Here is a 64,139-nt window from a genome sequence, read left to right on the forward strand (position 1 = left end):
CCCTCGCGGGAAAGCTGCCGCATCTCTCTTGACTAACCTAAATACTTATACTGAATACCTAACTTATACTAATACTAAATACCTAAAAACTTTCAAATAACACTGCAGCCTGAATGGATCGTGTTAGGGGCGGGGCCATGCTCGGTGGCTCCAGTGCATAATCAAGTCACCGTTTTAGCACCGCCCAAATAATCCCGAACACAGAAATGTGGGAAAATCTGCTGTTTCTGGATCACAACCTGTAAGTATGTTTGATTATTTGTTAATGTGTCTACTATTGACAATTCCTGTGGAAAGTTTTTGTAGCTATGGTGAAGACAAATGGCAAAGCTACTATTTGGCTCTGCTAGTCTGCTAGCTAAAATGATTGTATGTTGATGTAGTTTTTAGCTGAAGAGGTCCTGTAATCATGTACAGAATGAGGAAAAGGTGTTTTAAGTAACACTACGGTCATAATTTGTGGTCAGAGTTAAAGTTCATACGTCCTGTAAATATATTTTTGGATCAGAATGGTGCTGATGCAGTTTTCACAGATCTTCTTGGCATAACATTGTGTCCTAACCGGGCATGACTGGATGAATTCACAGCCAATCAGAACAGTTTGTGGATGACCTCTATGTGTTTGCTCCATCTCTCACAACATAAATCACAGACACAAGTACATGGGTAGCTGACATGTGAATGTGTCTTATGGTCTGACAGCTAAAATTGAGGAAAAACCCTCATAATATACAATTGTACAAAAAATCTGTAAGAAACTCTCATCCAAAAGATCTTTAACATTCATCCATTGACAGTTTTGCATTTGTACAAAATTTTGTATTGTTTTGCCAACTTGATTGAAACAGATTTATTAATCTGCATCAGTTAAATTTGTAGGATATTTATAATATATATATATTTCTATATTTCTATATATTTATATATTTATTGTTGTGTCACTCTTGGATATGGCTATCAAAGGTTTGTGCCAGTGTTTAGATGTTTGTCATGTGACTGTTATGAACTATGTGACCAATAAAAGAGAGGTTTGGGTGACTTGATGGATGGGTAATAGCAAAAGGCATTTCACATATCAGCATTTTTTGACTCTTTTGTAAAATTATTCTCTCTAGGGAGGTCAGAGGTCACAGGAGGATGTTTTTTCCCTGTGGGCTTAACCCCTAAATCCCCTGTTTCAGCAGTTTGCCCTCTATTCTATTGATTTTACCTCACATGCGTGATCTCAATATGCTATTTAAAAAAAAGACTTTAAAATGTATCTATAAGTCTACATCTCTGTCTGATGTACATCTACTGCATTCATACTGAAGAGGAATCGCACTTTTATTTGTGACCCCTTAAGCAGGCAATCAATCTGTTTATGGTTGTTTGGTTGAGTTTATGATTAGAATTGGTCTGTTCACCATCTTACATAATGTTTTGTATTACAGAAAAAAAAAAAATATATATATATATATATATATATTTTTTTTTTTGCTGTAATACAAAAAATTATGTAAGATGGTGAACAGACCAATCAATTTATTTAAGCTACATTAAAAAAAAAAAAATTTTGTAATAGACCCCTTCAAGGTTTGTAAACATTGAATGACTATCGGGTGCGTGCGCAGCATGGGGTCAAACTGTTCATACAATCGAGGCTTTAAAATGTAATCTAACAGGGCTGAAAAATGATGACTTACCTCAAATGAAGTGAGCACTACAATCACAAGCCTCTTTGATATTTGTATTGTTCCAGTCTGCACGTTAATAGCTTGCAGCCGCAGATGTTGTATTTTTTTGTTTTTGAGATTCTGCATGAATCGCGAAAACTTAACGGAAGACCTGGCGCGATTTTCAGAGCCCACGACGTAAGTAGGCATTTTTACGATACCGAAAAACACGCAACTCAATCTGCTGTAATTACTTTTCTGACCCCGACATGCGCAGTGGGAACCGCCTGTGACGTGAACCGTGAAGGGGTCTATACAAAAAAATTTTTTTGTTTTTTATTGCAACCACTTACCTTAGAAAAAATTAGTAAATTGAATGAATCATTTTTTTCAGTGTATATATGTGCTGAAATATGTTTACAAAAATAGTTTTTGACCAATATATTTTTTGCCCATTTTTTATATTTTGAAATCTATAGTATATTCTAAAATATACTTTTTAATTTTATACATACATTTTATAGGTATATGTTATATATTTTATAAAAACATGTAGATTTTAACTGTATATACAATCTATATAGGTTGTAAAATTGGAAATGTATTTGTTATATAAATGTAAATGTATTTTGAAATATATTTTAATATATGAAGTTTAAAACTAAATATATGTATAAATTCAAAAATATATTTTATTAAGCTTTACTTTCTACAAAATGTATTTAGGATATTTTTAAAAAACATTTTTGGCCAGAGAAATGTATTTTTTTGGCCGCATGGGCACATTGCAGTGCATTCTGGGATTGCATGTTATGCTGCCCTAGAATTTGCTCAAAACAAGGTGACTTTTACTGTTTGGAAAGCCTTAGGGTTGTGCCTTTACCTATGGGCATTTTACTAGGATTTATGGAGCTTTAGTCCCTTAAAATCACAGCTTTGAGTGACTTTCTCTATTTTAAGGAAGTTGAAGACATTTCTGTTTTAAATGCCGTTTCATGCATGCAGAGATTTTTATTTTGCATCTGCAGTTTATGGTATTGAGAGGCGATCAACATCAGTTTGTGTAATGAGATTTCCGGCCAGGTGCTGGGTTGATTTGGGTTCACTTCTCTAATTGGGTTTCATGTTCTTTAAAAATGGCTGCAATGCAGTTTTGTTCTTTTGATCTTCAGTCTGTTGTTGATGAGATGGTGGGAGGATTCATTACTTCTAATGATGGGGAGTAATTAGTTTCTCTTATACTGGCATCCTATCTGTTTAAAGATGCAAGTAAGACTTTGTATAAAGTGAGGTTCAGTCTTGTATATATGCAGGTCTAGATTCATTTTGAGGTTGGGTGATGGGAAATTCATTTAAACACTACTTTGAAGTAAAGTCCTTAAATCTATTACTCATCAAATGTCCACCTCTTAAATTAAACTAATAAAAAATAAAAAAAATAAACTAATCTGAACCACAGTCTTAGCCATGATCTGTTCAATATACAAGATTTAGGTATTTAAAAATAACAGCAGCAAGATGGACCTGTGCTTTATTCAGAGGGATATAAATGGTATCTTTTGACTTGGGCACCCAGAATGGCCTAGATAACATCAAATACAACCTGCGAGCACATCCGTTACCCAAAATCCAGCCGAGACCAGCATAAGCTGGTAGACCATCTAAAACCAACTCACCAGCTGTTGTTAGCTAGATTCTTTTCAGTAGGGAGTACTTCAAATTAAAGCACTGTGGAGTTAATGTAGTGTAACTAAAACATGATCCGCTCGGAGCGTTTATGAAGCGTGTCACGTTAAACCTGTTATTGAGGTTGTTTAATCTGTTACTGAAGCTATGACCTCAGTCTGTGTCTTCTACACATGATTGAAAGAGGAAACTGTCTGTGAACACAATTAATGATGTTTGTGACGTCTCGACCCAACACAGTACCAACAGTCTGATGATGAATCCTCCTCTGCCTGCTCTTTACTTGACAATCAAACATTGATCCTCGATTTTCATCAGGTCTCAGGATTGAAAGAAGCCAAGCTGTGAGCCATAAATTCCCAGACCTGTATATCTTCATCCATAAGTCAAAATGAGCGTCAGAACCAACCGTGTCCCCCAAACCTCAGCCTTCTCGAGACTTCATGTATACATGAACCATTTACACTAAACCTATACTGAAATCAGAACAATGCAATACAATACACACAGATTCACCTGTGACTCCAGGTGGCATTTGGGGAGATGATGTTATCATAACTTTTGAGTAATATTTCTGCATAAGAAAACTCTTATGAGGTTAATTAAGAACATTTGGGGTAGTGTAGTAGGAAAATAAAATCTCTTTTGAATCAAGCAGCAAAGGTCAGCAGTTTAGTTATCAGATAGGGTCCTTCTGAGAAAAAGATGTTGGCAGATCTCTGCTCAGTGAGACTGCTGAGATCACACTTGTGTCATTCACTAAATTCTTCATCTCATTTGATTGGCTCTCTGCTTCATCTTCTGTTACCTGCAGCATCACTGCACTGAAATATATGAGTCACTATTGCAGCTGAAATGTAACTGCATTAAAACTCTTAACACATAGGAAAAATAGAAACCATAATAGAGAAAGACAAGTTTGTGCTAATAAAACTGCATTAGCATTTTAAAACGAGATCCTGACAATAAGACTGTGGAGAAATGTGCTCATATTTAAGATTTCTCATTGCAACCAAATGTAAGGGCAACATTGCATGCTCAGTCACAAATATCCCAGAATGCGCTGCACTGAAGTTCTCAAGATGGCTGCCAAGTGACCTGACTTGTAAGGGACATTGAATCTCCTGTGCACCTCAGGAGGTTTTTTTGTGTAGTTGCTTGCTGTGAAGAAATCATTTCCTTTAGTATGCTGCCTTTAAAATGAGTATGCTATGTAGGCTGTATAGGGTGAAGCTGCTGACTTGTGTTTGGAACAATGCTAATATGTGTTTGTGGATATATATATATCTGTGTAAGAACTGTATATGTATTCAGTGCAGAGAGTCTGATGGGTAAACATCTCTATGATTAATGCAGACAGCATTGAGTCTCATGTGGGAGCAGTCGCTCACTTACAGTGCACTGAAGCTGCTAAATTTACACACTGGTCAGCACATACAGGGACCGCAGGGACGGACGGACGCACGCACGCATGCGCACACACACATACTAATCGTAACATCCTCATTTAAAGGAATAATTCACACAAAATTAAATAATTGTGTCACTTTCTTCATCCTTGACACAAAAAATAATGCATAATTTAGTTTCACATGGAATTTTAAGCAATTAATGCAATTGCTTAAAATTTCAAGTAAAACTTAAAAAAGTGGATGCAAAAATGATGCACTATGTTTTTAAGTAAATCCAGCGTATTAATTTTTACAGTGTAGGCATATCTAAGTTTATCCCTGGTGTGGTGCGGACGTTTATATATCATTTATAGGTTGGACATTCGGTGATACTTCACTGTGGTTATTTGTAATTTTTTAGGCCTAAAAGTAAAAATGATCCTCTATCGTATGAGAAAAGTTCAGCTCAGACTTTTAGTCTAAGATCAAATTTTCTTTTTTTTTTAGATCTACGGAAAGAAAGTCATACAGTACAAGCTGACACAACATAAAGAAGATGAAATAATAAAGAAGATTTATTATTGCATGAATGAACTGTTCCTTTTAGAGGTATGTGTTTGTTTAAGTTATATCATGTGATGCTGTGACCTTTCTCTCTCTCTCTCACACACAAACACGCACACACACACACTCTCTCTTTCTTTCAATCCCATGAGATAGGTTTCGAGTAACCTTAGACCTTTGCATTTTAAACACTTTGACATTGTGCAAAAAAGCTGCCTCATCCAGAGATTTTGAGAGTACTTTTAGTGGTGTTTGCAAAAGCAAGCATGACTATGACTATTTCTTATACAATATTTGTGCATCAAAATGGAAACCCAATGAATCAAATCAATGCACCAGCCATTTGATTCATTGATATTGGTTGATATAGTCAATCTTAAAATGATACGAGTCTGTTATATTCTTTTAATCTCCAAACGCGTGCAGCAGTGCAGCAAATAAAAGGCAAATGTAATAAATATTTATGATATAAACTAAAGATAAAGGGGCAGACAGAGCATTATTCAGGCATTCCACCGGGGCAGAAATGTGAAGCACATATTGTGTAATAAATCCTTTTTGTCAGAAGCAAACAAGCGCTTGAAAACACAAATGAAGATAAAAGGCAGAAGATTCAGAGATTCTCATTAACAGCCCATGAATTCTAGCCTGACGTTGTCATACTCAATTCTAGTCAGAATTTGAGTCTGATACCGCTCCATTGAGCTATAATTATGAGGCGTGTCTCAACCGAAAAATGCCTCTGCACTCAATTGGATAGACCTACGACCAATCAGAGCAACGGGGTGTGAGACGTATGTTGAAATGACGTATTTGCAGCTTGACCGAACTGCTAGTTATTTCGCTACGACACACACTACAAGTCTGAGTTTGCGAACGTACATCAACACCTACTATGTTTACAACATTTCATTTATATCACATTAAGTCATACAGTAAGACTATCTCTTACCATTTGTACATTAGTTGAACTTCATCCACGACGATACCCATTACGTTTGCTTGTTATATCCATCTCGTCGTGCACACCGAGTTGCATCGCCGTGATACCCATTTTAGTTGCTTCTTTAACTTGATCTTTCATAAGTGCGACAACTTTTGTCGAATCCCGTAGGACGGCAAAAACATCAACAAATGCCTTGCTCGCGTTTCTCTGTTCCTCTTTTAAAATCAATGCTCTGTCGATATCTTTTAGAACAGACTCAATGTCAGAGTCCACACATCTGATTTCTACCGCGGCAGCCATTTCGTTGTAAACAACAGATTCAACACACGCGCTCTTTGGTGACGTGGTTGATTTACGTTACTGATCATCTGTCCATCATCATATAAAGCCCGCCCTGACAATTTGATTGGTTCGACCAGCTTTGGGTCGAGCATAGTAGCAACTCAACGGTGAAACTCCAGACCGATCTTCCCGTTCCTCAAAATGTTGTGGGCGGGGCTAAGATCGGCTGGCACCCAGGCTACATGAATTCTTCATCAGGTCAACAAATGACTGCAGTGCTCACAGACTGTAAAACTGAGAGAGAAAACAGACGTGCGTCTGGTACTCGCAAGCCATTTCTCATGTTAACATTACAAACGAATGCATTTGAATACAGTATCAGAAAGGCTATGTGCCAGTGTTGCCGGTATATATTGCAAATATATTACACTACAGTACAAAAACATATGGTGTGATATACAGAGGCGTTACCATCTGTATATCTCAGCAGGCTTCACACCTTTACATGACTCTGTGTTAATGAATAGTGAGGTTGTGCATTTTATGAGGATGAGGAGAGAGGTCATTTAAAGGCACGTTGATCTATAATAAAGCCAACAACATTTCCTCAATAAAACTTCTAACATTACTCTCCAACTTTCCATTGAGCTTGTTGCAATGAATTCTGGGATAGCCTTCACCATGAAAGATACTGTAATGCTGCCTTACAAGTTCAAACAGAAGGGATTTTAGGGGGCAGCATAATTTTACAGGATTTTAGGATTTGCCAACATCCATATGCATGACATATCCCTATTGCATTAATAACTATAAGAATATCCCGTGGATGTTTGGAGAAAGCTGTGTGACAGGAATATATAACAAAAATGTGTCATTTATAACCAAACTTATTTAAATATGCATTAAGATCTGATAAAGTGCATCCAGTGCAGATATAAAAAATTACATCAGACAGCATGTGTGAAAATATTATTACTGTTTACAGGATATTAAACAAGAAAAGCAAAATTATCCATAGGAATACAAACTGATTAGAAATGTCCTTAATATCCTTGCTGTAAATGTTTTACTAATAACAATAACACACACACCGCTGTTACCCACACTTAACACTGGAAATAATCCAGAAAATACTGTAAATGCAGTTAAACAGATATGAGACCATTTGTTAAGCCAAACTAAACCAGTTAAACTATAAATCTCAGTTACTCTTGTAAAATCTTGCATTTTGTTTTTAGGAACAACTAAATTCAATATGTTTTAGTAGCCAATAGTTTTAGTTGCAGATCATTTATATTAATAGTTTTAGATTTAAAGGGGACATGTCACAAGACTTTTTTGAAGATGTCAAATAAATCTTTGGTGTCTCCAGAATGGAAAGTTTTAGATGAAAATACCCCACAGATAATTTATTATAGCATGTTAAAATTGCCACTTGGTAGGTGTGAGCAAAAATGTGCCGTTTTTGGGTGTGTCCCTTAAAATGCAAATGAGCTGATCTCTGTACTAAATGGCAGTGCTGTGGTTGGATAGTGCAGAGTATTATCCCCTTCTGACATCACAAGGGGAGCTACATTTTTTATGAGCTATTTTTTCACGTGCTTTCAGAGAATGGTTTACCAAAACTAAGTGGGTTAATTCATTTTCTAGGTTGATAAAAGCACTGGGGACCCAATTATAGCACTTAAACATGGAAAAGTCAGATTTTCATGATATGTCCTCTTAAAAAAAGATTGGCAAATAATAAAAATGAAATGTTTGACATAAAATAAGTAAAGCTGACTTAAGTTTGGTCTGCAGATAAACACACTACATTTAATAAACAAAGTGTATAATCTCCTCTCAGCGTGAAGTGAGACAGTCACTGCAGTCACTAATACACAAGGATTTACCTCCGCTGAGGATTTTCTCCTATTTTTAGCCTCAAAGAAAATGAAGACCGTAAACCACCCTGAGGGCCAAATCCATCACCCTTCACATACACGCATCACCTGAGATGACATTGAGCTTTATGAGCATACAGTGTAAACAGAGATGAAACAGTACGTCTGTCATGCCTTTAAAAAGATCCTAATATGTACCATACAGCAATGTATCACCGAGGTACCAATGTGTACTTTGAGGTACAAATTGGCACCTTTTTGGTGTATTTTTGAAAGGGTAATGCACCAGCAAAAGCTTTTCTACCTTTTTTCTAAGGGTGTGGGGTGAGGAAGTGCCAAATTTGAAAAGAAAATATCAGATCACAAGTGACGACTTTTTTCAAGTAAATGTTGAATTTAAGAACATTTATTGTCATTGTAGCGCTGCATAACAAAATTAGGAATGTGTTCCTTGTGTGTAAAATTATTTGCTTGTGGTTGAATTGCACTCATTTAGCAAAAGTTAAGTAAATTATAGATGCTCCCTTATGGCTTGAGTTTACAATTCTCACAAGGGATGCACTGACAAAATGTTTGTGCCGATACCGATATTCACTTACTTAGAATGACATCTACCGATACCAATAGTTTTGCTTTTAAATTATTTTTACATTGTTTAAAATGATTTATTATGTCATGAAATCCTAGATGAGCAGAGCGTACAAACTGTTATTCTGTTGTCACCCAATTCACAATAATCACACAGTATGAGTTGCACATGATGCGATGTCGATACCGATTATTGGCCGATACATCGGTGCATCCCTGATGATCACACTACTGATTTAGTTACACAAACAATAACATATCAGTGTCATAGAGAGCAGATGTGCTCACAGCAGTGAATCATGGGATTGTTGGAGTCAGGACTCGTGCCAAAATAGAGATTCTGCTAAGCTGTTGGTTTACAGTTAACTTTCCCCATCATGGATTAACTAGTTGAGAGCTACTTAGAGGAATTGCAGTAATATGCTTTCTGTATAAGTGTATGTACTCAATGTACTGTAAGTCTCTTTGGATTAGAGAGCTTGCCGAATGCATACATGTAAATGTAAAATCTTTTATTCTCCACCTTAGGGGCTTGAGGAATTTGTTTCATTGACTAATGAAGTCTGTTTGCTTTGAGTGCTGATGCAAATCTACAGATTAAATGTGTAACTTTTTGATTTCCTGCTAGATTTAGAAACTACCACACACTTACTGTAAGAAAGATAATGTGGCACTGCTATTACTATGCAGAGACAATGCAACGCTCAATAAGTCCCGCCTTCTAGTTAAAAGAACCAATCATCAATCGATACGGCTACGATTCTCTGGGGGCGGGGAGACAAAACTGTGCACATGCTCAGCTGTAACAACCTTGAAAAATGTGTTTTAGTGCAATTTGATTTTAGCACATGATTTTAGAGAAATCTTTACCCATTCAAGTTGATAGGACTTTAGTCTTGGATGACTGAAATAACTGCCAGGTGTTGCAAACATGGCCGCCTAGTGGCACGACTTCCATACTGAATGTGTCTGTTATTAATTATAATTAGAGATTGTCTTTCTCTTTTGTTTTATTTTTCTTCTTATTCGTCTGCTCTATCAAGTGAGCTATTGTAGAAACATGAATACGTGATTATAATTTAATGCCAATAAATTCTGCGGTGGTCAGTATGCTGCTGGAGATCTAAATGAATTAATTGCCTAGGGCCCCATGACAAGACGAGGGCCCTCCAAACATAAAAATAATTTTGTTCATTACACAAATGGCATAGACCCGATCAGAAGGCAATGCACGATGCATGCGCAGGGACCTTATTGATTGACAGGAATCATAAAAACTTTAGGTGAAAAAAAACCCACAGGGATTTAATAACAGGTTAAACTTTCCACACACGACAGTAAAATGACAATAAATACAGAACATCAGTATAAATATAGACAAAATAGGAGCAGAGTGATCAGAATACAGCATTCAACAGACCCGTGGTTAATCTGTTTTAATATATATGATATTTTTATTAATACATATAGTAATGTAGTTCTGTTGCACTACAGTTGTTGCACTATAACAACATTACTTATTATGTTGCACTTAATAAAACTTCAACACTTGTCATTTTTGTGTATTTTAATTTCACTTGTCAAATTGCAGTGCTATGACTATTTTTAGTCCAGACTATTTTACCAGTGGGGCCCATTTTTATGGTCTCGCCTAGGGCCCCATGACCCCATGGGCCGGTTCTGTGGGGACCTTTTCAAATAAGGTTAAATATTTTACCATATTTTTGTCTCTTGCTGGTCAAATAGTTTTTCATTTGTCTGAACACATAATGCGAAGAACTGGGCAAACATTCTCCTCTAACTAAAATAGATTTTCATTCATGCAGTAATTGAGTTACTGTAATTAAATTTATTAACGGCTGTACTGAAATCATAGTACAAAAACCAAAGAAAAACCCATCTGGTCCAAGGATCTTTTTTTACTCCCAGTATTGTGAACATGTTGAAGAGATGTTTTAGGCCGAGTAGTCCGATCTATTCTTTGATTGATAAGACTATCAGTGATGATTACTGATGGTGTGGGCTCGTGTGCAGCACATATTTAACCTCTTACAGACAGTCCTGTCATTGAGTTTGTCTGTCTTCAGCGTTTTGACCGCAGATCTCACGGTGTTTGTATGGTGAGTCAGTGGTTTCCGTGCCAAAATGAAAAGCAGTTCTTCCCTCGCTGTCTGCCAAAATGCCTCCTACGGTACAGTGCAGAACGGTCCAAGGCTATTATTTTCCTTTGTCTATTTAACAGATGCTTCTCATGCATAACGGCTGACAGGACATTATTTGCAGTCCCTTAAAATCTCCTGTGTAAATGTGGCATTTATAAGCTGTGTTTATAGTTTTGTTTCTTGTAAGAAAGCATCTGCTAAGAGTATAAGCTACATGTGTTTAGTGTCCTGCTCAATGGCTTTAGTGATGTGGCTGTGATTTTGTCGGATCTTAAAATTGTTTTAATGCTAAGTTTCTCCTTTTTTATGAGCTGATAGTCGGGGTGATGTGCTTCAGTCATGTCATTTAACACAGGAGATCAGAGAGGTGTAATGCCAACACCCACATGATTCATTTCACTCCATTGATTGATTACAACTGTAATAGATGACATTAACAGATAAGATCCTTGATCCACAGTATAGTGTACACATCCTCTTGCGGTACATCTGATGGGTGTTATTAAAGAATGACGACTGGTAAATAAATTGGATTAACTGGATTGTTGAATGAAATGTGATTGGGACTGACAGCATTAGATGAATGTTAGGTCAGGTGTTGCTTTAATCCTAATGTTCCCAATTTAATGTTCTTAACTTAATGTTAATCCTAATCCTGTAGGTCCGACTTTCTAGATTCAGATTATACAAACTGGTTCTTGTTTTTCTGTGAATCATTGATAAAGGACAGATTGTCCTTGTGAAACAATGCAAATTCATAATGTTTTGTTATAGCTGATCTACAAAATTGGTTTAGAGCAGAGGTGCCCAAACTAGTGCCCACAATGACCTTTAATTTGGCCCATCGTGCCACGTGAGATAAAAATAAAAAGTTGACTTAACTTAAAATTTCAAGGCAACTTGCTGCACAGCTTTTTTTGAGTTTACTTCACTCTTGGATGATGTAGTTCACCTAACTCAATTTACTGAGTAATGTCAACTTAAACCAACAAAAGTTGAACCAATTTAAACTGATTTTAGGTAATTTAAACTGATTTTACCTATTATTAGGTAATAAGCAAATTTCTATGTTTACTCAACTAGTGACTAAGTTGGGTAAAGAGTAATGTAGTATATCCAAATTCAACTAATCTACATGTTTTGGACTGTGGGAGTGTACACAGAAAGGTCTCATAAACAAAGTCTTTGTCTGACTTAAACCAGAGACCTTTTTGCTGTGAGGCAACAATGATGTGCGCTAACTCACTGTGCTGCCCTTTACACTGAACACACACTTCTCAATCATGGTAACTATGAACAAACATCATTCTTTCAAAATTTCTCTAAATACAACATATAACTAACATTAACAACATAACAACATAAATAAAGCCAGCAAACATTAAAACAGTCATCTTTTTTAGTAAATATTAACCAAAGAAGTGAACATGTTGCAATGCATCCTGGGAACCATTCCGACCATTGTTTTTTTTAAATTGCTTGTTCAGATTACTTAGTTTGGCAAGTTGGGTGAACAAATTGGACAAAAACTTATATATCTAAGTCCAGTCAACAAAATAATATTTGTTAGCTGAATGATTATGCTTTTTTCATTCAGTGAACACAAAATAATAAATTGACGCCCTTCAACGAAGAAATCTTTGTTCATATTACTTAATTTTCTTTGTTGAATGAACATTTTAAAGTTGGATTTTTTACAGGAAAAAGGATAAACGCAGATGTTCATATTTTTAATTAAACATTTTCTAAAATATTAAATTTTTTGTTTTATTTGTACATTGCAAAAATGTAAATTGAAATTACATGCAAGGCATTAAAGTGATTTTTTTTATGTACATGCATACAGTTACCTTTGAAAATAAAACTGCATTAGTTATGCATGAGCGATGTTTGCTTTTTTATTTTTTAAATATAAAAAAAAGGATGAATGAGGAAAATCAGGGCAACTTTAATGTTAATATAACACAGCAACATTTACTTTTGGCCCACGGCCCTCAGTCAGGTTTGATTTTTGGCCCTTGGTAGGAAAAAGTTTGGGCACCCCTGGTTTAGATGCATTCATGCATGCAGTAACACGTGATCATAACCGCATTAGATGCTCAGAGCTGTTTTATGAACTTAAGACACAATGAATCTGGGTAAAGTTGAGATGCTGGTGGAAGTTTATTATGTTAGGAGAGATCCTCTGATGTTCTGCTGGAGTCCCACAATGATTTACTGCCTCACTGTTTAATTTAAAATACATGTTCACATTTGTGACCCTGGACCAGAAGAGCAGTCATAAATCGCACGGGGATATTTGTAACAATAGCACAATACATTGTATGGGTCGAAATTATGTTCATATTTCTAAAAAAACATTTTCTAAAATGTAACATTTTTTTGTTTTATTTGTTCATTGCAAAAGTTAAATTTAAATGAAATGCAAGGAATTAAAGTGAATATTTTTTAATGTACATGCATACAGTTTGAAAATAAAACTGTATTAGTTATGCACGAGTAATATTTGCAAAATTTCCTTTTGTAAATATATATAAAAATGTATTTATCATAAGTAATATGTGTTGCTAATGACTTCATTTGGACAACTTTAATAGCGATTTTCTCAATATTTAGATTTTTTTTCCAGATTTTCTAAATAGTTGTATCTCAGCCAGATATTGTCCTATCCTAACAAACCATATAATGGAAAGTTGATTTATTTAGATACAAATACACAAGCTCTGTAACATTTAGTAAATGATATTTAAAATTGTTTGCAAAATAGTTTTTTATCATTAATAATCCTGCTACGCTATCATTTTCCATCCCATCAGAGAGTAAAATTCATATTTAATAGATTCAGTAACTGAATAATGTCATAAAAATCAATCACACATTATTATTAATCCCTTTCATTTCTCTTTTAAAACATGTTTTGTGCCAATCGTACTACATATAAAATGTGTTGAGGAGATGTGTGCTTTGTGAGAATGACCCGTACAGACAGTATTTCTCTTTGGTCTTTTATTAATAGAGACAGTGTAAGAAAATGAAAATGACACGAGTCACTATCCAGTATGAGCAGCACCAGCGTTCACATGAGCTGTTGTCTCATCTATGACATATATTTGTTTGTTGTTGTTTATTTGTGGAGCTCATGATGAATGTAACAGTCAGGGCTCATCAACTTTATTGACTGGAGATCTGCAGGTAAACCAGGGACTGAATTATGTGTGTGTGTGTGTGTGCGCAGACTTGTGTGTGTGTTTGGTGTGTATGTGTGTGTACCTGGTAATTATCATGTTGTGGGGACCAATTGTCCCCACAAAGATAGGAATACCAGTATTTTTGTGAGCTTGTGGGGACATTTTGAGTCCCCATGAGGAAACAAGCTTATAAATCAAACAGAATGATGTTTCTTGAAAATGTGAAGCAGGAGAAGGGTTTCTGTGAAGGTTGGGGTTAGGGTTTGGGGAATAGTTTGTACAGTATAAAATGCATTACGTCTATGGAATGTCCCCACAAAACATGGAAACCAGAATGTGTGTGTGTGTGTTTGATTGTTTGTGTGGGTGTTTGTGTGTGTGTGTCAACAGCTGTAAGGCCAAAACTCCCATCATTCAAGCCGCTCAGTAAAGCTTCAATAGTAATTGGGTTAGAATAAATGGGGCATAAGTCTTCAGGCTATTAAAATGTGAGACCTTCAGCCAAACCTTGAGCAGCTCCTGAGAAAATCCAGTGAGGAAACACAACTGAGACGAGAGAAACACTACTGATTTCACATTTTACATGTAAACATATAAAAGATGCAGTACATTTATTTGCCTTTGATTTCCAGTGTGAAGAACACTTGTTAAGTTATAATAGCAATATTTTATTCTTGACTTATAGATTCAGTATGTATGTTGAAATGAGGATAGTCTGGGAGGGATGTGTTAGTGACGCTACATTGCATATTTTGCTAAATATTGCATAAGAAAAAGGAATGATGAAGAGCTGAAGTGTTATATTTTGATATTTGTCATTGTTAATGATCATAATGTGTGTATTTAAGCAACAGCCGTCACTTCTGATATGTGTTACTGCTGTATGTCCCAGTACTTGCGTACTCTTTTGAAGCACAAGCACTGTTCCTATCACTGAAAGAGTCAATTCAATCTTAAAAATAAATGTAAAATAAATATTTGGTGTCCCCAGTATAAATGGGTGATTCTCGTGAAATTACTGATGAGGTATCATGAAACATTTTGATAAAAAAGTAAATGCAAAGTAAGAGTATAAGAAGCAAAATAGGAAGCATACAGTTACAAACATCTCTTCATGTACTATTTTGCACATGATTTTAAATCATACAAACCAATTTTGTTTTTTTCCACATTTAAGGGGAAAATTTTCATTACCGCAATGTGTCCATGACTGGATTTGGGTTCTTTGACATGAAAAAATTTATAATAAAATTTTTCAATAATTTTTTCTCTCTTTTTCTCTGCTCTACATGGCAGTACCTGGTTGGATAGTGCAGATTAAGGAGCTGTATTATTATAATAAGATCCCCTGCTGACATCACAAGGGGAGTCAAATTTCAATGAGCTATTTTCACAAGCTTTTGTAGAGAATGGTTTACGAAAACTAAGTTACTGGGTTGATTTTTTTCACATTTTCTAGGTTAATAGAAGCACTGGGGACCCAATTATAGCAATTTAACATGGAAAAGTGCAATTGTATGAGATGTTCCCTCTTTAAGCTTCATTTTTTTGCTAATCCTAATATCCAGTTAATCTAAATTATAATGAAGTATAAATATGAATTTGATTGATTTTCAATTGATTTTAAATGTTAAAGGAATAGTTTGAAATGCATGATATTAATTTATTCATTTCTCTGTTGAACACAAATGAGATTGAAGATTGTCCAGGCTGTGAAGGTTATTATGGCAGGATTTTAGTGCAGGTTTATTTATCTGGATTTGTCTGAGATTTTCTCTTTCAGGAAATAAAGGCTTTATACCTTTTCCACTAGAGATGTAAGTGTATAAATTTAACAGATGGCAGTTCTTACTGGCAGGACACCAGAAGTCTTTGCCCTAAATAGCAGCGGTCCTGACGGGCAGATTGTGAGATATTAAGCTTAGATGTCACAATCCTGAGGTTTATTAATCTGTGAGTTGTGTGACAGCTCTGTTTGAGCTTCTGTCGAGTTTATGTGAGCTCAGAATGAGACAAACACATGACTCAGCAACTCACAGAAGAGATGAGTCAAGCAAATACAGCCATACTGCATTATGGGTATGTAAGCAGGTCTTTTTAGTTTCTGGTTATGTCAGGACAGAGATGTGCTGAGGGAAAGAAAACATTTTATATGAATATAAATGTTCAGAAATTTGATAAGCATAGTTGTGGGTTATTCTCACCTGTAAAGAGCATATGCAAAATGCTGATAATGTGCTAATTGAATCATAAAGAAACAATTTATGACCACAAAAAAGTTATGTATTATTTATAACAAAATATAACTGAGTTCAGATACAAATCCTTAATTCTGTAAACCATAATACTTAATTCTCTGTAACTGGAACCTGTTGTACACAAACGTGAACAATTACACTGCTTCATGTTCAAAGAAAAATATTTGGTAATTATATTCATTGGTTCTTCCAACCCCAAAAAACCAAACCAAAGCTTGGGTCTTAATGGGTTAAAGGCAATGAAAAGGTTATTAGTCAGTAATTAAAATGCTTTATTTTCACAAATGTCACTTTAGTCATTTCATTGATATTTAACACATTTAAGTGTCTTTCACACTTTTTTCAGTTTTTTTTGGCAAAGACCTTCACTTCAATCCACGTCTTCAGACAAGACATAGTAAACAGTTGCAAAACACTAAATATTCAACTAGAAATATTGCTAATGTATGCAAAATAAAAACCTTAAGCACACATTAGTGGCACATTTCAACTTGTTTTTATAAGTTATGTCAACTTATCACAGGTCAAAACTTAAAATAGTAAGTTGAATTGACTTGCAAAACCAAGTTGTTTTTATTTCATGCTGCATTTTTACAGTGTAGGTTAGTACTCACAAAGGACACAAGTTTGAATGTGATCCACAGTCATTTCGTGCACGGCTGTTGGTCATCCAATTCATGTTTCCTGCACTTAGAGGAGTTTGCAAAAAAAATTGAGATGGCGTTTTACAGATTCTGCCAACAAAGCATTATTTCTGAATGATCTGAGGCAAGGATTAAAGTTATTTGGTGAACGCATAATATGTGCCGAGAGCATACGGTTAATATCATTATCTCATTTTAGATAGAGGTGGCGTTTAGCAGCTTTTGCATCTGAGCTTCTCAATTATAACATTTATATTAAAAATATTATATGCACCGTAAAAATTATTTTCTGCCTTAAATTCTTTTGTTTAACAGATTTAAAAGTCATTTTAACTTATTATTATTTACCTTACTTGAGACGAGTTGTTATAACTTATAAAATATAGTTTAAAAAAGTCGACTTCATTTTATAAGTTGTAGCAACTCATCTCTTGTCAAGATAAATAGTAGTTGAAATGACTTGTAAATCTGTGTTGATTGAAAAAAAACATATAAGGCAGCAAATAAATGTTTACAGTGTGGTAATAACATTAAGGATATGAGGTGTTTGATTATTATAAATGCAACGTCAGAATCTCTTTAAGTTGTTGATTTATTTATTTTTTCTCTTTTTTTGTGGTGAAATGTGACCTGGATGTGTTTTTTGTGAGATTTGTCCTTGTAGTTAAAATGCAACATTGAATTTTTTCTTGAAGGACAAATTGATTTTAATATAACCGTTCAAACCAAGAACTTCTTAATGTGTTTCTGAATGAGCTTGAATTGATTTTGTCAGTGTGACCTATCAGATCTTACAGAGCTCATGTTAGTGACTAACAGAGTAAATATGGGATCAATCTTTTGTCAGTTTTCTGTATTAAAGGTCATTTTTGAAGGTAACTTAGGATTTAATTTCACGTCTTCATATTATCTTAGACTCATGGTTAGTATAAGAAGAGCTTTTAAACTGCATTACCAATCTCACATCTTTTGGGATTTCTCCGATTTTAAATTTTTTTGCATTTATTTACTAAACAGGTTTATCTCCTGATTTTTTTCTGCTCAAAAATAAATAAATACAGAGAATAACTGAGGATTTCAAACTTGCTGTTATTATGGCTGCATATAAATAATGGTCATTTAAATCGTCTGTTAACCATTTATATTCATGTGTTCCTTCTGAAAAGAATATCTAACATTTCTACACCATTCCATAACATTTGCATCATGACAATCATAATTTTTCAAAGGGAAGCAAAGAAAATGACAAGAGCGAGTGATCATTTTCTCTAAAATATTCATGGTGGTTGTGGCACAGATGTGAGTCGAGTCCTCAGGGGAAATCCAGGCAGGCTGAATTGAAATGAGTCATTTGCATGAAAGAAAGCATTAAAGACTGTGGCACAGGCCATCATAGATGAACTCCAGTATTACTGCTGTGTTCCAGTAGAGTCCAGTCGTGCTGCTGTACTGGTGATTTATACTGCTGCCTATCTAATGTAACCTGCATCAATCCTGACCTGAACTGTCGGGGAGGAGAGAAGCCTGATGGGATATAAATCCCACTATAATAAACAATCCAATACCAGAGGAGAGAAATAAACTGAACATTAGTGCTCTCCATTAACATGTTTAGATCATGTCTGATCATTTCAGCTTCTCTGGATAATAAGGAAAATGCATGGGTCTTATAAAGAATAAATTATAAAGGTCCATCAATTCCTTAAATGTACTCCTAGAAAATATTATGTTGTTCAAACCAATATTATTTAATATGATTAATTCAAACTGCAGCACCAACACTGTTAATGGCCAGATCTATCTGTTTAAGCTTTATTTATTATGATTTAAACATTCTGTATTGTTTTACTGTAAAATTTAGACTATAAGCATGGTTACAGGAAAATATATATATATATATATATATATATATATATATATATATATATATATATATATATTCTGCAAAAATCTACATTTGAAAATGTTTCCATTTGGCTGGCAGATCTTCAATATCTTATGTCAAACTGGTTGCAAAATATTTCCCAAACACAAAACACATCAAAGCAGCCCACACCCTCAGTGATGCATGGTGTCTTACCTACAGTACCACCTCCCCTCACACCCTGCAGCTCTGCAGAGGACATCCCTGCTATACTGCAGCTGATCCCACAATCACGTGACTGCAGCCGCAGCCAGCTGAGACAGAGAGCTCGATATGAGTGTCACAACAGAGCTCCATCTAGAGTCTTTATCTGATCTCAATCCAGTCTTTATCTGAGCTCAATCTGAGCTCCATCCAGAGTCTTTATCTGAGCTCAATCCAGTCTCAATCTGATCTTAATCCAGTCTTTATCTGAGCTCAATCCAGTCTCCATCTGAGCTTGATCAAGTCTCCATTTTAGCTCCATCTTCATCTAAACTCAATCCAGTCTACATCTGAGCTCGATCCAGTTTCCCTCAGAGCTCAATCCAGTCTCCATTTGAACTCGATCAAGTCTCCATTTTAGCTCCATCTTCATCTGAACTCAATCCAGTCTACATCTGAGCTCGATCCAGTTTTCATCTGATTTCAATCCAGTCTTCATCTGATCTCGATCCAATCCTTATCTGAGTTCAATCCAGTCTCCATCTGAGTTTGATTCAATCTTCATCTAATCTCAATCTGATCTCGATCCAATCCTTAATGCGTTCAATCCTGTCTCCATCTGAGCTCGTTCCCGTCTCCATCTCCATCATTTCGATTCGGTCTCCATCTCTGCTGTGACTGAAGTTTTGGTTATTTTTTTCTTCTAATCTTTATTTTCTCTCTCACATACCTTGACCATTTCCTTTATTTCACTTGCTCGGTCTGTTCGGCTGCTCTAATCTTGTTAGACAGAGAACAGCTTTTTTACTGATTAAGGTTGGTCATCCGGTGAATTTTATTGGCTGGCAAATGATGCGTAGTGTATACATTTATCAGGAACAATTGGTCTGGCTAGAGCTGTCCAACACGCCTGTCAGCACGGATAATAGGGATGGAGGAAGGGAAAAAAGAGAGAGATTGAATAAAAGAGATACAGATAGAAAGGGAGTAAGAGAGAGACAGAAAGAAAGAAATACAAATAGAAAGGGAGAGAGAGAGAGAAATAGAGAGAGACCATGAGAAAGAGAGAAAGTGGATGAGAGAGAAATAGAGAGAGATGAAAAAAGTATAGATGGAATCATTAAAGGCAATTATTGATTTATCAGTTTAACATTGGTACTAGAAAACTATTAAAGCAGCACATGTTTTAGTCAGTTCTGGTGTTTTATTAAAGTGTGTCATTATGGGATGTAATTGCTCAGGTGATTATAATGCACTATAGCAGCAATAAAGAGTCTCAAATCAATAGTTTTCTTCCTAATCTATGAATTTTTCCATAAAACAAAAGAGTTTTGACTTCTATCTAATCTAATGTTACCTTTACCAATTTTAGTGTTGCGTGCGTGCATGCTTGTGTGTGCAGTGTGTGTGTGTGTGCGTGCGTGCATGCGTATATACTGTGTGTGTGTGTGTGTGTGTGTATGCATGCGTGTGTGTGTGTGAACTGTGTGTGTGTGTGTGTGTGTGTGCGTGTGTTTGTGTCTGTGTGTTGATGTTAGCACTCAAAATAATTGGTGTCACAGTAACATGTTGACAGGTTAAAACACAAGGCCTTAATCCAACACTGATCAATGAAGTAAATGGATTTGATCATGTTCTGACTAGGATTAAACATTAACTCAAATATGAAGTGTTGTGTGGAGCACAACTTCACTTTATGACCTGTGGCTCATTTGGTTTTTAGCGTAACTGTGTATGTTGGATATTTTCTGCTTTTCTTTGTTGAATAGTATACAATATGTCCATCAAATAAATTAAGAAGTACATAGAAGAACGTAATATTATTTGAATATATGTTCACAATATCATGTACAATATGTTTAATTCATACATTCTGGGTTTATTCATACGTTCAATGGTTCATAATCTCTCACAGCAAAAAGAAAAAATACAGAGATCTATAATGACAAATATCTTTATGATTTGGTGATCAAATTAAAATCCTGGCAACAGAATTAATGAATATGTTTTGTTCTGGAAATCTACCAACATTGTGATTTACGAACTAATCTGCAAAAAACAAGTTTATGTTTACACAATCATCTCATTTTTAGCAGTCATTAAAATGTAATTGTACTTCTATTTACAAAGAAAGATGTATAGAGAATAGAAAAGAGATTTGTGCTAGATGTATTCAGGTGAGTTGTGCATTGCAGAGTTTTTGCAGATCTAACAGGAGACACTGCAGTTGAGTGAAACCTCAGAGGAACGTGTGTGTGTGTGTGTGTGTGTGTGTGTGTGTGTGTGTGTGTGTGTGTGTGTGTGTGTGTGTGTGTGTGTGTGTGTGTGTGTGTGTGTGTGTGTGTGTGTGTTGCATATATGTGTGTGTGTTTCTGCATATGCATGTGTGCTTGCATGTGTGCGTGTCTGCATTTGGGTTTGCATTTGTGTGTCTGCGTGTGTGTTTCTGCATATGCATGCATGCGTGCATGTTTTTGTGTCTGTATGTGTGTGTATTTCTGCATGCATGTGTGCTTGCGTGTGTGTCTGCATTTGTGTGTCTGCGTGTGTGTTTTTGCATGTGTATGCGTGCATGTTTGTGTGCGTTGTAAAAAAAAACAAACCATCAGGCCCTTCACTTATATCACCACCATTGTAAAGAAGTGGATTTAATTCACAGTATAACATCCATCTCCATTTTATTCAGTTTACACAGCCTTAAAACACAAAGACCGTAGGCTTGATTGTTAAGAAAAGGGAACAGCCCGGTGTTCACTGCCATGATCTGCATGCAAGACCCTTTAATCAATATGCAAATCTATCAGGATAAAATTACAACGAGTTTTCAAGGAGACTGCACATGAGGATCTGCAGCTCGACCGGGTCACGATAAAGAATTCAAACATAAGACCCAATTGGATTCCTCTGCATTTGTGTACCTGAAACAACAGCATCCCATGCTAGTCATAAATAAATGAACAAGACACTTTTTCGTTTGTAAATCAGCAAGAGACGTCTGGGCGTGCAGAATGCATCTCTAATGTCTCTACATCTGTCACATTAAACTGTTGCTGCATTGGTGCGGCACACGTGACGCAACCACAAGCCTCGGTCTGCTGCTGTGGAGTAACGCAGGTATCGTTTGACCAAAGTGCCTCCAACGCTCACATGATGACAAACGCATCGCAGCATGCAGAATTACAGTCGTACATAACCCAATCACTGTGCTGTAAAAAATAAAAGAACACATCTCATGTCTGCTGTTGCAGGTGAAAATGAGAGAACATTGCACTGGAGGGTGGGTGGGGACTGCAGTATATAGGCGAGTGTATATATACATATAAGGCAAGGAAGATACAAGTTAATGTTTTATTAAAGCTTTGCTGTTTAGGTCCAGTACAGTCCTTAAATTCAGTTTGCAATAAAACCTCTTGTTTGAATCTCTCTGGTCATTACAATATCTCGGTGAGGACCAGAGAGTTGTACAAATCTCAGAGTTGTAAGGTAATTGTGCAATCCTGGAATGCTTTTCCAAGGAGTGGGAAATAACAGAGAGAAAAGGGAATATTGCACCATACAGCCAAGCGGTTCATATTTCTTCAGTTGTCTTTCCGTTCCCCAGCTCCCTCCCCCTTAAATCCCCCACGAGTTCAGTCTGATGTGTCCGTACCAGAGCTTTCCATATAATCCCAGCTTTGCCAGGTCATCCCGTCAGGTGTTGCGCGGTACACCCGGCCCCGGATGATCCCAGACGGTCCGTTCCAAACAGAGTCACAATGTTCTTCCAAGTCTCTCTCTATCTTTATCCCCAGTGACCTTCAAGATGTGTCCACAAGTTGTTTCATAAGCATCGGTACGGGCAGGGGTGGTATATCGATACCCCAGCAAACGGCGTGTAGATTTCACTCCTGAATATAAATTCTTAAACATGCAATACTTTCCCTTCAAGCTTAGAAATGCAGACAACTCAAGAAAGGTCGACTCCTCTCCGGGCACACAGATTTCTCATAAATATGTGGTGGCATAATAACAGTAATGAATATTAACAACACTAAAAGAAAAATCATCATCGTGATCGAACAATAGAATAATGCACCAGATTTCATTTTTGATCAAGGCCTTATATCATAAAAAAACAAGTCATATACACGAAAGCACGCGTCTGGTCATACACACTTGCATCGAGACTGGAAGAAAAACTGCAGACAATGATGAGCACTGTCTCCTTAAATGATTCGTGTACATTAATATCACATATGTTATGGATTACAAAGATTTCTGGATCTGAAAACAGCAGCAGAAAGGTTGTTTGATTTGTTCTGTCATTACAGATGAGGAAAGAGATGCTGCCCTGTATGAATTAAAGACCAGCTCTTTATTTACTTTCTGGCCTTTTTAAAATGAAAGATAGAAAAAAAAGCTGTTTTCAGTTCATTTACAACGAATACAGATAAAGCAAATCTGGACGCATTAAGCATAATAAATCTGCTTTATGGATATGATTATATATTATTTTTATAGATATATATATATTTTATATGCATTTATATATGCATATATTTATATACACGTATGGCACTTGATTACACAAGCGGAAAGACACCTCACAAATGAAAGAAGCGCTTTGGTGTTGAAATAAAACCACAGACTTTAAGCGTTTGCAGCAAATTCACTCATACAGACAGACAGACAGACAGCAGTTTTGCAATGTAATGAATCACATATAGTAGCCTACGTTAAGGTCAATGGTGCGGTACAGGCAACCAAAAGAGAGAAATCATATATGGAAATGTTAATGTGTGGTTGACTGTAAGACTCTCCCGATGTGCACTAAATGTGATGTCAAAAACTGATACTGTCGGCAGCAGCATCTCGTTAGTGCAAAACGTACTCTGTTCGCTCCCTTCAAGTATTTAGTTGAGCAGCTTCGGTCACGCTTCACATGCCACTGCGCATGTCACAGTGCAATGACATGAGTACTCGTACTTCATCTGCTATTGTTTCCCGGTGCAATTAGATAAAAGGATGATGATGATGATGATAAATCAATCGTATCGGCATGCGTTGTGTGTAACACGGGCACTGTGATGTAAAGCGCAACCGCAGCTCGTTTGGAGAGGGAACGCGCATTCGGGTATCAGTGTTTGCTCTTTGTGTGTAGGCTACTACATCTCAGAGTACAAAAGTTGCATCGTATAGTTTTACAAACGTGTTTGTCATCCACAGTTGAAGTCAATGGAGTCTTTAAAACGAACGGTAACAAAAACGTCCTACCCGACTGCTTGCATTTCATGTACCTTACGCGGCGAAGGGACTCGTCCGTGGGGTGTTTTTTTGATTTCTTCTGTGCGCTCTCTGCGCAGCCTGGATTACACGTAGGCAGAGTCACTGGACTGAGTGCGCCCGAAATTGGGCATGGTCATGCGGGGCAGATCTTTGTTCCTGATCTCATAGATGGACTTCCTTCGGGCCTGGACGCCCCTCACGGCCGTTTTGATCTTCCTCCAGCCCAAGTGATTGAGCTCGGCCAGATTGAGCACCACGCAAAAGCCGCTCACCGCGAACATGAAGACGAGGAACACGGTTTTCTCCGTGGGCCTGGACACGTAACACTCCACCTCTTTGATGCACGGGTACCGGTCGCACTCGTACACGGCGGGCACGTTGAATCCGTACAAGAAATACTGGCCCACCAGGAAGCCGATCTCCAGCGCGTTCCTGAACACGATCTGAATGATGTAGAAGCGCGAGATGCCCTCCTGGCGACGCATTTTCGACTTGACGGGCTTGCCCGAACTCGACGTGATCAGCTCTTTGGCCTCCAGGCAGTCGGGCTCGGGGTCTTTGGTGGTGTTATCCACGCTGTGCGTTACTCCGTTCACGATGGTGTTCTTGATCTTTTGGCTCTTGATCTCCTCGCGCTTCAGGGACTCTTGCTCTTTGCTATCCAGCGACAGGAGGACGGTGGCGGTGGAATATCGCCGCTCCTTCTGCTTGGCCGACTGATGCACCGAGTACGTGATGAAGCACAGGCTGGGCGTGCAGACCATGATGATCTGAAAGACCCAGTATCTGATGTGAGATATGGGGAAAGCCTTGTCGTAACACGCCTGGTTACAGCCCGGTTGTAAGGCGTTACAGACGAACATGGTCTGCTCGTCGTCATACACTGTCTCTCCCACTATAGCTACGATTAAAATCCGGAAGATCACCACCACTGTCAGTAGGATCCTAAAAATGAGCACAAAACACAAAATGAATGTGCCTGATGTTGTCTCACTGTAAATCACTGATGCTGCACGGCCATTAAAACATGATTCAATCCCACCGCGAGATATTTTGCGCTTTGCCCTCTTTGATCCCATTTGGATTTTATGCTGCGGTAACGCCTGTCTATGCGCACAGCTGGCACCAAGCATCACTTTGCCTTTTAAACGTGACGAAATACATCAAACGTAAATCATAAGCAATAAACCCAAATCGAGTCGAGTGTATAAATATAGATGTGGAGGTTTGGAGAGGTTTAATGGGTTAAATCGACGGAGCTGTCCAGTGCTGAAATGAAATTGAAAACAACTAAACGCGTTTTTTTTTTCAATATTACTGTTATCGTGCATACATGTTATGCAGTAATCTTACTTTATTCGTTTTATTGTCTGCTATATTTTATTTTCTAGTAAGTGACATTGGAGGTAACGCCTGTTTTTGTGCACAGCTGGCGAGAAACATCCCTTCATCCCTGCATTTAAGCAGGGCTTTTAACGAAGCAACAAATAATATAGAAAACCTAAATATGCATGAACTAACATCAGCAATTTTACCGTCATTAAATAATTCATTTATCAAATATCCATTTTTTTTATCGTGCATGTGTCTCATATGTTCGACTTCATTGCATTTTCTATTGCAGCCTCTTTTGGTGCACAAACGTGACTGTATAATTCATCTGAAATTTGGTGTGACTGATATTTGCTCTTACCTTCCTATCATAGTGGAGTGCTGCTGGACAGCAGCCTCCAGAAGTCTCTCTAGTATGGTCCATTCCCCCATTGCTGGTCATCCGCAGATTCTGCTCAAATCCCGGGAAAAAGCGCGTGTATATCCTGCTTATTGTCCGCTGTTGTGAGGTAAACGCATGGATGATGCTGTTCACTGCACCGTGGCAGTGCTGATGCTGGAAGATGCCACGCGTTTCCTCGCCCTCCAGTGTGGTGGAGCAGAGTCATGTAAGCCCTCCTATTTTCGATCTTCACATCAGATTGATGGGTGGGTGGAGGGCGGCTGCCTTTAATATGGCTATCAGCGTTGTGGAGAGCCTTGCTGCGTCATATAGGCACGGGGGCTTCATTTCGAGGGGCTTTATGAGGGTCTTTGCTTAAATAATAGACTATGCTGGAAATGTAGTCACGATTTTAATCCGGGTTGGTGGCACCTGCGATCTTGGCATCATCTCTCATGTTGATTATGAGTTGATGTGACCTCCAGGCGGGTTATTTTTGGGACTGAGGTCTCATGCTTGTTGCTGGGTATATTTTTTTCGGATAAAGCAGCTGTTTGAAAGCAAATGTCCTTGAGTACAGTAGGGACACCCAGCCCCGCCCTTTTTATATAAAACAGTCTGAAACATGTTAATCATCTCCGCAGATCCTGAGCTAAAAGAGTTGCTGCTTAAATAGGAAACGATGTGACCCCGCCCACTGATTCGAGTGGGCATGCGCAGTGTGGCCAAAAGGTATTTATCATCTACACGTGTGCTGCCAATGGACTTAATATAATTTTATTACATTTATGGATTTAATGGAACAACAGGGACACCAAAACCGTTCATTGCACAGATACCAAGACTCAAGACTTTTAAGTAAGTGTGGATGGATGAAGTCAGTTTCCCCTTACATGAGTCCCAGCAGAGAAACCAGTTCATGAACATATGTGTGAAAAAAGTGTTTTCATAGATTTTGTCTTTATTTTGAACGCATGTTTTATAATTGAAACAAAATTTTTAAAGGGGACATATGATGAAAATCTGACTTTGTCCATGTTTAAGTGCTAGAATTGGGTCCCCAGTGCTTCTATCAACCTAGAAAATGTGTAAAAGATCAACCCAGTAACTTAATTTTGGTAAACCATTCTTTGCAAGCATGTTAAAAAATAGCTCATTGAAATTTGGCTAACCCTGTGATGTCAGAAGGGGATCCTGTTATAATAATTACACCGGCACGGCACTGATATTTAGTTCAGAGATCAGCTCAACTGCATTTAAGAGGACACAACCAAAATACTTACAAAATGGCAATTTTAACATGTTATAATAAATTATCTGTGGGTTATTTTGAGCTAAAGCCTCACATACGTACTCTGGAGACACCAAAGATTTATTTGACATCTTAAAAAAGCTTGTGAAATGTTCCCTTTAAGAAATGTGTATTATATTCTGTAAGTCAAATTAACTGTGGCACAATAGTTTAAGGACACAAAATAACTTGAATGCATTATAAAAGGTCAATTTGGCATGCTCACAACAGCTTTCACCGGGAAGCTTTTTACCTGACTTGTAGTCAGCGTTTCAAACTCATCCCTGAGGTTTTCACCTCTGCAGTTTATGCAGACAAGTACTAAACCATGTCCTTATTTTGTGCACTAAGGCATTGTCATGGTGAAACAGAAAGCGTTCACTCCAGAAAAGAAAGTATGCTTCATTTCATTCACCTGTTATAGCAAAAGTAGTCAAGTATACTCTAAAAACAGAAGATTAGGTTCTGCGACACGTTAAGATATTGATCCTGGATATGTGCAATTTACTTAATCTCAACAAATAGCTTTTTATATTATAATAATAATATACCATATTTTAATAAATGTTTTTATCGGCTGTATCAATATTCAATATGAGTTCTTTGCTCACTGGAAGAATTGACAGGTTAGGAAATGTGGTTAAACAGTTACCAAAAGCATCACTGAGATATTGATTGGCATTATCATTAAATAAAAATGTCACAGCATCTTCACGAAGTGAATTCATATTGCAGACATAATAATTGTGATGATAGACAGGCATAGACACTTAAAGCCACCTATAAACATATGCAATTTATGCAATATATTTATGCAGGATTTTAAATCTGTAAATGTAAGTAAGTTAATATCAATATGGCATTAAAATCACAATGATGACTTTAGTTTTTATAACAGTAGTGAAAGGAAGGGCAATAAAAGCCCAGTGTGACCTCGACCCGGTGATGGTCAACAGATCGACCCGGCAAAACTTCAGATCAGATTCTCTTCCTAAATTTCAAGCAGTTCAACTTAAACTTGCCTGATGGCATGAATTTATAATCAATAATTATATCAAATAAGCACTACTGTATAATAAAAATGTAATAACAAAAACTTTAAGACAGATTAATCCATGTATACACTAACACATCCTTCTGGTCTTGAGACATAATTCATGATGTTCTCCACGTGTCAGAGCTCAATGAGTTTAGCAATGCGAGTCTGATCAGATGTTTACTGATCATCACATATGGCAGAAATACAAGCAGGCATTTTTCCATTCTTCATCTTGCACTCAAATGAAATATTTACAGTCCAACAACAGTGACTGTCAAATGTGTTTTCTACACCACACGCTGCGAGGCGGCCCGGCATGCATGGCTGCCAGCACGGACTTGAAATTAAAACCAGGCAATTTTGGCCAGCGATGATTCCCTTCAGGGCTGCTGAGAGAGAGAGAGAGAGAGAGGCTGTGCACAGACAGTCAAACTAGGTCTTATCACATAACCCTCTTAAAGAAATAAAGCTAAAATGCTTTTAAGAAATGGGGCATCAGACACCTGCGGTAAGGAAGCATATAGACCCAGATAGCGTTTGTGTGTTTTAAAAATTTGTGGATAGCAGAATTCCTGCGCTTATCACGAGACCCATTTACTGTTTTTTACCTCACTTAGCTCAGATTGAACATTCTTTGGTCAGAGGGATGGATGGACAATAAAGAGATTGATGTCACCTTTAGCCTATAGAGGGCAGTGATGAGTGACCTGCTGGACCAGGGAAACAGCAGTGCAGAATAACATTGCATGGCTTTGCATTTCCTCACGGATGTCCTGTAAACCCGACACCAGCGTCAGTTTCCTGTTACAGCCTTCGTCCTAACTCAGCAGAATCCAGTGTGAACTCTTATGTTTCCTCTTATATCCTGTATAAGGATGATGGTGTTTGTATGATTCTAAAACCTTATTGGACAGCATTTCACACATGCACACACATTTCAGGGCCACGGCGTCCTTAGACATCAATCCATTCTCTATTCTGCTTATCCCTATTGCTGTCATGGGAAAAATGTCACAAGCAATTTACAGAACGCAACATACAGTATAGCATGTTTAAACCTGTGTTCATGTTTCATGATGACCAATTTTGTTATATTTTGAAAAGATATTAATAACCTGTTTGACCCGGTTTCAATAATTTATGAATACAAACCATAAAATACAGCAACTGCGTAAGTGCTTCACAATTGCAATGTCCAGTAGGTCATTTATTAATGAATCTATATGCATAAATCAATGTTTATGTTAATAAACTCTGCATTCGTAACATTTGTAAAGGCATGTGTATCATTAAAATGTAAATGTAACAGTTTGTATTTTAGATGCTGCTTTAAAATAATTTTTGATGAGCAAAAGAAAATAAGTCTAGCTTTCAGACAAAACAATTAAGTCATTTTTTTTGCTTAAAACAAGCAAAGAAAATCTGCCATGGTGTTAAGAATTTTTTTCTTGAAATTTTCTTAAATTAAGTGTTTAAGAAAAAGTTCATTATTTTTTCTTACACCAAAGCTAGACATCAAGAAAATGCATCTTGATTGAATATTTTTTTTAAAACAACAACATTCTTTTTTTTGCAATGCACAAATGACCTTTCTTCACCAAGATAAACTACAAACTACAGTAACAAATAAAAGCAACCACAGATACAGGTTAATTCTGAATCTATAATGATAGTTTGACAAAAAGGTTTTGTGATTTATATTTTAAAAAACTTGCATATTGTTAACAAGACACTCAAAATATTCCTGAGGCTTTGTAACCTTTTAACATAATATTTAATAGATCACTTACATGACACTCAGAACAGGCATAGATATAGCATCATGAGAAATGTATGTATAGAGAAACAGGGACAGCATACAATAAACATTAACCTCAATGGGAGAGATGCATAGTACCAGGTTTTAGCTCAAGAGCTCATTTCCACCCGTAGTCCTTGGGCAGGCTGTAGTTATGATAAAATACATAATACATCATAAATACAAATACATTCATAGAAAAATTTACATTGATCAAATAAAAAGTCTAGACTTTACATTAGACTTTAAAGAAAAGTTATGACTATAGTCAGAGAGACTAAACAATTGCATTTTAAATTGTCAACAAAAGAATATAAAAGGATCTGTTAAATACAGTAAGAAGGTTTGAATCAGAAGACTTTAAAGGCAGCTCGTGCTTTCAAGGTGAACTTCAGGCCCCGAGGTCTCAGCACAGTGGTTTGCCGTGCCTCATGTTCTGAGCACACTTTCGGCCCAGGTTCGCCCCCTCCATCAACAGATCGGCCAGCCGGTCCAGACCAATGCAGACCGTAAGAGGAGCAATGAGACCATAAAGTCCCCCAAGAACAATACTCAAAGGCCAAGCCAGAAATAACAGAACCACCAGCCAGACGATAGCCCAAAAACATGAGCCACACGTGGACATTGTAAGCTGCAATGATATAAAAAACAACACAAGAGGTTTACATGCCCTTATGTTTAACGCTTTCCCCACCAGTGTTTAAAAAAAATCCCAAACAGCGCCAGCAGTTTTCATAATTTTTTTACAAAAGTTTAAAGGCTTCCAGAAAATGTTCTTCTATAAATATACAGAAGAAAATACATCAAATTGAACAGTAAACAGACCCTCTGATTTCAAAAAAAAAAAAAAGAAAAAACACAGTCCTAATCCTGTTTGTATCCTATCTTCATTTATCAGCTCTCAAATATGAGTAGGTTTCTTAAAAAAAAATTGAGCAAAAAGCTGAGATCATTGCATTTTTGTAAAGGACTTTTGTTAGAGATCAGGGGCCTCATTTATAAAGCGTGCGTACGCACAGATTTGATCGTAAAGTGTGCGTAGGCGAAAATCCACGGCAAAGTCCATATTTATAAAAACCGTCTTTGACGTGGAAAACTGCTTAGCGCCACGTCAAGGTCTGAGCAGACGTACGCACTTTTGCTTGTCTGATTGCTGCAGGTTTTTGGAAATATAAGCCGTTCTTGCTGTTTGAAACTGGGTTTAAACATTGACAAGCGCTTTTTATATGTCTGACATTAATTACGCATCGTTTAAAGGCGGAGATCTGAAACTGCTCGGCTGCGCGCACAAGTTCAAGTTCATTTCTGATTTATAGATTTAAAAAAAGAGGTACGCGCGTTTTCTGCGCGTACGTTCGGTTTATGAATCACACGTACGCATTTTTGTTAAATGATCGTAAGATCAAAATTAGGATGGTTTTTACGCAGCATTTTATAAATGAGGCCCCTGATTAAGAGCAACGATCAAAACATACACAGAGTTTTTACTGTTTTTGGATCAGTGGATGCTTCAGTGTTTTATAAGTTGGGTAAGAGCAGCACCTAGTGGATAATAGCAGAATTATAGATTGCCTTAAAAACTCATCATTGCCAGGGAAACGTTTTCTTTTAATGGTGGGGAAAGAGTTAATGACAAAATGTCGAGATTTTCTAAGGGAAGCAACAGTTTTCAAAGGCCAACAAAAAAATAAAGGTTAAATAAATATAGGATTACACCAGTGGGCGGGGCCATCATAACACCACAAAGCATTACATTGTCATAAATCAGAAAAATAAAAAATCCAGCATTTAAAATGTTGCCTTATGAAGGGCACACTATATGGAAATAATCTACTGCTCATGAACTAAAACCAGCTGAACTTTATCTGATGAGAAAAACAGCCAGCAGTTTAAATGGCTTATTTCAGAGTTTATCTTCTGAATAATTATTAAAAACAGAGGAATAATATTCACATGATATTTAATTGACACCAATGTAATATTGATGGGTCCTGTCATAAAGAAGAATGAGATGTAATTTAAATAATGCTTCTGAGCTTTATATTCAGAGACTGCTTAGATCTCGTAAGTGCGAGTCTGACCAGATAAAGATAGTGTGTCAAATTTTAACTAAACTTTACTAGTACTTTAAAGACTTCTGAATACTACAGAAAACATGTGATCAAATACAAGTCACACAGCTGATGTCCTGCTGATTCTTACTGTGAGGAAATCAGAGGATACATGTCCACATATTTACAGCTTCTCAGGCTTTAGAAACTGTGTAGCTATTAAATCACCAAATGAACTACAAACACGACAAAGAAAAACACATTTAACTGATCTGATAGATAAATCTAAAGTGAAGATAGTATTGACCAAACACTGCTATAGTTAATTCAACTATATGAGCTCACCAGTAGTGTCTTTCTGCAGTTGTAAAGTTTAGTAAATCTCTGTTAATGTTTCCTCAGCTGTGATAAATCCTGTGGTTTTCTGAAGCAGCAGAAGGAACTGAAGAAAGATTCTTCTGTACGTCTATCACGAGTTACACAATAAACACATTCATGTGACCTGATGTCAGACAAGATCCTACAGCACACGGCCAATAAGAACAAATCTACTCATCTAGTCAAAATTTTAGCTGAAATATCTGTGAAAGTTCTCAAGCCTTGGGTCATTTTTTGGAAGAAAAAAAACATTGCAACTGAAGGTTTAATTCAATTTTATTATAAAAGTCTTCTTACAAAAAGTAAATTAGCAATTCAGACCCCCAATGTTTAGTGAACAGTAATAAAAAAAAAAAAGAGAAAACAGCGAGTCTAAGGTTCTTCCTCTTCATCGCTGTCACCGCTGTCACTGTCTCTACCCGGATGCTCGGGCATTTTAGCGTGATCTTCTCTCTGCTCTTCTTCTTCTTCAGTCTGATCTGGCTTCAGATCGGTCTGAGCTTGGTCTTCCTCAGCATCTCGCTGTTGCTCACTCTCAGTCTCAGGATGTCCATCATCAACCTCCATTTTCTCCTGGGACTCCGGTACCTGACACGGAGGATCCAGAAGATTCTGCTGGATAGAGGAACCATAACAAAGTCAAACATCATTCCAGACAGTAGTTAGTAGGTTAAGTTTTGTATCTTGAATGCTGCTCTTCAGGATGGAAAAATAAATTAAAACTGACCCTGTTTACTCTTAAATACACACTGATAAACTCAGTGGTACATGTTATGACAAAGTGAGAAAGGATTAAATCTTTGTCCTCATCAAATTTCATTAGAATGTAATAACTGTCCACACCTCTGAAACGACTTTATATTTCAGACGATGAGCTTAAATAATTGTGAAATTGTGATGTAGTACAGTGTAGCAAATTTACCACCGACAGCTGTTTCTTTATGGTTTCTAGTCATTTGACATTATGAGGTTTGCAACCATGTTACAAAAATGATCTGAATAGATCTCAAAACTATGAATAATGTTATTTATACATTCTCTAGCAATACACATTTACAAAAAACATACGTGGATTTTTTATTTGGCCCATTTACATTTGCCATTAATTAAAGAATTTATAAACACTTTATTGTGTTTATTGTGGTTAATGGGCTGATCATATATTAGAGAGAGAATATGTTAAATCAGGTTAGTCAGGTATATGGTTAGTCAGAAATACGGGTGTAAATATGAGCACACTCACTTGTCTGTTCTGCTGTGTGCTCTGAATCATGTGCATATACATGTTGTACACAAGGTTAGCCATCTCCGGCATGTCCTTGACCACCTGATCGGGTTGAGCGGAGCGCTGCTCCATCTAGAAGACAGAGAGCCAGAGGAGGGAGGAGAGAGAGAGAGATCAGCACATTTTTCTAGGACACAAATTCTCTTCTGTTCAGTCACAAGACTGTAATTTAAAACGGTGCCAGCTTACACACAGCTGCCTGGGAATGACAGAGAAAAAACTACTGACAGAAATTAACAAAACTACCACAATATTTCTGTAAATGTCTGTTTTTGCAAGACATTTAAATCAGTTGAAACAACATACTGTTGTCATGCTATACTCAAAGACATGTGGTACTCGTGTAATAGTCGTACTTGAGGCGTGTTACTCGTGTAATACTCGTGCTTGAGGCATGGTACTCGTGTAATACTCACGCTTGAGACGTGGTACTCGTGTAATAGTCGCGCTTGAGGCATGGTACTCGTGTAATACTCACGCTTGAGACGTGGTACTATGTAATAGTCGCGCTTGAGGCGTGGTACTCGTGTAATACTCGCGCTTGAGGCGTGGTACTCGTGTAATACTCGCGCTTGAGGCGTGGTACTCGTGTAATACTCGCGCTTGAGGCGTGGTACTCGTGTAATACTGACGCTTGAGGCGTGGTACTCGTGTAATACTCACGCTTGAGGCGTGGTACTCGTGTAATACTGACGCTTGAGACGTGGTACTCGTGTAATAGTCTCGCTTGAGACGTGGTACTCGTGTAATACTCGCACTCGAGGCGTGGTACTTGTGCAATACTCGCACTCGAGGCGTGGTACTTGTGCAATACTTGAGATGTGGTACTCGTGCAATACTCGCACTCGAGGAGTGGTACTTGTTTAATACTCGCGCTCTAGGAGTGGTACTTGTTTAATACTCGCGCTCGAGGCGTGTTACGCGTGCAATACTTGCACTCGAGGCGTGGTACTCGTGCAATACTTGCACTCAAGGCGTGGTACTCGTGCAATAATCGCACTCGAGGCGTGTTATGCGTGCAATACTCGCACTCGAGGCGTGGTACTCGTGCAATAATCGCACTCGAGGTGTGTTACGCGTGCAACACTTGCACTCGAGGCGTGGTACTCGTGCAATAATCGCACTCGAGGCGTGTTATGCGTGCAATACTTGCACTTAAGCCGTGGTACTTGTGCTATATACTCACAGATGTGTAGTACTCATGCGGGCGGATGTGCAGCTGCAGTGGTCGTGCGGTCAGCTGATTGAAGGCAGGCGTCAGCTCATAGCAGTTCTGGAACAAAGACACTCGAGCAAAAATATAGAGGCCGAGCCTTGCACGAGACATGGCCACAACCAAACGCCTCACATCTCTGCAAGAAAAGATTGAGAAATAAATGAGAAAATGGGTTAAACTTTAATTAAACTGGGTAAATGCTTACTTAATAAAACCGGATGTAGTTAGCTAAGCCTACACACAGTCATTTTAACTGAACATGCCTGTGATTGGTTATAAGGCTCATCTGCTGCAAACAGAAAACCTACAGATACAGAAGTGATACAGAATGAGTGACTCACCTCAAGTGTCCTACAGCTTTAGTTCGGACCAGAGAGAGGATGATGTAGTCGTTCTGTTGACCCTGGAATCTGTCCACTGTGGTCACCTACAGAACATCAAGAGGTTATTTTTAAGGAAGAACAGTTGCTCTCAATCTCAGTGCATGTCCTTCAATGACTCCCCCTGACTGTTTATTTATTGGTGACAAATTAGACCAGGGTTCCTCAAATCCGAGTTTAGCTCCAACCTTGATCAAACACACCTGAGCAAGCTAATCAATGTCTTTTAGATCACTAGAAAATCAAAGGTAGATGTGTTTGATTAGGGTTGATGCTAAACTGATGCTAAAAGATTTGAGGAACCCTGCATTAGACAATACAGACTAGAGCTGAAGATCTTTGCCCGAACCCGACGGGACCCGTCGGGACCCGACGGGCTCGGGCGGGTTCGGGCTTCATTTCTAACATTTTACACGGGCTCGGGGCGGGCTCGGGCTTCCGCTCCGGCTTTGTGAGGTAAATGAGCGGTCAAGTTCAAATCAGTAGCGCAGGATCGCGCTGAATTCATTTACAATGGATTTAATGATTTTCCTCATCAAAAACATGTAGCCTAATCTTGGTGAGTACGTTTTTCAATGTATAACTAAATATGAATCGAGTCTTACATAATTTAGACAGAGGATATAGACTAATGTTGGCAGTAATGGAGAGAAGTGCCGACGCAAATCCCGCGGAGCCTGCCTCTTAATTTCGTTATTGCCAAATACCCATCTTAATTCAGAATGTATTATCTTAATTTAATTCGTTAAGAAATAATAATTTTATTGGCATATTTATAGTGTATTGCATAAGCCTATTAAGAATGAGATCTTACAATGTTACAGATGACTTATTTTATTTCTTTGTTTCAACTTCCAAGTGGCGTGTAGATTATTAGTCATGAATAAATAATGTTAAAACCTGTGTAAATTTCTCATTCTTGACAAAAGCTGTGTGTGTGCGCACATTTAAATAATGTCGGGCTGTAAACGGGTTCGGGCTTTTAAAAAGCTGTCAATCTAAATGTACGTTCGGGTTCGGGCTGCATTCTGTCGGGCTCCGGACATTTCGGGCCTAACTTTTAAGGCCCGATTACAGCTCTAATACAGACATCATCATGAATTATATTAAAACAGATTTAACTTTATCAAGGATATCTAGCTAGAGTTGTATGTTATTATGTGATAACATTATGTTAATAGGTTTGATGTGGTGACATGGGCACAGTGCTATAATGGTCACAAAGGGTCAGCATGCATTACTTTACATTATTTCACAGAAAATCAACAGCAGGCCATCATTTTCTGCATTTTATTTTGTATTTCCTAATAGTTTCTGGTGTGTCATTCTGCTTTTTCCCAGGTTCAGTTACTGAACTGCTGCCTCTCAGCTGATGATCTGCAATGTGAAATTTATCAGCGGGTCTCAGAGAGTACAGTTGGTCACGTGCGGTCGCTCTGTTTAATACATGATGTGCATACTCAAGTCCGAGTGGCCTAATTCTGCAGTGAAATGTGTGCTTTGTGATCTCATCTTTACTCAGATCATCATGTTAGAGTCTGCAAACCCCCCTACATACAAATGAGTCTGATCTTCCACAATTACACAGCATGGAATCAGACTCTCTTACTTGGTATTTTGAGAAAAGGACATTATTTCAAATTAGTTTGTATAAAATGGTTTTCATTACATCTTAAAGGAACACAGCTGACCCTTATTCGTCTATGGAACAAAAAACTATATTTAAATATCTTCATATTTCTCCCAGACACAAAGAGTGAAGTTCTTTATTCTAGTTTTAAATGCTAATAGGGAAGATGTCTGTTTAGAAAGAAGTCAATATCTTTGGCAGTCTGTAATTAAAGAACTGACGATCTCTGCTTGAGCTGAAATTTGCTTCATTTTAGCAATTCTGAAACACTGTTAGCAAAGCTTTGACCAAAAGCTTTGTCATGATAGCAGGGATTTACAGTCTTTAATCAGTGATTCTGAAGAGCAGCAGAGTTCAGTCTGACCACAGCTGCAGACCACGCAAAAGACTGAATGCTGCTGAACAGAAGAAACTCGGGTACAATGAGGAGATCAGCGTCCTTACTTCTGCTAACTCACCCAACACACACACACACACACAACCCCCCGATGCACTCACTGACACACTCACCTGATGCATGCGCACCCGACACACATGCACTCGACTCACACATGCACGCTCACCCGACACGCATGCACGCTCACCAGACGCACATGCATGTTCACCCGACACACATGCACGCTCACACTTGCATGCTCACCCGTCTCACTCAGTCACTCACCCATTCTGCTTTTCCCCAGGTTCTACTCACCCGACGCGCATGCACGCTCACCCGACAAACATTCAAGCTCACCCGACACACATGCATGCTCACAAATGCATGCTCAGCCGTCTCACTCAGTCACTCACCCATTCTGCTTTTCCCCAGGTTCTGCTTACCCGACGCGCATGCACGCTCACCCGACACGCATATGCACGCTCGCCCGACAAACATGCAGGCTCACCCAACACACATGCACGCTCACAAATGCATGCTCACCCGTCTCACTCACTCACTCACTAGACATACATTTACCCAAAAAAACACACTCATCCACTCACCTGATACACACGCATTAGCATCTAACAGCATTGTTTACTACAGGGGTAAAAGCAGATTAGTATCACATGTAAAACTTAGCTGGTCTTACTTTATTGGGCTGCCTAAAGAAGGAGTTGTTGGCACATCTCTGGTTGATGACATCACGGATGAGATGCTTCTGTCCGTTGTAGGTGGTGAGTATACTGATGCGCTCGGCAGGATATCCCAGCAAACGCATGTACATATACAGAGCCACCGCGTACTCGGCTTCAGCCAGATTCTACACACAGAAAATGAGCAAGAAATAAACATTTAACATCAACTTAATAAAACAACCACATATTCAGATTATCTCAGTGTAAACTTGACCAGGGTTGTATTAAAATAAACTTTTGACAACAGGTGAATACAGTTGTGTAACCCTGATCACTTTTATTTCAGATTTTAAAAACTGCTGCATTATTAGTCTCAGTGAACCTAAATCCATTCTGTGTCTACGAGCTGGAACATCTCTGAAGAGAACATTAACTTTAACTAACAAACCCCCGCTGACACGGCTGTGGCTTGCGGCTGGACACTAATAAGTGTACTAGCTATTAATGAGAATGTTTATTCAACCACAGTGAGCGCTTATTGAACAAACACCGTCTGTCCTATTGCCCTGCGAGAGGCTCATTCATACGCCCAATTAGAGCTGCACGGGTGTGAGCGTGGGCCGCCTGCGTCGCCATGGAGACCGCAAGGCGGACAAATCCCTCCAGGTTCACATTAACAGTATCGAGAGCACACAGCTGGACTCGTGGGACTCCCACACTGCATGCTGCATGGTCATCATCACTTACAAAAAAATGCAGATGTTTCTGCTGGGGTTTGCCAACCAATCACAATCAAGTAGTCAAGTCTCATTAACCCTTATGTAGACATTAAGATACAAATAAGACCACAGAGACACGAGCAGTCACCTGATAAAAGTAGGGGTTGGGTTCTGATTCTCCCACACCGTTAAAGTCCTCCACATTAATAAGCTGGAAGTCGTAGGTGAATCCGGGGTTTGGAGTCTGGAATTCTGGCTGGAGCTGAACATGAGGAAGATTTCCCAGTTGCTTATAACGCCAGTTGTACAGGTTACACAAACTGTCAGAGATACAGGAGACAAAATCAGACACAGTTATAACACTGTATAAAACAAGAATACTATAAAAACAAATGTGACCCTGGACCACAAAACAAGTCGCAAGGGTAAATGTTTTAAATTGAGATTTATAGATCATTCTAAATAAATCAGCTTTCCATTGATGTATGGTTTGTAAGGATAGGACAAAATTTGGCAGATACAACTATTTGAAAATCTGGAATCCAAGGATGCAAAAAACAAAATATTGAAACAAATCGCATTTAAAGTTCAAAGTCCAAATGAAGTCCTTTGCAACACATATTACTAATGAAAAGGTTTATTTCAGCTTTTCTCTACAAGCTTACTGCTGTAATGATGTTGTGGACTGAATGGGGAAATAGTAAAGTTTACATAAAAACTAATTTGAATGGGAAATCCCTAAAAAGTGCCAGTTTAATGATGGTTGTGATTTTGCTGCACCCATTGAAAAAAACAAAGTTTGTTAGATTTACTGTAGGAAATTTTATGCTAAATGATCTATACATAATATACTAATGATTTTTGCATAAAAGATTTTGACCCATCCAATGTATTTTTGGCTTTATATACCCATACGACTTATGGTTTTTGGTCCAGGATTACAAATAATGTGTGGTTTGGAACATAGTGAAGACAATCTTACAAATACTAATGTGTAAGTAATGTAACAAGTAAAAAAAAAACCTTTACTAGTATTTAATTAAATGTATCATTATTTTGTATTGAGGTGGGTCCTAAACTATGAAAACAGTGTAACAATTTGATAAATGCCAAAATGTTTTAGAGTAAAATATACTTTACAAGTTGTTTTTAATTAGAAACTATCAAATTATTTTTGCAGGGATTAATGTTTCAACTGGCAAAAACTTTCAGCTAGGCAGTGTATTTTTGAGAGGATTTGTAAGATTGAACTCACGTCTGTCTGTGGCAAGACATTTACATTTATGCATTTGGCACAAGGTTTCATCTAAAGTTACATTTTTTTAATCCTTGGGTTAAAAACGCAATGCTATGGCTGCACGATTAATCACATGCGATCGTCACGCGCATCTCGTTAGTAAAGCCGGTTGCTTGATTAGTAATAAACCTCCATCAGCAGCTTTCAAATGGAGCGGCATTTGGGTTGGGCATTTACTACAGAGCCGTAGTTCATTGACAAGAGGGGAAATATCGCATTCATAATCGTGGATGAATCGCCTGTGATTATGAATGCAATATTTCCCCTCTTGTCAGTGAATTATGGCTCTGTGGAGTAAATACCGCTCCATCTGAAAGCAACTGATGAAGATTTATTACTAATCAAGAAACCGGCTTAATTGAGGAGATGCGCATTACGATCACATGCGATTTATCGTGCAGCCCTACGCAATGCTCTATTACTGAGATATACAGGAGCACTATAAGAAATGCCTGATATAATCATATCCAAAACATTTTATCCCCTTAATCAGACCAGATCACTCTCAGATTGAACCGGATTGAATCCCAAAACATTATTCAAGGTGTAGATGCAACCTTTGTTTGGAAAAACCAGAGTAAAAGTGTAAGAACAGTGTTTCTAAATGTACTGACCTGGCCCGTGCTCGGCCCTGAGCGTCCAGGTCAACAGTGGGTATACCCAGACGCACAAAGCGTGTGAAAAGTGACTGCTCCATATTGGAGTATTTCTGAAAGGCCATGTTTTTAATGACGGGCGGCAATTGATGGTGATCACCAATCATAATCCAGCGTTTGAGTCGACTGTAGCCGTCCTCTGGGTTCTGTGTAACACACACACATTATTATGGGTAATTGAGTGCAGGCTTTGGTAAGCATTCATAGATTTCATTAACATTCCTCAGTGCTTAATGAATTGAGAAGAGGATTCTGGTTTTTCAGAGAAAGAGAGCGAGAGAGAGCGAGCGAGAGAGATACCTGCAGCAGTAGAGGAATGAAGGTCTCAATCTCCAGGATCTGAGCTGCTTCCTCCATCAGAATATTATCATACTGAAGAAAGATCAAGTAGGTTATTATTAAAGCGGCTAACTTTAGTTTGAGTTCATTTCATTAAAATCAGTTCAAACAATGATTCACACTATAGTGTCCAGAGAAGTCCTTGAACGACATGCAATGGTTTGTTTTGTACTAAATACACTAGCAGTTTTATCCACCTTATTTTTGAGGTAACTGCGGGCGCCGCCAAGCTCTTTTGTGTAAAACTTCCGGTGAGCCACTACAACTAATGATAGACGTATTGCGAGGGACACGAGTGTGCCATTTTGACTGGCTTGTTAATGTTTATTTTGAAATCCAGAAAGGCATTTTTTACAGTTAGTGGTTGCTATAATAGCTGATACAAATGCAGTAAATCTCCACAAAACATTTGTTTTAACCATAATACACACACTAGAGCCGAATGTGGCGCACGTGCACACATGTATCCACATGTCCATCCAGTAAAACCTTTCATAAAAACTGACTATCAACAATAAATACAATAATTGTTTAAAAACAACTAATATTATGCTGATAAAAATATATAGATTTATTTATTTAGCTACTATATATTATGCGATAGAGATGCAAAGGTTACAGGTCGTAGCTTAAAGGCACAACAGGTTTGTGAATCACTATCACACTTGGTGAAATGATGATACCTTAAAGCCAAGCTCCACCAGATCATGACGTTTGAGAGCAGCGTGCGTGCAGGTCATGGCGATGATTTTGGCCTCTTTCACCAGCAGATATTTGGATCTGTCCAGCCCGCTGCGTAACAGCTCAAACGCCCTGAACTCCTACAGATCAGACACATCGATAAAGATGATGCATTTACGAATCTTCACCTCGAAAACCATACAGACCTGTGACATTCACACCCACAGTGACTTATGGAGAGATTTTACTCGCGTAATGAAACAAGATGGAGAAGTAGGGGAATAAATATTTCTGTCCTTTTCTCAAACAAAGCTTATTGAATCAGCAAAGTAGACAATTAATTAAAGGAATATTCCACTTTTATAAAAAAATCTGATCCCCAAAGATCTGATGTGTCTTCATATGTTAGAAATGAGCTCCTCTTATCTTCTGATGCACATGTATGTGTTTCTTCATCAGATAGTGTATACTGAAGATACTGTCTTCACTGGGAAATGAATATTTAATGTGCAACTGCATCAATATTAATCTCATCAAAAACATTCAATATTGATGAGGACATTTTTTAACCCTCAGCAGTTGGTTGAGAGACAGTGGACGCCAAACAGACAGCTGCAAAACTAAAGCTGGATGAATACACACTTTAATAAACAACCAGAACCTGTTACCTTACTATTATCTTTGTTACAGAAGTTCACACTAGAAAAGATATCGAGAATGATTTCTAGATGTAAAAACGAATCCTTTTTACCGCAGCACCCTTTATGTCTCACCTCCAGCTGGGTGAAGATCTTGCGGATGTGTCGATAACAACCCTCAGCAATGTCCATGTCCTCCTGGTACGACTGGCCTTTAAATACGGGCTGGGGGGCGTTGGCAAAGTACTTCTTGAATGGGAAATGTGCCGCCACGTCCTCCGTCTGCACGTCTCGCCCGGGCTTCGCCTTCACTTTACTCATGTATTCTTCCCAGCGGGACATCACCTGACACAGAGAGATTAGGGAGACTCATTTTTGGATAATAAGGTTGAATAGTTGAGCTTGTGAAAGAAAGTCACCACTAAAGTTTCTCTGGAAATCGCCTTAAAGAAATTAGATTAACCTCTTGCCATGCTGTAGATGAAAGTAAAGTAGATTTTAATTGCATGATAAAGTCAAAAAGGTCTCTGAACAGAGCAGACTGAATGAACTGTTTATGAAACACGAACAGACTTTGTGTCCAAATTTCTATCAATAAGTAAACGCCAGAATATAAAGTTGTGATTTTATCTTTCAAAGATTTAATGTCAATAAACCTCTAAAGACAAATCTGCCGTTTCCTTGATAATAGGGGTGTGACGGATCACAAAACTCAAGCTTTGGATCACATTACGATTTTTGAAGCACAAATTTTTCGGATCAGCAAATAAAGGGTTGGGGAAAATCTAATAACAAATAAAGAAATACAAACATTTATAAAAAAGAACAAAGTTGCACATGAAGTAAGGTCTAAAATTAGAATTAGGTACAGAAATCAAATCAAATGAATAATAAAAATAATCTTTATTGTATAAATTAAAAATAAATTTTTTTGAGCTACAGAAGTGATTTTCTCTTTGTCTTAGTTGTTTGATTAACATTAATGACACAGACTTAAGCAGGTTAATTGAGGTTACTGTCTCTTTAAGATAAGCACAGACCTGGTACACTTAAGTTGTAAACAAATGGTTTATGTCCATGGTAGTATGTTGAGATTATTTTGTTTGTATGTGTCTTGTCAAGAACAGAAAGATTATGTATTGCTTTTTGAAACGCGTCTATATGTGTATGCACTACATAGTGCACTTAAATGCGTGCATGCACACACACAGACGGAGGGCGTCTGATTGGAGCTGGACCAGTCTTTGAAACACATGCAAATGATAAACCTTCCCTATTTATTTTTGCTTATTAATCTGCAAATCGCATGCGAGCTGAACCGTGGGACGATGCGATCCGGTCCACCACTACCTGATAACAAAACCTTAAAGGACTGATTAAAAAAAATCTGCAAAGCTGGGAAAGGGTGGTTTTGGTCAGCACTTGCTGTTTTTGTGTGTATATCCATTAGTCACTGGATGGACCGTAGATAGCCTGAGAGTTTGAGACAGGGCTGTGATCACGAGCAGTACCTGATAAAGGTAGAAGTGTCCAGCAGTCTCACAGGTGTAGGAGACATCTCCAGGAACATCTAAACTCTCCTGTAGACGAGCCACCTCCTGTAGGAGCTCCAGGCGACGAGAGAGCACATAGTTTACTCGTCCGTACCTGGCGGAGAGCAGAAGAGATTCATTACTGAAGAGTACACAGCAGTCTGTTCTTGTACCAGAACCGAGTGTCCTTTCTCAAAGCCCTCCAATGAGCGCAGTAAGAGCTGTCAGATTCATCTGATCATTCCAGCGCTCTGTACGGTCCCACAGCTCATTAAATGAAACTGCAGGCGCATATGACCCCACAATACAACACTACAGTCAAAGAAAATGTGATTTTAAGTGATAATATCCGAACCTTTTAAGTCAGCTCTAACACAAACTCTGAGGTTAAGCAATGAGCTTTTCTTACATAAAAGCTACAAGCTGAAATATCTACTAATATTTCTGGGCCGAATGCCCTTCGTCAAAGTTTCAGAAAGTTTTTTTCAACTACTAATACAGTCCTTATATGGGCACATCTCCAGGAATAGTGCATGAAAAGACCAACCAAGAGCTTACACAAAATCAACATCACCAAAAGAAGTGTTTTTGTTTGTGAGAGAAATGTAAGTTTGTTTAGCTTCCCAAAGAACACAGCATTATGGGAACAATGGATATAGTTGGTTATCAGAGTTGTGCAAGTATGTATAGCTGCGTCTCAAGCAGATCCCTTGTTCAGAAGTCAGGGAGTCGGACATTTTAAGGGCTGTCATAATCGCAAAATCCTTTCAGTGCACTGGAACATTCGTTCCCTAAAAATTCCCACAATGCAATGCAAAAAACATCACGATGCATCAAAACGTCAGCTTCGATGGTCCCCATGTTCACTCACCGGAAATTATGTCACCTTTTCTATATCTCTCCAACCAAAATCACGCGTGCCAACTTAATAAATGTCCCACAATCCCACATATGGGCCCGTTCAGAAATAAAAACCCACAGCATTTTTCCAACAAAACCATAACTAGAAGTGGGGATTTATATATTTATCTGCGTCTTTGCAAGCTTATTTTATTCTCTAACCTGCTGAAATCTTTCTCCGTTTCGAGTTCCTCTTCTCCGTGACCCAGACGCAGAAGATGACGTTCATCAATGTCCAGTGCCATGATCTTCTCAAACAGCTGGTTCAGAGCCTGGATGACACAAAAACATGTTTCAGACATTTAAAGGCTCATATTTTGATGATGTCAATTTTGAACTCCTGAAGCAGACGATGATGTTGTACCTGATTTGAGTGCGTGACGATCAGGGTCCTCTGTTCGGGAAAGTTGTGATACAGGTTTGAAATAATCTGAACAGCAACGTCTGTTTTTCCTGTTCCTGGAGGACCAACCACCTGAAAATGAGACAATGAGACAATAAGAATCAGATTTCCTGTAGACTGCTTTACGGCATCACTTAAAACCTTGTCTAATATCAATTCACTACTAATTAGCAATAGACAGTTAAAAAGTTCTAGCGTTACCCAATCCTAATTGGGTGATTGCAGTGAATGCACGGTATTTGCCTTAAATGCCTTCTGCACAAGTTGAAAAATGTATTGTTATACAAGCCAATCAGGAAAGTCCGGTTCAAACGTCCGGTTGAATCAGTAAAAGGAGAGCAGTATTTTAGCTGTAATTGGGCACCCCAATGTTTATGAAACAACTTCTTATTCATACAGTGACAATAAAAAGAAAAAAAGCCTTGAAAGTGATAAAAATATGCATAATGCATCTGTTAATACTTGAATTTAGCTACAAGTTTTACATAACTATGAACTGGTTTGATCTGAAAAAAAATTGCAAAAAAAATAATGTCGCTGTACTCGAAAACACTCCTCATCGCAAGTTTTTATTTGTGTGAGTGACACAAAATACAAATAACCCCACGAGCGATCTAGGCCAATGTTCACTAATAATCCCGGGAGCGATCTAGGCCAATGTTCACTAATAATCCTGCGAGCAATCTAGGCCAATGTTCACTAATAATCCCGCGAGCGATCTAGGCCAATGTTCACTAATAATCCCGCGAGCGATGCTCACTAATAATCCCGCGAGCGATCTAGGCCAATGTTCACTAATAATCCCGCGAGCGATCTTGGCCAATGTTCACTAATAATCCCGCGAGCGATTTTGGCCAATGTTCACTAATAATCCCGCGAGCGATCTTGGCCAATGTTCACTAATAATCCCGCGAGCGATCTTGGCCAATGTTCACTAATAATCCCGCGAGCGATTTTGGCCAATGTTCACTAATAATCCCGCGAGCGATCTTGGCCAATGTTCACTAATAATCCCGCGAGCAATCTAGGCCAATGTTCACTAATTATTAGTGCCAATGTTCACTAATAATCCCGCAAGCAATCTAGGCCAATGTTCACTAATAATCCCGTGAGCGATCTAGGCCAATGTTCACTAATAATCCCGCAAGCGATGTTCATTAATAATCCCGCGAGCAATCTAGGCCAATGTTCACTAATAATCCGACGAGCGATCTAGGCCAATGTTCACTAATAATTGCGCGAGCATTCTAGGCCAATGTTCACTAATAATCCCGCGAGCGATGCTCACTAATAATCCCGCGAGCATTCTAGGCCAATGTTCACTAATAATCCCGCGAGCGATCTAGGCCAATATTCACTAATAATCCCGCAAGCGATCTTGGCCAATGTTCACTAATAATCCCGCGAGCGATCTTGGCCAATGTTCACTAATAATCCCGCGAGCGATATAGGCCAATGTTCACTAATAATCCCGCAAGCGATCTTGGCCAATGTTCACTAATAATCCCGCGAGCGATCTAGGCCAATATTCTCTAATAATCCCGCAAGCGATCTTGGCCAATGTTCACTAAAAATCCCGCGAGAGATCTAGGCCAATGTTCACTAATAATCCCGCGAGCGATCTAGGCCAATATTCTCTAATAATCCCGCAAGCGATCTAGGCCAATGTTCACTAAAAATCCCGCGAGAGATCTAGGCCAATGTTCACTAATAATCCCGCGAGCGATCTAGGCCAATGTTCACTAATAATTCCGCGAGCGTTCTAGGCCAATGTTCACTAATAATCCCGCGAGCGATCTAGGCCAATGTTCACTAATAATCCGACGAGGGATCTAGGCCAATGTTCACTAATAATCCCGCGAGTGATTTAGGCCAATGTTCACTAATAATTCCGCGAGCGTTCTAGGCCAATGTTCACTAATAATCCCGTGAGCGATCTAGGCCAATGTTCACTAATAATCCGACGAGCGATCTAGGCCAATGTTCACTAATAATTCCGGGAGCGTTCTAGGCCAATGTTCACTAATAATCCCGCGAGCGATATAGGCCAATGTTCACTAATAATCCGACGAGGGATCTAGGCCAATGTTCACTAATAATCCCGCGAGCGATATAGGCCAATGTTCACTAATAATCCGACGAGGGATATAGGCCAATGTTCACTAATAATCCGACGAGGGATATAGGCCAATGTTCACTAATAATCCGACGAGGGATCTAGGCCAATGTTCACTAATAATCCGACGAGCGATCTAGGCCAATGTTCACTAATAATTCCGGGAGCGTTCTAGGCCAATGTTCACTAATAATCCCGTGAGCGATCTAGGCCAATGTTCACTAATAATCCGACGAGCGATCTAGGCCAATGTTCACTAATAATTCCGGGAGCGTTCTAGGCCAATGTTCACTAATAATCCCGCGAGCGATCTAGGCCAATATTCTCTAATAATCCCGCAAGAGATCTAGGCCAATGTTCACTAATAATCCCGCGAGCGATCTAGGCCAATATTCTCTAATAATCCCGCAAGCGATCTTGGCCAATGTTCACTAAAAATCCCGCGAGAGATCTAGGCCAATATTCACTTCATTTTTGGTGTGCGCACATCATAACTTTCTCTTTGTGAAATATCACGTGAGGTGGTATAAATTCAGATGGTAGTAAGTAAACTTCTCTTACCATAGTAAGACCTGGCTGCATCCCTGCACGAATGGCTTCAATTTGGGTTGGTGTAAAATGAATGGTGTTCCTGTCAAGGTAGAAAGAAATGTCAATATCCGTACAACAGATGATGTATAATATATCTTTTGGCATCTGTGGTTAGCTTTACATAAAAAAAATTGCCCCTTCAATAAAGAACGCTTGGTACAGCTTTAAAACAACACCATGGGAGTAAAAGACAAAAATCATTTGTCAATCAGAATATATTTAAGGTCATATAAGGACTCATGCACATATTTTACAATTTCCAGCCGAGCTGCGAGTGGTGTTAAAGACCCATCTCGTACCGTTTGGGTTGGTTATAAGGATAGGGTCCCCTGTTAGGAATGACATGTGGCTCCACCACCAGTGTGCGATCTTCCTCATCCTCTTCCTCAGTTGCCCTTCGCTTTTTACCCTTTTCACTTTTCTGCACAGGGAACCGAATTCTGGAGAGCAAAAAACACAGTTTCAACCTCATCCAATACACACTGCAGTATACACATCTTTGTCATCACTGGTTTGGTTAACAATGCTAAAATGCTGTCTAGGTGGGCAACACTTTAGGGTCTTGTACCAGTACTTCTGTTTTATGACTGTGCTGTATGAATTTAAAGCTATTACTGAGGATCCCTGACCTGAAAGGCGGGACCTGTCGAGCAGGGTCCTCCTCTGTGACCTTCACCGTGTGATTGGGGAAGCAGGACTTCAGGTGATCGATGGACAGGAAGGTGTCATTGAAGTCCAGAGAGGAAATCTGATTGGGCATCTTTGAGTAATGGGCACTTCCAGGATCTCCATAACCCAGTATGATGTCATGAAGCCAGTCGGGTACCACACACTCTGTGTTCATGAGGTTACGAATGGTCTCCAGCACAGCCTGAATGCAAAGGTCAGGTTAATTTCTGCTGTTTTAGGTGACATACTTTTTCATTTACTGAACTGCTTGCTAAGAATCTGAACATATTGGGAACAATACTGGTTGTGGTGAAACGCCTTCTGACCTTAAAGTTATTTTCTTTAGGTTTGCGTCTCATAATGATATTGAAGGTCTCGTAAGGGTCGTCTTCTTTATTTTGGATGCAGTTGGTCATGTCCTGCTGGTATTGGTTTGGGTCGAGCCACACCCGGAACGTTCTGGTGTCACCTCTCAGCTTAGGCTTCGGATCAGGACCTTAAAAAAGCATAAAAAGCATTTATGGAATTCATCTATGAATGTAATAAGGATGGCCGTGTGAACTGACATGAGCTCTTACCTTCCTCTATGACTCGACCCTTATCATCCAGCATGCCCTGAACTTCACAGCCTCTCACGTATACAACACCAGCCTGATCCACAAACGGCTGCCGGCGATCAAAGCGTGTACCATACGGCAGGTTGGGCCGCACCGTTATCAAAAAGCACACGTCGTGTTTGCGTAAACCTGTAATGGAAAGATAGTGTGAAGAGATATGATCCAGATAAAAAAATACAACAGATTTTATTCTTATTATTTTATATTATTTATGAAAAAGGAAATTTATGAAGAAAGTTTATGTTTTTTTATAATAAAAAACGTTTTTTATTTTATATTATATTATTTATAAAAAAGAAAATGTAAGAAGAAAAATTATGTTTTTGTAAGAAAGAAAGAGAGATTTTATTATTATTTCAAATTGTTTATGAAAAAAGAAATGTAATATGAAATTTTTTGTAAGAGAAAAATATATTTTATTATTTTTATTATTATTTTTTTTAATGTAAGAAGAAAATTTATGTTTTTTAAGAAAAAAAAGAGATTTTTATTTTATATTATTTTTATTATTATTTATAAAAAAGAAAATGTAAGAAAAAAATGTATGTTTTTTAAGAATTTTTATTTTATTTTATATTATTTTATTTATAAAAAAAAATGAGATGTAAGAAGAACATTTTTGTAAGAGTGAAACGATTTTATTTTTATTTTATACTATTAATAAAATGGAAATGTAAAAAGAAAATGTTTGGTAAGAAAGAAAGACATTTTACTGTTATTTTATATTATTTATCAAAAAGAAATGTAAGATTTTTTAAGAAAGAAAGAGAGATTATTTTATATTATTTATTAAAAAGAGGAAACGTAAGAAGAAATTTTTTTGTAAGAAAGTTTTTATTTTATATTATTTTATTAATTAAAAAACGAAAATGTAAGAAGAATTTTTTTGTATAAGAGTGAAAGATATTTTATAATTATTATTTTATATTATTTATAAAAAAGAAAATGTAAGAAGATTTTTTGTAAGAAAGAAAGAAGGATAGAAAGAGAGATTTTATTATTATTATTATTTTATATTATTTATAAAAAAGAAAACTGAGGAAGAAAAATTTTGGTTTTTGAAAGAAAGAAAGACATTTTAATATAATTTTATATTATTTATCAAAAAGGAAACATAAGAAAAATAGTTTTTGTAAGAAAGAAAGAAAGAAAGAAAGGAAGGAAGGAAGAAAGAAAGAAAGAAAGAGAGATTCATACCTTCCCACTCATTTTTGATGTGATCCCGAACATTGAGGCTAAGGGTGACGTCTGCACGCACACGGGCGGGCCAGTTTTCTCCGATGTTAGGCTTTGCCACCTCCACAATAGAAAAGGTAGTAATGGTTTGTGCCATTCTGGCCCAGCCGCCGAACACCACCCCTCCATACTCAGACTGCCTGTGAGATAAACATCAGCTCAAAATCAACGCCTGATGACCACTGGACCTTCACACGAACCAAATCATAAAACTACTGTGTGTTTTAAAGATACTGAAAACTAACCATGGCTTCATTCGCATGACAACATCCTCGATGTCCTGACGGATTTCATAGGTGGACTCCAGACGAAAGAGGTTGAAGTTTCTTAAAAGGTAATCATGAAGGGTGAGGAACTGCAGGTTCAGCTTTGGGAGAGCCAGACAACCTACAGATATAAAGACAGTTACACGACACTGACTTACACTTCATTTATTAAACATGCACGCAACAGCTGTGTGACAAACCTTCTCCTGAATAATACTCAGTGGGAACGATGTTCTCATCCCAGATGATCTTCTCAGTGGGATACAGAGGCATTTGGTTGAGCTGCTCGATCTGAGAGATCCTCCTCTCATGGCGAGACACCTGAACGTAAATGAGAAATACGTGAGAAACGGTTGTATGAAGCTCCCTACCTCCATAACTAACCACTTAATCATCTGCTCACTGGACATAAACTGTGCTACATCCATTTACCCTTCGAACACAGCAGATGGCTGAGATGAAGGTTACATACATCACAGCGAAATGGAGCAGGTCAAACCTCAACGACATTTTATAAAGGGACATACAATCATGAAACGCATCATGCATCAAAAACAAAAACGCATTAACGGTTGCCTTACGTCTAAAGAATACATGTGTGATGTTTTTCTTACCATCTACTGTTTGAAACCTATGATGTGTTCACTTAAAATGTTGCCTATGTAGGCAGCTCACGAGTTTTTGGACACATTTACTGATGTACATACCAGCAGCTCCAGCAGGAACTCTTTATCATAGGTCGTATCCTCTGCGTCAGGCAGTTCAGGTAGGAGACACAGATATGCTGACACCCGGTGGAGGGTATTGGGACTGCAAAAACACAATATCTTGCTTTAAAATAAACACTTAATCACTTCTGTAATAAAACACACAACATCTCTCATAACATCTGACATCTCTTACCTGAGATGACCAAACTGTCTGATAAGAGATTCACGCGTGTCCACGGCTGCCACACTAGATAGCGCAAAGTCGTTCAGCTCGGGGAAATGAGCAAATGCTGCTCTCTGGACAAATAAAGACACAATATAACTCGAGTACACGTTGATTATCACATTCAGGTGTGAAACGGTGAGACGGGTTACCTGTAGAGAAGTGATTTTGTCGTAGTGAAGATTGGTCATCTCCTTCTGTGTGAGAGCCGTTCCTGCCTGATCACTGATCTCAAAGCCAGTGTAAAACTTCAACATGTCCAACAGCTGCAACAAAAATCACCAACATTCACAAATAAACCATCAAATGTTCAAGTTATAAAGAGGTGAATCCCAGCAATATCACAGGTGTTTTTGCCCCAGTTCAGATACCTGACAGAAGAGATGACCCTCCTTCTCTCTCTGTGTGAGGTGAGACAGCTGACAGTTAACCACCAGATGAGAATCGTCCAGTACGGTGTTAAACCAGCGACGGGTCGGAAGCAAAGCCTGAACAAACCAAGATACAAATAAAAATGTTCATTAATTGTCGCCACCATGTCTCTCACGAGGTGAAATGTTAACAAATCTGTCATTTCTTTTTCTGTTTGAAACCACTCGTGTATAGTCAAACACTGGCAAATGCATAGAAAAAAATCTGCGATAATGTGACTAATGCAGATGTGTGCATTGCCATATCGATAACATCTGTAGCTTCTTCATTTTGCAACAGGACTGCATTTCATTGTACCTCTCAAGTCTTATTTATTTAAAGATTAATTTAGCATTTTTTACAGAAAAAAATCCGGATTTTTATGCATACATTTTATTTATGACAATATGCATCCGTGATTCATCTTACCTCCAGGTCAATCATAAACTCAATGAATCTCTCACAGTAATGAACTTTCTCCATAGAGACTGAATCTGAGGGGTAGAAACACACACAACACACATTACACACAGTGATAACAACACAGACACTTCAGACAGACAGCAGGAGAGGAATGAGAGACAGCGACAGCATCATGCTGGTCTTATGAACAGGGTGTGCTGGCATTCTGCATGAACAGGCGGGTAAGGGGGCATGTGGGCACAGGTGCCTGTGGGCAACCATCAGCTGTTCTGAAGCTGGGTCATATCACAGGAGGAGAAGTGATGTCACAGCCTGAGGCAGTGGCATGGATACTGAGGCTTTATGGGTAACAGAAATCGGCCCCATATAAAAACACAGCACAATGGATTTCTTCAATGCTATTATCTGAAGAACAACACCGTCACCAATATAATGTCAATACAAAGTATTAGGGGCTGTTATGATTAATCATGCAAATGCGCATTCTCTCAATTAATGAATTTTAATGAATTATGGTGAAATTCTGGCACATCCCTTGTGCAGAAACTCTCTTTGTGCCACAGAAGTATCATTACAAACGCTATTCCATGAATATTTATATCGCTGTTCTTCAGATCGTTTTAGGTATTTTCATGATAATAAAGTACATGCACAAGCTGTGCATGAAACACAGAATTGCAGCCTTGCGATTCAGAATCGATTTCACACAGGCATTTTAATGGGGCAAAATATATGATGATTTTTTTTGACACATTTTGTTAATATGTGTACTGTAAAGATAAATGACTAGTTTCTGTTAATGATAATAACAGATAATAAAGCACAGCTAATAAAATAATTCAAGTACTCTTGTAACAACCAGGTATTACTCTGAAATAAACCTCTTTAGAATTATTGTTATGAGAAAACCTGAAAACTCATAGGACATAAATGATATAATATAATGACTGCGTGAAGTACTACATAATGTAACCTGCTATAAAGATAAGTGTTTACCTGTGGCTGGAATGGACATCAGAACCATAAGAAATTTCTTTATGAGAGAAGCAAGAAAGGTCCGCTCCATTCTAGCCCTGTATTAAGCCAAAGAAAAGTTTGTTGACCAATATATGATAATAACAGGATTCATTTAATCTGTATGATCTGAGATCTCTTACTGTTCCTTTTCCTTGGGGTCCATCTTCTCATAATTCTTTTTGATGAGGTTCCAAAATTTTTGCAGTTTTGGGACTTTTTTCAATTCCTGTTGCAATCTTGTCTGAATAATGACAAAATCAAGTGTTAAAAGTCTAAAATATCAGCCACAAGAGAGTATAGACATTTAGACCTGCGTCAAGAGAGTTATATGTTGCTTCAAAATAATTGTTTAATTAATTTCAGGAAAGGTTAATTAAACACACACACTAGACTTCACATATAGATGTATGATGTATGCTTCAAACTTCACATATAGATGTAAAATGTGTGTCACGCATTTAAATTCACCTGCAGTAGACACATCCACATGGGCAGTGACACCAGTTTCTGCACCTGCTCACGAATCAGATCCACTTCCTGTCATGATAAACAAAACACACACGCTCATTAAATTATCTTCAAATAAAGCAAACATAGCTTAATAAATACATATGGGCTAAAATGCTGAAACGTATTTGGGACACAATGTGACACAATCTGATCAAATCACAAAACAGGATTACAGACAGGACTACTGGATTTAAGTGAATATCGGCAGCAAAAAAAAAAAACACTTTACAATGATAAAGATTTTGTTGACATTAATAGATGTATTAGCTAACATAAACTAATAATGAACAATATAGTTTTCTAAACATTTATTAACCTTTGTTTATGCCAATACAATTGTTTATTTCAGTTAATTGTGTATTTACTAGTGCTATAAGACTAAACTAGTTTAGTTAATCAGAAAAAAATTAAAATCCTATAAACTAACCAGACTGTTGAAGCAGTGATCGAGGAAAAGCAGAAGCACAGTTTGTTCTTTCAGGGAGAGACCGAACTGCTCGCCCGACAGACACGCCTCCATTATACGCTTGAAGAACTCTGGAAAGTGATCGGGTGCTTTCTTAAAAACCTGAACAGGGACGAACAACACGACATCAGTACAACTTTACAAAAGATCTGCACAAACCTTCACATCTAATGTCAATTACAGATCTGCTCATTCACTGAATTCACTTTATATTTCTAAACCTTTTAAACCAATATTTACTAATTCAGTCATCCATTCATTTATCAACATTTAACACAAACCTCCCAAGCTGGAACGTTTTCACGATACTTCTCATTCACAATACAGCAGATTGACATCAGGTAGCTGTTAGTGGATGATTCAGGTGTGTAGTTCACCCACAGATAGTTCTCAAGATACTGACTGTCAAACAAACAAACAACACAATACGGTCACAACAACATACTACATAAATACTGAATATATATCACATAATAACAAAAACGTATAGTTCACTACTAGGGCTGTGACGGTTAGGATATTTTCTCACCGCGGTGAAGCATAAAAAAAATCATGCGGTTATGCGGTTAACCGCACAACAGTAACCCCCAAAGCCCAAAAGCACAACCCCCCACCCCCGCAAAGCATCGGAAACGTCTTCTTATTTATTATTTAAACAACAAATTATATTAGCAATAACAACATAAAATAATATTTATTTCCATAGGTATAATATATATATATATATATATAGCAATACATATATATTTTTATATATAATATATATAATAATTATATAATTTTTTGTCATCGTTTATAACCCATTTTGTACAATACATTTCATACAATAGCAACCTGAAAAAAACTAGAAAGAACATGCCGAGCTTAACATTGTTTCTTGTAAGCAAAACCTTGATTCCAATTTCTTTAAACATTTTTAGAGTGTTTTTCGGGTAACACTCCGTGGATATAACGCACTCCTCCAAACGCAACGGGTTGAACGTTAAATAATTTATTGCACAATAAAATGGGTTACAAACAATGACAAAAACTGTTCCATAATTCATATTAAACTCAAAAGAAACGAAAATAAATACTATTTCATGTTACTATAGTTAATATGTTTCATTAGAATTTTTCAAAGCAGATACGAAACGAAATAACGTATTGCATCATCCCGTAAATAACTGCGCAAAACTTATGGATACTCCAATCAATGCTCTAAATTACTGCTGTCCATTTACATAATCAAGAAGATAATAAAACTTTTTTGATCCCGAGCTGGAGAAATTAGTTTACAGCATTAACGGGTCACGCGGTCAGTAAGCCCTCACCTGCCTGACTGATGTCACTCTGGTACTTTGCTCCTCTCGCAAAAGTCTTGGAGATTTCCAACTGTCATTGCTGGGCTGAAGTTTTATGCTTTACTAAAGGTATGTTTGGTGCTCCCAAGTCCGACAAACGCCACATGATAGTTAATCATCACAAGATGTGATTTTAGATAGTGGCATTTCCTCGCTACGATAGTCAGACATATAGGTCTCCAGCCGACCGCGCTAGCCTTCATAACTATAGTTGGCATGTTTGACCATTATAGTTTTAAATAATTATGCTATTATTATCAGTACCAATGCGCATTTCGTGCTGCCCGGTGACCTTCTTGCACCTGAATAATGTAATGCGCGTGGCTGTGAGATTTCCTTGCACTTGAGATTTTGTTATTCGCGCAGTGAGTGAGTTGGTACAGTTCCATGGCATGCAATAAATATCAGAGCACCTGGGCATGACGCGCTTAAATTAATGGCTTCATGTTTAAGAAGATTGCGCCCGTCACAGTTGGCTACTTGTGTGTATTTAAGTACTGAAACTAAGTAATTAAATAACAATTATAAGACATGCGCACATAATAAACCCCTATAGATGTTTAATGCACCGTCCCTCCCCCTTGTGCGGAAAGCAGTTTTTTCTCTAGAACCCTTGAACACAGGATGGAAGACAGTAAATTATGATTAACAATGACTTTTGTGTATAGTTCATATCATACACCATATGACTTCTGTAACTTTCACCAGCAAAATAAAGAAAATATAAAAAAGTGCGGTGATGACGATGATGAACTCAGCACCGCGGTTGGCATCTCATTACTGCGGTGTTGCGGTGACGCGGTTATCGTCACAGCCCTATTCACTACCAACCTGAATTCCAGCAACATAATTTTTCTGATGGCAAATCTGAAACAAGATGAACACAGATATATAAATTATTTATTTTGATATGCAAAGAAAGATAAACAACAGACTGACTTTAATCCTAACTGATGAAGACTTACTTGGATTTAAGAATCTCATTCTGATAAATGTCCTCAATAATCTGTAAATATAAAACATTTAAGGTTCATAAAGAAAAACAATGACAGTTTAATCGTGACTAATCGTTTACAGAATAAAAGTTTTTGTTTGCATCATATTTGTGTGTGTACTGTGTATAATAGTTATGCATATATAAATACACACACATTCATGTATAATTTTTATTAAAAAATACTTTATATAATTTATATAAAAGCTATTTTATATTATTGTTGTTATATATATATATATATATATATATATATATATATATATATATATATATATAATATATAGTATACATATATACTGTGTATAATATTTATGTATTTATTATATAAATACACACATGCACATATATATATATACATATATATATATATATATATATATAATTATTATACACAGTACACACATGATTTAAACAAAACTTTTATTACTGTTTTATTACTTTTAAACTGTGTATTACTGCAAATAAACAGAGAGGTCTTACCTGAGCATCAAATGGGAGTTTATTCTTCACGTGAGGAGCCCAATATTTATTTGAGAGCTTCAGAGAGAACACAAACAAGCTCGTTTAGCATAAAAATAAAGTGCTTGTGATCATAAACGACACTCTTTCTGAGGTAAACACTGCTCACCTGAGTGACATATTCAGCGTTAATCTGTGACACTGACGGCGCAGATGTCTTCATCACCCTCGAGTCCTTCTCCATGTTTCGATCAGAGATCATTTACAACAACATACAAACATTAAATGATCAATCAAATAAAATAAATCTGCGAGTAGCTGCTCCGCTAAACGCTTCTATACACCGAATGCTAATAAAAAGCATTCAAATCAACATTATTCTGTTCGTGCTAAAAGCAACGAAAAACTGTTTTTAGGTTCACGATAATTTATAAACTTAATCAATATTTACGACCAAAACCAACTTTGTTTGTAAGTGAAACGTCAAGAGTACGTAACTAAACCGCCTGCTAACATGTGCAAACAAAAGTCGCGGCTGATGACTGCTTCCGGTTGCGGATTGTGCTCCCTTCAAAATAAAAGTCTCGATATAATGAAACAGGAAATAAAGAGACCAGACCAAAAGCATCTTTAAAACGTTTATAGGTCAAAACACAATCAAGCACACAATATTATTACAGATAATGGGTGAACATTAAATTAAACGATTTTGTTTATTATTTTAACATTACAGTGACCGTATCAAAGTACAAACACACATTTAAAACGTAATAATAAATAATGACCACAAGATGCCGCTGTTGTCTTCAACTTATGACTTACAATTTACCAGTTTATGTTCTACAACAGACAGCTGCTGTGAAACTACCTGGGCTATTTATACACATGTATCACAGGAGGTGGCTTCCTCTGATAAATGGGTAAAATAAATCTAAAACACACCACAAATTTTCTTTTATCACAGAAACATGCTTTAAGTCACAATAATTGATTTTCCATAGTTTTAGGACACATACACTTCTTCCACACAGAGACCTCAACACGAACTCAACTAATATAGCTCCTTACTATTGTACTATTGTCTCATTTGTGCTGACGTTTTTTTTTTTTTTACAAATTTGATGTCATCACTATAAACATAAATGTAGTAAGTCTCAATTAAATTGTTCGCTGTGCATGTGTTTGTGTATCTATTGTAAGTGGGTTTTATGTGTGCATGTGTTGTGTGACATCTGATCTGTAGCTCATTACATTCCAGGCATGCAGGTGGTCTGTCTGCGCTTGGGGTCTGGCTGCATATTTCATATTTCATACGAGCACAGCATGTACTGGACAGCATCACTGAGTTCACACGAAAAGCTGTATTACAAAGCAGCCTGGCTGCTACACAAGTGCAGATGCTGCAGACTCTTTAACTCTTGGGATTGGAGATCGCCAATCGCTTGCAGCCTTAGCAGCCTATCAAAACATTTATCACATCATTTTACAGAGGTGTTATAGACTGCACACTGCAATACATAATGTTTTGGACATATTGGGAAACAAATTGCATGGAAATTAGTTTGGTTTATAACCATAAATAAATAAAATAAGAGTGGAATGGGGGTGATTTTAATGACTATATAACTACTTGGTTCAAGATGTTACCCTTTACAGTTTTTTTCGATTGCTAAACGACAGTGGGCACAACTGGAGCTACATGTGCAAAACTCTAACTACAGTCTGCACTACCAAAAGTCACCTGAGCACAACTCTTAACATATGGCTCAAAACAGCTCCGTGCAGCCAAACACTAAACACAACCCTCACTGAGATAACACACACTGTCACTCACAACACACTGAGAGGAAAAACACTAACATCAAACACCAATACACAAAATACTAACTTTATATCTTTACAGTTTTAACAATTTCAGTGATGTCACACCAAGTAATGTTTTCTTTAAAGAATGATTTATTTATTGATTTATCACAATATTTTTTTTAGAACATCATAATTTTTTAGGGTAAATGAAAATTAGCAGTTTGCTTCAGTTGTCTGTAGTAATTTACGGAATTACAGTAATGAGAAAAAAGGTAGAAACTTAAAGTACATGAAAGGTAATATTATATATAAATGAAATATATATATGAAATTGGAATTTATATTTATATGAAATTGCAATCAGCAGTGTTTGAAAGGCACAATGCTGAAATCAATTGTGTTTTGAATGTGTGATTCACAGTTTTGACAGCAGTGTGTTAGCATTTGAACAAAGTGCTGTAAATCCACAGTGTTGTGCAGGTTGTGGTTAAAGTCATGGAATAAGTGTGTAAAGTTTTGAAAACTGTGTTCAAGCAATGAAAAACGAACTAGAGTTTGGTCCACATGAACTGCTGCTGTGCAGACTGTAGTTAGAGTTTTGCACATGTGACTCCAGTTGTGCCCACTGGCGTTTAGCAATCGAAAAAAACTGTAATAACGTTTTCCTGTGTCTTCACTTTTCAGTTAGTTTTTGTAATATCTTAACTGCTTCCTAAGGACATCATCATCCAGGCAGACTGCAAGAGAAGCATGCAGGAGAAGCATGCAGTCTCCAGAAAAAGCATGCAAGAGAAATGCAGACTGCAGGAAAAGCATGCAAGAGAAGTATGCAGACTGCAGGAAAAGCACGCAGACTGCAGGAAAAGCATGCAAGAGAAGCACACAGACTGCAGATAAAAGCATGCAGGAGAAGCACGCAGACTGCAGGAAAAGCATGCAGGAGAAGCATGCAGACTCCAGAAAAAGCATGCAGGAGAAGCATGCAGGAGAAGCACGCCGACTGCAGGAAAAGCATGCAAGAGAAGCACGCAGACTGCAGAAAAAGCATGCAAGAGAAACAGGCAGACTCCAGAAAAGCATGCAGGAGAAGCATGCAAACTCCAGAAAAGCATGCAGGAGAAGCACGCAGACTGCAGGAAAAGCATGCAGGAGCAGCACACCGACTGCAGATAAAAGCATGCAGGAGAAGCATGCAGACTCAAGAAAAGCATTCAAAAGCAGACTGCAGGAAAATAGCATGCATGTGTCCGGTGGCTGTTCAACACTGACAGACATTATTAGTGTTCTGTTCCCAAATGTCCCAACTGAATGTCATCAACTCTCCTAAAAGAAAAGATAAACAGGAAATCATAGTCAGACACAATTGAAAAATATTGCTGTTAAAATAAAAGGCTCATGCTTGAAACTCTTTTCTTTATTAAGTTCAGTTTGTGTGAAGCGTTTTGTAATTTGTTGTGAAAAGTGTTGATGGAGTATGTGTGTGTGTGTGTGTGTGTGTGTGTGTGTGTGTGTGTGTGTGTGTGTGTGCGTGTGTGTGTGTGTGTGTGTGTGTGTGTGTGTGCACATCACATATGAAATGGGTTTACCAGTAAATGGATAAACATGATCCTTTGTTGTTTCAAATTCTTCCTATTTGACTCTGGGCTAATAATAAATCCTGTGTATCATTGTTGGGGTAACATTCTCATTTGCATATTCATGAGATCAGTGGCATTAACTGGGCAAACATCATGCATATTAATGAGGTAATATTTATGGATATGGCTTGTGACCTACACACAGTCTGCTATCCAAGCATAGGGCACCTTCAGATGAAGAAAGTAGTTTTTTAATAGACACATCAATGCATGTGATTATAGGGTTAATGTATAGCTCTAATTTAGCTTAAAGAATTACAGTGATATTAAAGTTTATTCCCAGCACTGAGATAGTTAAGGCATTTACCAGCTTCACCTCATTTCTCAGGACACATGAGTTGGATCTGTTAGTTCTCGTTCTGTGATCGTACTCTTCTGAGGAGCTGTAGTCAAAACAAGCAGGTGTTTCTGATGCCACAATACACTGACCACCTAACATTCATGCACATTAAACATTTATAATCTTCAGTCGATGGTCACTGCGTCTCTTTGATGTGGCAGTCGAGTTACGATTCTCCCTCAGTGCCTCTGATTTCTAGCACATGTGGGTCAGTAAATGTGCCCTTCTTAGTGCACATGAAGCAGTTCAAGTTTACTTTGATACTTCATTCTCACCGTTGGTGTTTACAGTGGAGTTTACATTTACATTTATGCATTTGGAAGATGCTTTCATCTCAAACGACTTAAAATGCATTACAAGCAATACATTTTATCAGCAGCATGTGTGTTTCCAAAGGCTCAAAACTCATTACCTTTGGGCGGTAAGCAAATAATCATTGGCTTCTATCCACATGAGGGCAGCACGGTACAAGAGAATTTGATGTACGATCAACAACAAAACAGAACCAGAGCTGTTTTTCTGCTCAATAACCTCCATCTGCACAATAACCACAGTTATGTTCTAATGAAATGAATTTATGCTTTGTGTTAGACACTTTGAAAGAGCATCTATGATCGTCCTGGGCCTCTTCAAACACACACACATATACACATGGGCCCAAGTAAAGAGGGAGCCATGTTTCTTTTAGTGGGGTACAGCAGCAGGGGTGGTGAGGGGTCCGCAGGTCTGGTGGCCACATGTCTACCCTAAGATATGTGTATGGTTATTTCTGGGTTGGGTTTCCCGCTAAACATCTATACGAGCTCTGAAAAGAAACCTGAAGACACGGTGAGAGGTTGTTGAGGACAGGATCTGTCTGAGGACCCTTCTGACCCCCATATACCACAACCCATCTGATATTACAGACGCATGCACGCACGCACACACAAACACACACACGCACACACACACACACACACACACACACACACACACACACAGGTATTGCATTTTATAAAATAATTTACTCTAAAAATGGTGGGATGCTCTTCAACTCGTTGGGTAACAACAACCTATCATAGGTTTATTTATTAAAACCCAACGGTAAGGTTTGTCCATATTTGACTCAATCATGGGTTAAAACAATCCAACACAAAAACACACACACACACAGACACCAAATGTATCAAATTCTTAATCACCTGCTTTAAGGCAAGCTTTTATTTTGTAATTATAGGACAAAATAAGGGGTTACCTTAAATAATTTATATCAGCTACATATTCAACAGTTTGTAAAATAATGTAAATAATAACAATTTATTAAATTGAACGCACTCTTTAAAAGCATTCACTTACAAGTTTGTAGTAAAATTTATTTTACAGATGTCTGTGCAAGTACATCTGCAGTGTTGTGTTTGTTTGTCAGGGTTTTAGATTCAGATCTGTTATTCGGTTGAAACCGTGTGGAAAAATCTGACATTTATTACAGAAGAGGACACTGTCACAGCATCCAGATGATTTTACAGTACAAACAACTTCATTAAAGTCTGCGTGTGTGTAATGACTCTGTTCAACAACTCACATTAGGCGTCTGTCACACACACACATCAAACCACATTAATAGAATTCAAGTGCAGACATCCAGCACACATTTAGCTCACTTATGGACATGTTAGGAGTCAAGTTAAACCTCTGGAGGTCAAAGGTCACTCACTACTGAGTTAAAGATTTTTTTTCTTCTGTGTGTAGAGGAAATGACTCTCAGCATGGAAGCGTAAAGGCTTTTGTCCAAATGCTACAGATATAAAGTTGACTGAAATAACTGGGCACATTGTATACTTACATAAATATTTATCAATAATAATAATTCAGTGGTTGCTTTCAGAATTATACACAATATGTCAGTCAACAAGCATGCATAACCTCTTTAACATTCAGACATTGATCAAACTGTGGTCAAAATGTAGTTTTGGCACCACATTTACAATGCATTATAGTAGATAATAATATAAGCTTCATCATATGACACATATCTTCATTCTGAGATGCCTTTGGGTTCTGCAATATGAGGTCTTTAGACCAGACATAAATATTTGATTTAAAATGGATGTTTCTCTAATCGGATCACATGTAATGAAATTTACTCCTGCGCTGTCTTTGATCCTCGTTCGTCCACCCTGCTGCTGTCTACCTCACGGTCTCTCTTTTTATACTAAATGAATTCATAGGAGTCTCCTTTTGAAAGGTCACACACAGATGATCAGATTATTAAGTGCAGAACCCATCTATCATTAGACCCACATCTCATTTCTCATTTTTAAAGAATTAAAGTGAACATAAAACAACATTCTTAATGCAACTTACTTCTGTAGCGTCATTAGATGATTAGATGGTTAAAAAAAGGGCTTGGTGATATTGCATTTTATAAAATCATTCACTTGCTTTTAGGGCTGCTCGTTTATGGGCAAAATCATAATCACAATTATTTAAAGCAACACTATGTAGTTTCCATGTAAAAATGACTTACAGCTCCCCCATGTGGTTGAAAAGCGCAACAGTGCCTGGTATCAGACACTCTTTTGCAGGCAGGGGGAGGGGCGGGGCTGTGTTTCCTACCCTCCACCGCCACTTTCAGAGTGTGCTTGTAGCAGCTAGGAGGCTGCTCAGGTTGCAGCAACAGTACAATTTGTCCAGTTGAAAGTTGTTCTATCACTGAAATAATTTTAGAGACATTATTTAA

At 37.8% G+C, this 64,139-nt stretch overlaps 2 protein-coding genes across 3 annotated transcripts; both read right to left on the minus strand.

Annotated features, from left to right (window-relative positions):
* Positions 1 to 21,976: 21,976 nt before the first annotated feature.
* On the minus strand, positions 21,977 to 26,616 carry LOC135777838 (gap junction delta-2 protein). Its single transcript, XM_065288072.2, has 2 exons — positions 26,274 to 26,616; positions 21,977 to 25,525 (listed from the first exon to the last, which is right to left on the minus strand). The coding sequence occupies exons 1-2, from the start codon at positions 26,342 to 26,344 to the stop codon at positions 24,664 to 24,666; spliced, it is 933 nt and encodes a 310-aa protein (XP_065144144.1). The 5' UTR covers positions 26,345 to 26,616; the 3' UTR covers positions 21,977 to 24,663.
* A 6,493-nt stretch (positions 26,617 to 33,109) lies between these two features.
* On the minus strand, positions 33,110 to 58,166 carry aqr (aquarius intron-binding spliceosomal factor). 2 transcript variants are annotated; one of them, XM_065267315.1, is made up of 35 exons: positions 57,807 to 58,166; positions 57,659 to 57,715; positions 57,147 to 57,187; positions 57,013 to 57,048; positions 55,120 to 55,240; positions 54,800 to 54,940; positions 54,331 to 54,399; positions 54,003 to 54,103; positions 53,842 to 53,918; positions 52,852 to 52,916; positions 52,383 to 52,499; positions 52,164 to 52,277; positions 51,982 to 52,085; positions 51,786 to 51,888; positions 51,279 to 51,399; positions 51,058 to 51,199; positions 50,774 to 50,952; positions 49,538 to 49,705; positions 49,286 to 49,455; positions 48,920 to 49,161; positions 48,590 to 48,730; positions 48,261 to 48,330; positions 45,545 to 45,655; positions 45,343 to 45,452; positions 44,260 to 44,395; positions 42,884 to 43,093; positions 42,113 to 42,250; positions 41,391 to 41,462; positions 41,049 to 41,236; positions 39,286 to 39,457; positions 38,433 to 38,603; positions 35,694 to 35,779; positions 35,323 to 35,488; positions 34,095 to 34,208; positions 33,110 to 33,463 (listed from the first exon to the last, which is right to left on the minus strand). In XM_065267315.1, the coding sequence occupies exons 1-35, from the start codon at positions 57,897 to 57,899 to the stop codon at positions 33,224 to 33,226; spliced, it is 4,386 nt and encodes a 1,461-aa protein (XP_065123387.1). In that variant the 5' UTR covers positions 57,900 to 58,166; the 3' UTR covers positions 33,110 to 33,223. The 2 variants fall into 2 exon arrangements, with proteins under 2 accessions (XP_065123387.1, XP_065123386.1); XM_065267314.1 differs by having other exon boundaries at positions 33,110 to 33,466.
* Between the last annotated feature and the right edge of the window lie 5,973 nt (positions 58,167 to 64,139).

This window comes from Paramisgurnus dabryanus, chromosome 17 (assembly GCF_030506205.2).
Source record: "Paramisgurnus dabryanus chromosome 17, PD_genome_1.1, whole genome shotgun sequence".
NCBI lineage: Eukaryota > Metazoa > Chordata > Actinopteri > Cypriniformes > Cobitidae > Paramisgurnus > Paramisgurnus dabryanus.

Bases quoted from the DNA above. Each gene is read 5' to 3' on its own strand.
- LOC135777838 (XM_065288072.2), bottom strand. From the start codon at position 26,344: ATGGGGGAATGGACCATACTAGAGAGACTTCTGGAGGCTGCTGTCCAG. The intron at 25,526-26,273 runs GTAAGAGCAAAT...GCTCATTTTTAG, and splicing joins CACTCCACTATGATAGGAAG to GATCCTACTGACAGTGGTGG.
- aqr (XM_065267314.1), bottom strand. From the start codon at position 57,899: ATGATCTCTGATCGAAACATGGAGAAGGACTCGAGGGTGATGAAGACA. The intron at 52,917-53,841 runs GTAAACACTTAT...TCTACCCCTCAG, and splicing joins GATGTCCATTCCAGCCACAG to ATTCAGTCTCTATGGAGAAA. The intron at 48,331-48,589 runs GTACGAGATGGG...CTACCTTGACAG, and splicing joins CCTTATAACCAACCCAAACG to GAACACCATTCATTTTACAC.